The following is a 72,089-nucleotide window of genomic DNA, read 5'->3' on the forward strand; positions in this document are numbered from 1 at the left end:
TAATTATCAGACAATGTAAAATAAAATTTTATACTTCTCCTTCCCTAAGTCCTTTATTTTTATTTTGGTCATTTTGATTTCTGTAAGATTTTCTAAAGCATTCTTAAACCTGAACTCTAAATCATTAGAAGAGCAATAAGCTTATTTACCATTTAATTAATTGAATATTGATACTAACTCCTTAAATTTGGAGTATAAATATACTTCGATTTAAGATCTAATTCAACAGATATTAGACACTTTAGCTATATTATTCAAAGAAAACAATCACTTTGTTTAATTAGTGTTTTGTGGGCCACAATGTCATTGAGAAGAAGGGCAAAAAATAAAAAAAATATAAAAAAAAATTTGAAAGCAATCTGGGGCTGAAGGCTGAACTCAGGTTCGGGGCCAACTCCTCAGTCCTCACCCTCACCTCCTCAGTGTCCACGCCACGTGACTACTTGAGCTACTATCATTCAGGTTTTTATTTTTAAAAATATTATTTATATACTAAAATTAGACATTAAAATTAATTATCATACAAATATATATAGTTTAATTTATTTTTAATTTATATTTTATATTCTAATATATATTCTATTTTAGACTTTGAGTGACATATATCTAGCATGGTTGTATTATTTTTTTCCTCTTTGTTAACAGAGGTAGAATAATTGTTCTTTTTTCCGAAGAGTTATAGTTTTACACTTTTACTTTAGCAATCGAATTTGACAATTTACACTGGGTGGAAAGGAGGCCCATCTTTGGTGGGTCACCGGTGAACCCGATCCACACCATCATATCTATAGTCAATACCTGGAACTAAAGTCTAAGGTTTATTACTTCATAATGTGCATTCTAACTAGTTGGTTTATTAACTTGAGATTGGTTTATTAACTAAAGTCTAAGGTTTATTACTTCATTATTGTGAGTAGTTTAATAAGGAGACTTATTGTAGTGATAATGTGCCTAAAAGAGGAAAACTCCCTGAATAGACTAACTATTGTAACTCTGTAAGACTTGAATTGATGAATTGAACCAATCCTTCAAGTTGCTCACTTGCTCGTAATAGACCCAAAGGACAAAAAAAAAAAAGGGTTGGGGTGCTGGGTGCATAGTGCATCTTTGGCCTAGGGAATGGCGAAATCTCAATTCCCCCTCCTTTCGGTTACTGGATTAGATAGACATAAAATGGTGCTAATGACTTCTCAAAATTCGCTTTTCTTTGTCCTCTTTGGTCTTAGTTTGGATATAACAACTTTTTGCCAATTCTCTTTTCATTTTGCAATTTCAAACAAGATGATAGATGAATGAAACTCTGTAAAAACAAGATCAGATGGTAAAAAGCAGGCAAGTATAAATAAATGTGATCTTTGTGGAAAAGGAAGCGACAATCTGAGAAGAGGATGAACCCCATTCAGTAGCATACACACAGGTAGGTCTACCTCTCTGTACCATAAATAAAAAAAAAATATTCAATTCACGCAATGTTTAAAGACTAATGCGAATTTAACGAGTATTTAACTATTTATAATGAATGACAGAGACTATTCATTGAAAGAGGATGTACAGGTAGAGATACAGAAATGAATTGAATAATGAATAGGGTACGTACGTAGGTGAGATGAGTGAGTCTGAAATAAAAACTAAAAAGGTACAAGTATGTATTATTGCAAGGTTTTACTCTCTTTTTAATTTTTTCCCACTTATTCATCTGATCGGTCTCACATGACTGTACCCGCAACCAAGCAAACTGACAAAAACCAATTTAATAAATAAACCAAACCAAACGAAACGAAACAAACTCAGCTATCTCTCCTCACTCTCTTAACTGCAACCTCCATTTTAACCAAAAGCAAAAACCAAACCATCCTTTGGAAAATTTTCCTCTCATTTCTTTTTCGCACCCAACCATTCCATTCTCTTCTTTTCTTTTCTTTTTTTGAGTCTAAAAAAGCAAGCCCAGAAACAGAGAGATAGTGTAGGACTGGCTCTCCCAACCATGGAAGCTTTTAGTTTGCTCAAGTACTGGCGAGGTGGTGGCGCACCCCTTCCATCTCCCTCTACCGCCACCGCCCCCGCCGCTGCCACTACCACCATTCTCCGTCCGCACCATAATGCAACTGACAGCGACGACGACGACGACGACGCGGACGGTCCATTCTTTGACTTAGAGTTCGCTGTTCCCGATGAAGTTGATGACCCCGAACATTCTCATGAAGACCCCAACGCCACCATTAATAAGCACTCTGACCAAGAAGAGGAAGATGAAGAAGAAGACGACGACGACAACATTGAAGAATGCGAGAGAGAGTTCAAGTTTACGCTGTCTCCTTCAAGCAACGATCGAGGCGATGATCCCAACCTTTCTCTCTCTCCTTCCGACGATCTCTTCTTCAAAGGAAAGCTGGTGCAGGTGGACCCTTCCTCCTCCGAACCAAACTCCAAGCCTCCTCCTCCTCAGTTCACGGCCTCCTTGTTCAAATCCGCCACCAAATTACGCGTCTTCAGGTTGGGAGGCCTCAACAAGAAACCCAAGGACTCCAACAATGGCGCCTCCTCCGACTCCGTTCCCAGAGAGACAGAGTCACAGCAGCAGAAGAAGCAGCAACCGTCGGAGAGAAAGCACTTCACGGTGAAGTTCAAAGTTGAAGAGGTGAAAATCATGTCTCTCTTCAGCAGAGATAACAGTTCCAGAGGTAACAACAAGAAGCATTCCAACTCGCACTCGCACAACCCGGAGGAGTCACCTTCTTCCTCCTCGGAAGAGAAGCGTTCTTCGAAGGAAGTCATGAACAAGTATCTCAAGATGGTGAAGCCACTCTACATTAGAGTCTCTCGTAGATACGGTGATAAACTTGGCTTCTCCGGCCACCTAAGCTTGAGTTCTGCTGCTGATAAACCTGCTCCGCCGCCGAGAGACACGCCGGAGAAGAAAGGATCTCCGTCTAAGGCGGCAGCGGAATCCGATGCCGGCGAGAACAGAGAAACCAACACGAAGACCGAGAAGCAGGGGAATAATGTGCATGGAGGAGGGCTTAGAGTAGTGTGCAAGCGTTTGGGAAAGAGTCGTTCGGCGTCGTCGGCGGCCGTAGCCGCTGCTCCGGCGGCTTCGGTGTCTTCGAAACGGCGTGATGATTCTCTTTTGCAGCAACAGGACGGGATTCAAGGCGCCATTATGCACTGCAAGAGATCCTTCAACGCTTCAAGATCAGGTGTTTTTCTTTAACAGTGGACCCTTATTTTGTCTCTTTCATACTCTTAAGTCTTAATTAATTAAATTAATGTTTGTTGTTATATTTAATCTGAGTAATGTTGTTACTTTGAAACAGAGAGCGAGTGTTGTGGTGTGAGGGAGGAAGTGGCAATGGCAATGGCCTCCGCCTTGGAAGCTTCAAGGAAGTCTACGAATGAAGGCAAGGACAAAAGTCGTTGAAAATTACTGTAACCCTCTCATGTCTGTAAAAATGTGAAAACGTTGCTGTATGCTCAATTACTTTCTTATCTCTATGTTAATTAATTAATTTATTATTAATTATTATTAACTAGTGTAGTTAAGAGAGAAGGATGAGAATGAATGAATGAGGCTCTTTTGCCAATAGTTCAGTGGCTCTCTGTCTTTTTTGTTCCCTTGTTAGTGTAAACTGTAAAGCTCTTCTTTCTGAGAAAGTGAAAGAAGAATCAGATCTTTTCTATGTGTACCTATGTTTTTTTTTTTTTTTTTTATCTTCTTATTGGCCATTTATGTATCATATTCTCTCTAATCTAACATGTCAAGTGGCTTTCTCTTCCCACTAACACCCTAGTGAGTCCGTGGGTACAAAAATTAAATTCTCATACTTTAGTATTAGTGCCATGTTACATACTTGTCTACTTGTCTTAATTATCGCAATTTTAAAACCCGATGAATCTAATTATTAATTCTTTTAATCCGGGTGAATCAGAAGAATAAAAAATAAGCAATGCAGTTGAATTCATAAAGTCCTCAACTTTTAATATTATGGGGTATGGAGCAGCATCATAGTCATTAGAGATGATGGGAAATGCGGTCAGAGAAGTGGGAAAGACGGGGACATGAGCAGTGAAAGTAAGATTTTCTTTTCGGCTTAGTGTAAAGATATTTTTGACTAACTACCATTCTACCAAGCAGGGAGTGAGGGGTAAAAATGGAGTTTCGCACGGTGGGATGGAAAACAAAATAGTAAAAAGACGTGGGGCTTCCAATTCATGTGTTTCTGAAGGGTGGCAGAAGAGAAGCAGGCATGGGAATTGGAGCTGTGTCCATTTAATGAAATTTGGTGCATCAAGTTGGCTAATTTTTTTTGGTTATGGAAGTAAAAGTGGTGATATACTTTAACATGGTAATTTTTGGTGTTTTTTAAAATTGTGTAAGTACACAAATCGTTGGCACCGATTTCTGTACTTAAAAATTTTTAATTTTTTTTTAACACAAATCCCTGGCACCGATTTGTGTACCAACACAAATTCCTGGCACCGATTTGTGTACCAATCACAAATCCCTGGCACCGATTTGTGTACCTCTCACAAATCCCTGGCACCGATTTCTGCTTCTCTAGTTAAACAATCCCACATTTAAGTATAACACCCCAATAATCCACATTTAAGAAAAACACCACTGCCACTCCAATATTAAAAATAAAAAATTCCATCAAGTTAGTGTGTGGGCACATATGTACAATATTAATAAAAATATAACATAATTGGATGTCTAATTTGTCTCTTTGTGGTAACCATACGAATAGGTAGGAGCTCAAGATACCTCAACTAAGCTAAGCACCTGCCACGTCCTACATAAGAGGGATTTGTAAACCCCATCCTAATGCCCAGTGGGAAATGGCCCTACAACAATTACATTTTTGAGTTCATAAGCTTGCTGGGTTGGTAATTGAGGTCCCTAATTTGGACCCACTTGGGAACCATATCTTTCCCACCGCTTGCACGACATGAAATTCAGCTTTGGGAGGGGACAACACCATAATCCAATTGGGACATATATTATAATAAATCCACAACTGGTTACTTCATTGAGTTTAATCAAAGTTAACGTTTGAGATTAATTATCTTAGAATAACTGTATAATAAGTGATCTGTATGCCGCCTAAGAGGACAAACGTGCAAGCGTAATTTGACTTTTGAGTTGTGTTTTGACATTTGACTTTTGAGTTGTTCACAAGTTTGTGATTCTTATTATAATATAAAATTACTAAAAAGAATATAGCTATTTGTTAAAATTATCTATGGTGAAAGATTTTGAAATTATTTATAGTAAGAATAATTTTTTCAATAATATTTTTTAACAATAAATAAAAATACTTGTTAGCCATACCCATAAATAAGCAACATGCAGTAATAAAATAAAAAATATATGCAACTTTTCTTTTCTTGGTCTAAAACATGTAAGCTTTCGGCCGTACTATTGTTGTAGCTTCACTTTCAGGCCTAATAGCGGAATCAGACTCGGGAACCGGCGATATATGTTACAGGCCCAGCCCATGCAATCCATCACTTCTAGTTATAGCCAAAAAAAAAAAGGTACTAACAATTTAATTAACATGATTGGTCTAACTAGCTAGCATTAACCTTAACTAACACTGAAGATGTTGAATCGAATGAGATGTGAAGTTGAGAGTCATAATGCAAGCCATCACTATGTTCTTCCTCTTGTTTACAATCTTCAATACTTGCACATAACCATTCAATTCCGCATAGCTTCTTAGTTTCGTTACACCTGAATAATTGATATTATTACTGGACCTTGCATTCACCATCACATTGAATTCTTTGATATCTCTACCCTTCACTCTCGAACCCACTATTCCCCTTTCACCAACACTTACAACCCCGTAAAGAAATTTCACTGAACTGTTATGGAAACTGAAGTGGCCATAGTTTGGGTTGATGATCATCATAGAAAAAATCATGGTCACGTTAAAGGAAGCATATGACGAACGTGCATCATCTTAGCTGATTTGATTTCTATCTTGGGTTCTCTAACTCTCAAAACGACGGATGCAAAACATAAACACACGCCAAAGAGGGTCACAAAGCAAGCGAAAGTGTACACCAAACATTTGCTGCTTTGTTTCTTTTCTTTATGAAGTGCGAATTTGGTGATTATTTCCTCTGACTGAAACTTACTAGGCAAAACCTGTGGCATCATTTAGAAATTTCTATAAACAAAGGCAAATTATGAGAATGAGGCTGAAAAGTAGTTGGCAGAGTTCTCTGTTCTTATTAGAATTGAAGGGTTTCCTCATGTATATATATGAAAAAATATATATACTATACTACACTTTCACTAACTCCAGCACTTGAATTACTTCATACATAAGCAAGAAAGCATTCACAATATTAGGGCTATTCGTCTTCTGTTACATAGATTCTCCACTAATGAATTGCATGACGACGCACAAAGCAAAATTAAAGATCCTTCAATATAATTAACCACGTTGGATTGACGTCATTATTGTGTAAAGTCTCCACTTGAAGAGGCTAAGAGAGTGTTTGGAAAACATTAAAGTGAGAAAAGAATTTTCTTTTAAGAAATAAATTCTAATTTTATTTCAGATTTAAATTCATGATTTAGAACCATTAGTTACATGAATGAAATGAATTGTGTGTTTTTTTAGTATTTTGTACTTATGGATTCTTTTTAACTTATTTTCCGCATTGTAAAATTCTCAATTTCGACTTCGATTTTGCTTATGCTGAAATCTTCAACTTCGACTTTCTTGCTAACTTTGATAATCTTCGACTTTAACATTCTTGCATCATCTTTCTTAGACTTTGACTTGCTCGCATCTGCATCTGTTACTAGCTCCGACTCTTCAGATCGATACAATCTGTATTGGAAACTCTATAGTCGAAAGTCGAAACTCATCTAAGTTCAGGAAACTATCTAGCACCAACAGATGTTGGCAATCTTCGACTGCGACTCTTCTTGCTTAAGTCTGCACCTTCGACTGACCCTTCAACTTAATTTTCAGCTTAATACAATCTACTGTCGAGATTTATCTCAGTGTCGAAAACTCATTCCGAAGGCCAAACTACTTCTCTTATTAGTTTCACCTAGTTATTCAAATTGACACAATTCTTATGTCGACCTTCAAAAATTCGACATTTACTTGAGTCGAAATATCAATTTTGAGTGCCAACAAATGCCCTTTAAAACTTGTTATTTTGTGAAAAAATACAAGTTTTACATATGTTTATGATGGGAATTGGATCACCAAAGATTCAGAAAGTTTGACCTACCACCTCTTCGAAGGTATTGCATTGTCATTTAAATTGTTCTCGTTATCTCTTATACTTGCAATTTTCACCTGCATTGCAATCGAACCCATCTCAGTCGAAGCAATCCTAGAACGGGACTTCTTCTCAAGTTGCTGATGTCGACACTCCCTTTGATCGGAAAGTGGATCAGCCTGTTCATACTGAAACAGAAATTCTTCAGCCTATTGTTAGTTTGTCTGTCCTTGTTCCGACTCCGATTTAGAAACCACCATCAACAGCAGCATCTCATACTTCGACAACTTTTCTTCTATTATCTTTCTTAAGTTAGTATCATCTGTTAAATAAATGTTCACTTGCTATCTAACTTTTATACCCTTTCTTTTATAGGTTTGCTACACTCCTCTTCCTAGTGGTGCTGAAACTCACCAAGAATCTAGTCTTGAATATGGGTCAGGATCGACTACCGTAGCTATAACTTCTACTATTGGACTATCGACACAGAAATTTGTCGACCAGGACATGGAGTCAACATGGAAATTTGTCAACCAGAATTAAGGGTCGATACGAAAATTTGTTGACTAAGGTATAGGGTCAACACAGAAATTCATCAACCAGGATTAAGGGTCGACACTGAAATTCGTCGACCAGGACATAGAGTCGATACAGAAATTCGTCAACTAGAGTATAGGATTGACACAGAAATTTGTTGACCAGAACATAGGACCACTTTTTAATGTTCCTTCTCCAGAAAATAGAGATTTGAATTTTGATGATGCCGACTTCGACCTGGATCCTGTCTGAAGCTCGACATGTTTATTTGTGCAAATCTCCAGAAAGTAAATTAGACTTCTTGAATTCTAAGGGATCAAGATCATATATACAATCTAGTGCATGTTCTCCTGTGCACTCCTTCCTCTCAGCCATGCAGGTTGAGAATCGAGCCTAGTGCCTTGACACTTCCATTAGATGGTTTCTTTGGAGGCCAAGTCCTCCTTGGCCTTAGGGACCAATCTAATACCATGGGTCCCCACATAGCACCCTTTAATGAGAGATGGGCCACATGTGCTCATATCGATGTATAGTGGTCGAACACTAGATCGATATTCCTTGAAGCTAACATTCATTTGTTTGACATAGCAAGGTCCATTGTCAACTTTGATCTCTCTAATCCTTCCATCTTCATCAGTTTGCCTCAGCAGAAAATCTAGCATATCTTTTTCAGCCTTCAAATAAATTGGCCTTTCAGCTTTAAACATGTCAATCTCGACTTGACTCTTTTCATCGATTATGTCGACAGTAGCATATTAATCGAGCAAGTCGTTTCCTCGATTTCAGCAAAGTTTGAAGGTACTTGGTAGGAATCTGTATTCACCACCATTTTTGGTTTCTCAACAAACTTGAGTTGACCATCCTTAATTGCCTTCTGAATCAAATTCCTGAAATATACATAATTATTCATATGATGTTCAGGAGCTTGATGAAATTTACAAAACTTCCGATTCTTGATTTCTGTTACAAAAGGCATTCGTTTTCCCTCAAGGAGAACGAGTTGCTTGACTTTTAATAATATGTCGAATATTTGGTTGCTTTAGTCAGGTCGAAAGAATAACTTCTTTCTCCTAATAAAGGAGATTTGTCATCTTTTAATTCAATTGGAAAAGCAGTTTCATTATTTGACTCCTCTTTAGTGATGCATTCCAAAAAAGCAACTTCTTTATTGAGAAAGGATTTTTTCTCGCTTGACTCAAATTCCTCTTTTTCTTTATTCAGTTTCTCAATTTATTGAACCTTGTCAGCTAATTGAGCTAAGTCGAGGAACTGATGATTCACCAGCTTCTTTCAAATAGAAAAGTCGAGACCATTAATAGTCGTTTTGACTACTTTCGGTTCCGAAATAGGAGTAAAACATTTGTTCCTTATATTTTTGAAACGTATTAAATAGTCGTCGATCGACTTGAACTTTTCTCACTTGACTATGAATAGATTAGTTAAAGTCACCTTCATTTCTCCTCTAAAAAAATTGATTATAAAAACCTCTTTCTAATTGTACCCAACTATGTGTCAAGTTGGGCTGCATGTTTGAAAACCAAGTAAAAGCATTATTTGTTAAAGAGGAGGAAAAGTATTTCATTTTCATATATTCATTGCTTGCCAACTTCCCTATTTCGATCGTATAACGAGCAATATGCTCGACTGTTGACTCTCCACTTTCTCCTGAAAAATTAGTGAGAGATTTTAGAGCTTTTATGCCCCTTGGCAATTTAGCTTGCAAGACATAGTCAGAAAATGGAGAAATAAAATAGGATTGATTAGTTATTTCTATATTGAGGCTAGCTCGATTCAGCATTTGTTCAACAGCCCGAGTAATATTTTGCCCATAAGTCTGGGTAACATTGTTAGCTCTAGCTTCATACAATATCCTATTAGGATCTTTTCCTTTATTCAATGTCACCGGAGGATTGTTTACATTGACACTTAGAGGGATATTATAGGGTCGATTGATAATTCCTGCAATATCATCGACACATCGAGCTATCTGCTTTATCCTAGTAGTATTGTTTTCAATATTAGAGTTTAGGACTGTAACCATTTGCTGAGTCAGCATATTAACTAAGTCATGATGACTATCTTCTATTTGCTATCGAAACACAGCTAACGACTCGATTTTGTTCGAGGGATTTATACTTGTAGGAATATGTCTCGACATCTCAAGGAAAATAGATTCTCCCCTAGCCGTAGTCGTCGACCTTCTTGGTTTAGTCGACACTTGCTTAGATGTCGAAATTACATTTGAAATGGTATTTTATCCTGACACCGTAGGTTGAAGTTGCTGCACAGGTATTGACTGCACGGATATCGACTCTTAAGTATGGGGATTATTTATAAGATGTTGATAAGCATTATAGTTGAGAACATTAGGTTTATACCCTCCCCATGTGAGGTATCCAAGAGGAGGCATGAGATTATACAGTGGATTAGTCCTCACGCTACCACTCCCAGGATGCATTGTCACCTCAAAAGGTGGTGAATAATTATATGGCAATTCATATTAAGGCCATGTCGAAGGTTGTCCTTTTGTAATCACAACAGGAGTACCACATTAACCACTACTATAGGGTTAACTTCAACTCCTGTATTTCTTGTACTGGCCTCGCCTGCCCCTTTAGAGTTCGACCCATCAGTCGAAGTACAGGCACGATCAGACATATTTACAATCTTACCACTTCGCAATTGCATGCAAAGTTACACGACACAAAAATTTAACCAGGGTTCCATTGGTCGTGCTAATTTATTTTACTTGTTTTTCGTCGACTTTGACAGATAGTGGCGAAATGAGCTTGTATCACAATCTCATTCGGGGAGCGGATATGATTTCTCTCTCAAAGGATGAACTCGACTCAAGATTTACTTATCTAGTGCCTCGATTGAATCGATCTATTACAAAATGGTATTGTAGAGTGAATTACAAAGTGGTAATCGAAGAACTTGTACAGAAGATGAAATTAAAGATGAAATAAAAATAAACAAAATAACGGAAAAACAATGAAAATAAATATAATAAAAGATACAATGAACTTAAAAGGAATAGAGATAACGAAAGAAACGATGGAATAACGGAAAGAAAATTAACAAAAGAAAATAAAACTTAAAGGAAAATAGGAAAACAAAAAGGAAATAAAGAAAAATAAAAAACTTGAAAAAAAATGGTGATATCATTCAACACTTACATGTATAATCACTCAATTTTTTCGTGCATCAGTATGACTGTGATTTTTTACAAGTTTTGATGTGGCTTTAGAGTAGGTTGAAATGGATGCTTGTTTTGACTTCAATCTTCCTATTTATAGAGGAAGAATTTGGTAGTTGTTCTCCCCACATTCACTCTGCAGTTTGTTCCTTACTTTTCATCCCATATTTTTCATTTCAACTTGAGGATCAAATAATAGTCAACTCAACTTGAGAGTAAAGTAAAAGTCTTAATGTTCAAGAAAAAACATTAACTGCTTTTCAACTTTTTTTTACGTGTTGAAATCTTTAATTTTGACTTCGAGTTCGACTCTACTTATGCTGAAATCTTCGACTTCGACTCTTTTGCTAGCTTTGACAATCTTCGACCTTGACGCTCTTGTACAATTTTTGTTTGCATCTATATCTGTTATTAACTCTAACTTTTCAGATTGATATAATCTGTATTTAAAATTCTATAGTCAAAACTCATCTAAGTCAAAAAATTATCTAACACCAACAAATGTTGGCAATTTTTGATATCGGCTCTTCTTGCTCAAATTTATATTTTTGACTGACCCTTTGACTTAATTTTTAATTTAATATAAACTACTGTCAAAATTTATCTCATTAGTGTCGAAAATTTATTCTAAAAGTCAAACTACTTCTCTTATTAATTTTATCTAATTATTCAAATGGACACAATTTTTATGTTGACATTCAAAGAATCAATATTTATTTGAGTTGAAATATCAATTGAGTGTCAACAACTACAACTCGAAAAATTGCATGCCGAAGGAAGAGTTCAGGTTTGAGAGGTGACAGACCTTCCATAAATAATTGATCTTATTTTATTTTTAACAAAAAGAAGTTGCGCAAGGTATCTAGCAATTTTCTGAGATAATTAGATATTACGTTATTACATTAAATAAAATATATTATATTATTATGATAAAATTACATATTTATAAAATTACATAATTTTTATATTAATTTCATTAATTACAATAAAATTCAGTCAATTCATTCTTATTGAATTAATATCTTATCTATTTTTTATTTTAAAGTTGTGTTCTACTGTTGATCCAGAATATATATATATAATGATGATGAGTTTCAGAAAATAGTAATAATGTGAGTGTGTAGAATATATATAATTTCTTCTACCATTTTTCTTCTTTCTAAACGGTGATGTTTGGTTATTATATTTTCTTGTTCGTGATTCTATTCTCGGAGAAACTAACTTCATATCTACAAGTATTGAAATTAAAATGAACATAACATCTAATAATTTTAAATTTATCTTTTTCTTAATAATTTTAAATTCCCATGATGATACAAAAGAGTACATATAAAGAAAGGCAACCACAACTACACTTCTTTTTTGACTTAAATTTTTCTAGTGAAAGAAAAAGGTAGTAACAAAAGTCCCTAAATAAGAAAGCTTAGTTATGATCAAAATTAAAGTGTCTCTAAGATAGAATTTTGGAGCAATTATTATGAGATGGTTTGGCAGTAGTCTCTAAAAGGCTGAATTAGTTTTGCCTGCAAAAACAAATTCAGATTTTTGGTGTTTTTTTTTTCCCTTAGTTCTTTTAGTTTTTCAATTTTCTTTTTTTTTCTTTCTACATATTGTTAGATCTCATCAATACATGTGTGGTTTAAAAAAAAACTAGAATTATAAAATAAGAGCTCTCATGTAACTCTTATAATTTAAAAAAATATTATAATTAATTAATTTGATGATCAAAACTCAAATTAAATTAAGAGTTAATATTAATTAAGTAAATTTTACCGTACTCTTTATAATTGTGTGATGTGTTACTTTTTAATTGATTATTAGCAGTGACGAACCCAAAAAATTTATGTTAGGAGGACAAAAAAAAATATACATTATTATTAAAAGATATATTAATTCAAATTAAAAAAAATAAAAGTGCACATTAATTATTTGTATACAAAAAATCAAAAATTACATATAACAAAATAGAACGAAAGATATTTTTTGAAATATTTTTTTATTACTATTTCTATCTAAATTAGTAAATTGACCAATTGACTTTAGAAATTTATATGCAACATAATTACATATAATAAAATAGAACAAAAGATAAATAAATAAATAACAAGGATAACTAAATTAAGAATAAAATAAAATATATAAATTCTTGAAGAGAATAAAAAATTAGATTAATACTAAAATTATAATTGCTTGAATTAAAATTTGCAATTGAAAATATCAAAAAGAGAAATAATGAAATTGAAAGATACATAGAGTCTTAGAGAATTATATAAAAAATAAAAAATTTAAAATTTACTTTTTAATAAAGAGAAGATGACCACTAAAAAAGGAATAGAAAAAAAAAGGTTGAAAATATGAAACTAAGAAGAGGGTTTAAGAGAATAAAGAAGTAGTGATGGCTAGAATTTGAAAATGAAAGAAGACTAAATTTAATTAGGTTAGCTAATAGTCAAAATAATAAAAAGATAAAATAGATTTGAGACTTTAAATAATTAGACTTAATTTATTTGTAATGAAGTCATTTAAAATTTAAAATAAGACATATTATATATATATATATATATATATATATATATATATATATATATATATATATATATATATATATATATATTAAAAGAAAATTAAAATAAGAGTGGGGCAAGTGCCCCCTTATCACACTAGGTAGGTCCGTCCTGAATATTAGGTTAACTATAGTTAAACTATTTTATAATTAAATTTGTTTTTAAAATGGATAATTATGCTATTTTTTAAAGTGTTAAAAATTAAAATATGACTTTTTTTTCAAATCATTTTTAGAAGATGCTGTATTTTAACCTTCTGTAATGATTTTCAGCCTTTCGCTTCTTTCCCATTCCTTCGTCCTGGTCACGCCTCGTCCAAGCAGTACCGTCTTGTTGATTGTAATCAAATTATAAGCCAACTGAATAACTAAAAAAACTTATAGGGAGTTTCAAAAATGTAAAGAGGGGAGAAAACCAAACTGTCCAAACACGGTGAAGCAGACTCTAGTCAGGAATGACAGCAACGACGAATGAGAGACGTGACGGCGTAATGTTGGAGACGCACCGTAGCTGGTGAGACAAATCAGAGGAGCGGTGATCGTGACTTCTGGTGGAGTTCAGCTGTTCCAGACTTCAGGAGAGGTTGACTAGTGAGAAAGAGTTGTTGAGTGATACTGAGAGAGAACGAGGAAGAAGAATTTAGGATTAGGGCCATTGTTAACGTGATTTGAAAAATAAAAAAAATCAATTTTTAATCTTTTAATAAATTATACATTTATCCCTTTCAAAAATTTAATTACAAATAACTCAAATTAAAAGCAAATAACCAATTAAGATGTAACATATCATAGGAGGTAATTTACATGTTATTTTAAAGAGAGTTGAGTAGAATTTACCTATTAATTATGATGATATAATCAATTTCATCTAATAACTATTAGATATGAGTAATGTTATACATCGAAAATTTTTTTATGAATGAAGTCCAACTAAGTTAAATAATAAAACTTAAAATACTATTCATAGCTAATTTTTGTTGATATTAGACCAATTTAATTGTACTTCTTTAATAAAAAAATCTTAAATATATAATATTATTTTATATATGATAAAGGATAATTTATTTTTTATTTGAGAGAGATTGATATACTTCACTTTAAAATAATAATAAATAAAAAAAGGAACGCAATTAGATAAGAGAAACAAATATTATTATTAATTAATTAACAATGGATCGCCTTAATTTGGTGAGAGGTGAAGTTGAGATTGATAACGCAAGCCATTTCTATGGTGTTTCTCTTCTTGATGATCTTAAGCAATCGAACAGTGCCATTGAATCTTGCATAACTTGTGAGATTCAACGTCCCTGAATGATTCCCAGAAAGCAGTGTTACATTATTAGGAGACCTCACTTTCATGGTAACATTCATTTCTTTGCTTTTTCTTGCCTTCACTGTGTCGCTGCGTACGCGTGCTATGTCACCGATTCTTAAGCCGCCGTAGACCACACTCACCTCGCCATTCTCGTAACTGAAGCCACCGTAGTTGGGATTCGTGATGGTGAGATGGGTGAGGAGGGTGGCGTTGAATAAGGAAGGCAATGAAGAAGTAGGGTTATTGTAACGGATTTGAATCAACGTAGCTGAGGTGAGTTTGACCTGTGGGTTTCTGAAACGGACTATGGATGCGAAAACCAACAGAGTTGCACAGAAGAACACAAAGGCAGCCAAAACGAACACGAAGCATTTGCTGCTGCTTCTTTGTTGGTGTGTGGCGCCGGCCTTGTAGTACAATGCTGTCTCTTGATCTATTCTTGAATGCTTATTTTTCTGATGATGAACATCTTTTTGAGCCATTCTATGATTAAAAACAGAGTTGTTGTCGATAGAGTTGTAATGTTTACTAGTCAGTTACAGAAGCTGATCAAGTTGTTGTTTAGGAGTTTCAGGTATTTAGTAATTGAAAGGTGAATAGACTATAAGTCTATAACTATGAAAAGGGCTCTTGCATTGGCCTCTCCCATGTTTACGTTATAATTTATAATAAATGAAAGGGTAGTGGAATCACTATATATTTATCACATCGCATTCGAGTATTAATTCATGAGTGCATTCTTTTACCATCTCTTTAAGCTTGAATTTGAATAGCATCGTGGAAAATGCAATTAATAAGGTTGAGTTTCTTTTTATGAGAAGATGATATATTACGTTAAAATATTTAGTATGTCAAATCATCAAATAATTTTTAACTATTATTTTCACATAAATACGTTTTCGTACAAGTAGTCAACTTTAAATAATAGCTGAATTAAAAAAATTGAAATTTTCTTACAACGATCAAATGTTATTTGTCACTTCTCATCAGTTGTAAGCTGTAAGTTTCGTCATCTTAGCTGCATGCTTTTTGTTTCCATTTTATTCTTTCCAGCGAATAGATTAGCTAACTTTTGGAGGCAGCATAACACAAGCTGTTCAACCAAATTGACCGAAGCTCCATATGGCAAGCCTTAGCTTCATGGCGTTATGCTGGGAAGGAATCGTGTTCCTTCACTGCGCCGGCTTCGCTGTCAATTTTATAGTAACCCTGTTTTAAGAACAAAAAACTAATGAATTTAGTTTTTTGCATTGTAACTTTTTCAGTATAAAACTATTTTATGCTCACATTCAAATTCATATTCTTATATATTAAAAACTGTTAAACTCTTATCAAATGGGTCATATACTGATATATATAAATTATATGATTAGATGACAATAAGAGTATAAATTTACTTTATATCCATAGTATATCATCAAAGTTAATATTTCTGCAAATTAAGAAGGAAAAAAACGACATTATCAATTATTTATTATTTACAGATTTCTATTTCTAAGATCAGATACACTATTACATGCTAAAGATTAATATTTCTACATAAACTGTTTTGCTCACGCACGACAACTCGATCTCACAAAAATTGCAATTGCTGTCATCCTAAGAATATATGAAGTAAAAAGATGGCCAACCACAAACTACAACAGCAAATATTCTGCTATCTAAATGTCAATCTTCTGAAAATTATTAATTATTAAACTAACAATTAAGAATCTTGTATCATGTAGTATCCATAACAGAAAGCACAGACCATTACTCTGATTGGGGCGTTAGAAGAAGTTGGAGAAAGCTTGAGACTTGACAGGTTCATTCGCCATCTAAATCAGAGAATTCTTTCTCCAAAATGTTTGAGAGTTTAATTGATTATTTTTCCATATACCTATTTCATTATTTCACTTTTTTCCCAAAACAAAATGGAATTTATGTAGTTCTATATTGGGTTCTTTAACATATATTTGATCACGCCTAACATGAACCGATATGTAATCCCCTGACATGAAATTTTAGCTTTGTCCCTATGGTTTTGTAATGCACGGTTCAGCGGAGGGGATACATACATGACGTGTTAAATAGGTGCAAGTAACCAAATCTCGATGCATGTTGATTCTGCTTTTAGATGTATTGGAGATGTTTCCAATGAAAATTACTCTAAAAACAATAGTCTACTTTTTTTTTTTTAATGATTGGTAGGGTATAGGCAATGACCAGATGGAAATACATGCATCAGCTAATTTGTTTCGTTTAATTTCTGTTCACCACTAGCGCCACTTTGGCAAAGGAAAAAGCAAACACTATACTAGGCTCATTTACAGTATATTTGTATAACAAAGACGTGAAAGAAATCCAATTTCAACATCAATATTCTAGAAAGATTATGGAACCCACTCTAGGAAGATGAGGAGGAGTTTAGTCTCCCCCTTTCGCAGTCCTAACTACATCCACTACGTACTATCATTTTCAAAACTGTCTATATACTATATACTATATTGAATGTATCAGCCAACAATGTACCCTCCAAGAAGTGAGAACTTAGATCAGGTAAACCAATCTATATTCAGCTTAGCTGTAACACACTGTTGCCAGTGCCCGCGCATATCCCATTGCGCAGCCGCCACATGCATCATGCAATGCCGCTATGTACAATGCTAGATGCTTCACAACATCATCTATCTATACACGTGTATATCTTATCGAACCTAATTTTAAACTTGGTGACGAGAAGTTGCTAAAGTGTTGACTCTTGGTAGAGATAGGAAAGGTCCTTCCAAATTCCTTAGAAATGCTCCTTGTGGAATTCAAATTTCGTTGTGCCTTTCTCGTTGAACTCAAAGCAGAGTTTGCTTAGTTCTTTTGCCAACACAGGTGCACCGCAATAAAATACCCCTGATATTAACGTGGACACACACGATGTCAGCACACCATGAAAACAAAATCTAAAAACGTATGCTCGATGGAGATTGACTGACCTATTCTTCCATTACTGTGCTTTGAACATATTTTAGAGAAGACTTTCTTCCAGTTTGGCCTGGCAAAATGAGTTCGCACCTGATAGTAATTCAAAGAACCAATAAATTGTCAATATTATAATTCTTAAGAAGATAAAATGCATAACAGGGTAAATAAATTGCAGAATTCGAGAGCTCACCCTTGTCCCTGAAACAATATCAACTCCATTTTTTGCATGGTTGAGGGCCTGCACCATGGTGATGAGGGCGGATCTGGCATCGCCTTCCTCGTATACGCTGGTCAAGTAGTTGTGCATCTCGATGACACCCTGAAGTCCATAATTAGATACTTGTACTTATTGATTTAGCATCAGGGCAAAGGAATACTAAGAACTAATTTTTTGAGAAGTAAACAATTAGTACCCTACCCTTTGGTCTAGATCGGCAACTTCATTCATGACCCCTTTAAACCAATCGAAAGAGCCTTGCTCTCTTGTTACCCAGTAGAAATAAGCGTTGGTAGTCTTGAGTGTTTTCTTCCGCTTTGGAGAAATCTTGTTTAGAGATGCCGGGTCTGTATTCACAGCACTATGTTCTGAACCTCTACTTGAATCAGAGACTGAATCCTGTATGTAGTTGCAATCATCATGGCTATTATTTCCATCATATTACACGTCCACGAAGCCCTTTTTGGTAAGGGTCAGATTGTCAAACTGTTATATATATATATCTAAGAAGAGGATCTATAATTCTAAAAGAATACTCTATAATGAATATTTTTGAAACTCTGTTCCACAAAGACTCACCGCCAGCTCCTCCATTTTGACAATGCTGTTGAGCAGATCTTTCAAAATGCTGATAAAAGGAGTTGCTCCTATTCCAAGACCGACAAGTAATAGGACATCATATTTTCTATAGTCTTGTGCTGGCGCACCGTAAGGTCCGTCTATCTTCAGCTTGGGTAGACTATATCAAATATTAAGAACAAGAAACATGGCAGAAATCGAGCATAAATGTTTGTTCTATATAAGTTAGAAGATAAACAAACAGAGCAGGTCAATCATGTTGTCACGTACCTTTTCTTGGTTGTTTCATCTGCCCTGAGAAGTCCACTTTTCCCTGCTACCGGAGGCTCACAGGCCTCAGAGAATACCCTTTTAAGCTCCTGTGTCCAATCACCCAGTTGCCGAATGTGAACACTCAGATAGTCATCGTCAGGGGCGGAGGTAATAGAAAAGGGATGCCTGTCACACATACATTGTTCAATTCGATGTTCAGAAATTTCATGACGCTTATGGAGTTTACCAGAACTAATGTGGAACAAATGAACAACTAAAATAGCATCTTACCACTCAAAAGGAGAGACAGCGGGACATTGCACAAACATGTACTGTCCGCTCTTGTAACGAAATTGTGGTGGCTTTGACATTTGTAATGTGAGAACATTTCCAGGATAAATGGCAACCTAATATTTTCCCAAGTACCAAGAGAAGACCCGTAAGTTGGATTTTTTTTTATTCAACCGTAGGTTCTAATCTATGAGTCATTTTGGATGCACGCAAGGGCTTGTAAGCAAAACTGGTAAGAAAGTGAAAAAAAACCAAATTTGTATAAATAAACTCTTATCTGCTCACCTTTTTTAGATGGACTGTGTAGAGGCCAGAACGGAAGAATCTGAGTGTTCTTTCTCCAGCATAAAGTAAAACTGGAACTGCAAGATACATCCATGTCTGAAACAGAAGAATTCATCGAGTAACTAAACAGAAACTAGCAATGCATGGTCCCAAATAATTGAAATCAGATAGGAGAAGTTATATACCGTTTGATGGTACCATTTGGTCACGAGGTAAAGCTTTACACCATGGATGATGAGCAGAACATAGACAATGACAAAGAGGTGGTGCGAATACCAGAAAGCATTGAAGCCAGTGAGTCTATTAAATGGTTTAGGTAGCTTAATAAGATTTCTCCTAAACAGTTTTGTTGCAAGTGTAAACGCTATTGCCATAAAAATCACCATCAGAATTCCAGTCACACCCTCGGGCCCTTTAACAAGGTCTCCGTAACTTGGTTTATGTTTGCCAAATACGCCTTGCAAATACTTGTCATAAAGAGCTTCTGTCGTATTTACGAGTCTTGGAAAATCACAAGCAAGGTGATCACCAGCATGAAGTATAATACCAATCACTATGCCCGCAGCAATAGTCTGTAAGCATCCATAACCATACATTATATATATATGCACGTACTTCCGATTTTCATTTTCCTAATATGTTATATGATGTCTCATGCTAATGTACACATAATGTATAGTAATGTCATGTTTAAATGAACATAATTCAGAGATGTTGCTGTTAATTTGGTGTGTACCTTATGAAAGTTGATGTTATCATCAAAAGGTACAACGTAAGCCAGCTTAGTAGACCTGAGCCAGGTTATAGTGTTTCTGCATACGGGCAAGAGTATCAGTGCCATGTTTAACTTTAGAGTCTCAGCCGCGCCTTTGGCCGTGAGTAGACAGTAACCCATGATATGAAAAGCATCTTTCTGCTTGTACTGAATGAACTTCCACGTGAAGAGCCCAGTCATTGTGGCAATCCACAATGTTAAAACCCAAAGTCTCTTCCAATTTTCTTGCAAATAGTAGAGCAACCTGCGGCTCATCCTACGTATCGGACTTCTCATCCTTAGCCCGTGGAGGTTCTGACTCAAAGCTTGACTTGTGTAGCTTAAGGCTTGGCTGTAGCTTAGGTACGTGTCTTTTTGTAAAAGAAGGGTCTCCAATTGCCATAGCTGTGAATGCCAGGTAGTTTGGGCACGAGGCATTATTATCATTAAAAGGACAATAATTTCCTAATTAGAGAAAGAGAATAATGCAGCATTATTTCCGCATGTGATGATTAATGTTGGAATGGGCTTCCGTTCCGTAACTCATATAAAATATCATTTAGCAAGAATATAAATACACGAAATCGATGTTCTATATACGACCACAGGGAAAAAATCTTATGTCATCTTGGTTAGCATTAATTTTTAATTTAACTTAAATTTTGACAATTAATTAAATTAATTAAATATAATAATTTTTTGTAAATTATAAAAATTACAAAAGAGATTTTATTTTATAATTTTTTTAAAACTATACATATATTAATTAGATCGAACAATACCAAAAAAAAACTAAAATGCTAAAAAGAATAAATAAAAAAGTCAAAAGGTAAAATTATAAATTTAAAATAAAAAAGTAGATAAAATGTTTATTGAATAAGAGTGAATTCTATAATTATTAATGGAATTGATATAAGAATGGTATGATTTTATAAGTATGAAGTTCAAGTGATTTTACTATAATTAATTAGTTTGATTGTCAAAATTTAAGTTAAATTAAGAGTTAATATTAATTATTTTGATGACATAATTAATTTCATCCAATAACTATTAAATTTATTATAGAAGATAACTTACCCTTTATTTGAAAAGGAGTTAGATAGAATATATATATATATACGCATGTGTAATAAAGTCATATTGTTATGAAGAGTAACTCTTATATATAATTATCACCTCGATGTAGCCAAGTCTTTCAGGGTCTAACTCTTCCATGATAAGAGCTGCATATTCTTCGGCCTGCTCCTTCAGTCTGGATAACTTATTTGCTGAAGCGCTTAACTCGATTATCTGGAAGGAAATGAGACATAAAAACCGTGTAACATAAGTTTAGTAGTTATTAATAAAAAAACTCACAATGGTGTTACCTATATACGTAGTTTAACCCCTTTTTTTCAGGGTAACTTGGTTTTTTTCATATCTGTACAAATGAAGATAATGGTAGACTAAGTTTTTCTTTTCCAGAAAAGGTTCACTTATGTTTACTTCATTTAAAAAAATATATATATTATCATCCAATCAAATTTATTCTTTCGAAACATTGATCAGTAATAAGTATATAAATGTAAAAGATATAAAGCCAAGACTCCTTTAAAATTATCTATTCAAGGCATAGATAAATAAATAAATAGTGATGCATCAATCATTAAAATATTTTGTAAGTCAAGAGATTTGAAATTTAGATAAATTTAATATATTTATTCGTATTAATTTATTCATAAGTTCGCTTTCAGAAAAAATTCAATAAGAAAAATAAGAAATAAGTGCAAAATTTATGGACAGAAATAAATATTTATTTCTTCCACAAGCATTTGAATTATTGGGTTCAGAAAAAAAAAAAGTTTTTTGACGGTAGGAGTATGACTCTCAACCTTATGTCATTACGTAGATGTTATATCAGGACAATATGTATATCCCTAAAATGACGACTTTGCCCCCACCAACCCCACTGAAAGACGTCCCCATGATAAATTTCAAGAATTTGGTAAAATCAGATAATAATGAAAGTGCAATCTGTATGACCAAAGCTGGAAAAGTAAGACCTAGTTCATTGATTCTGGAATGTGTACCAACTAATAATAGCTAATATTATGCTTTAGAACATGGGAATTGGATAACGTCCCGAGTGGGAATACTCAATATTAGTAATTACTAATTAGTTTTAGAACCTGTATAAATTAAGGTTCACTCAATCCTGTCTACTGACTACCGTTGATTTTTTGAACTAAAGTGGACAACCCTTGGAACACGAAGGAAAGCTTATGAAGTAAGGGAAAACAAGCGCTTTTATGGCCAATACCCTGCTCCGGTTTTAATTAAATTAATTAAAGTAAAAAACTTAAATTTTTATAAAAGATTTGGTCCTCAGCAAATATCAATATTTACTATTCTAGAAGATTTCGAAATACATTAATTTTTTCAGGAGATTAATTTATTTTATAATAATGCTTTTACGAAATTATCTATCTTATAATAAAATTTATTAATAATTTATTTATCTAATATGTATATTAAAAATCTTATTCAAAATAAAAAAGTAAATTTATTTGATAGAAATAATTTTTAAAGACTTTAAGAGTAATAAACATTTATTTGAGACTAAAATATCTTATTTAAAATTTGTTAGACCAATTTAAGTGTTTGTTTGTTAAATTATTATCTAATATGAAACTTCATATTTATTCTAATTAAGCATGTTAGATTAAAAAGGGGTCTATAAAAAATTGTAGAAAAGGGGATGAGTAAATTTTTTATAAAACACTTCCAATTGATAAAATTTATTCATAAATCTTCATAACAAACTTCTATGTATCTATCTTAGTGGCTGACTATGGCAAACTTGAACTATCTTTATCCTCATTAAAATATATATATTATTCTTATTTATTTGACAAAATTATTATTTTTTAATCATATACGACATTTGCTACTCTTATATTTAATAAATCAATTTTTGTAACGTACAAATTAAACAATTTTATGTTCGAATAAAATACGAGACAAAATTGATCGACGACCATACCTCCTTCACTTCTTCTTCTGCGATTCTACCGTCTTCATTCTTGTCCACACTGAAAATGAATAAATTTAAATTAGACAATGAATACAGTTATACAGAAGGAATGGGAAAAATAAATATAGAGGTAGGCAAGGACAATGATAATAATAAGAAATACATAGTGGCTAGCTGGCTTACATATCTTATATACTACACTAGATAAGAAAAGAATGGAAGAATTTAAATAACTAATTAAACTAACTTTAAGATAATAAGAATAAATAATAATTAATCAATCAATGATTACATACATGTCGAAGAAGAGCTGGAGCCGCGAATCAAAACTTTGATCAGTAATTTGGGACCAGAACTCGAATAGGTCGTCTCTGCTAATCTTTTCAACCTTCAGTCTTCGTCTACGACTCAGAGCATCGAACAGTTCTAGCGCGAACTCCTTGGAATCTTTCATCCCTTCACAAGAGAAGAAGGAAATTGGCATGTCAAGTAGTTACAAGTTCTAACTAACTTATCAGCGCGATAAAAATGGACACATAGCAAGTAGATTAGACAAATAAAAACTACAAAATGCACATGCAAAATGCAATAATGTAAAATTGAAGTTTGAAAAAAAGAAATGGACCTATGCATTGCGCAAAATCGGTGCGGTGGAGAAAGCCGTCCTTGGCGAGCTTATCAAAATTGCTCCGCACCTCGTTCCAGGCATCCACGCCATTGGATTTACTGCTGATGAATCTGAGTCCACGGAGCGCTCTGCCAGCGCCGGAGCGAGTTCGATCAAGCTGAGCGCGTTGCTTCCTGAGATCTCGAGCGGCCAACGCTGCCTCGCCGCCGTGGCTCCAAGAAAACCGCCGCAGCTCTTGCGAGAACTGCCTCGCTCTAGCAAACGCCTCGGCCTTCAGCTCCTGAGAGAACTGCCGCAGCCTATTGGAAGGACTCCTCCTTCCCGTCGGCGATCTGACGGAGGATGCCGGAGTCGCGTATCCACTACTTGTGGCTGCGGCGTCGTCGATGTTGAGGACTGTGACCGGCTCGACGCCGCGGAGAACGATGGTGTTATCGTCTTGAAGATCGAGAGTAACCTCAACATACTCATCATCGGCAAAGGAACTGTATTCTGTTCCCGGCGAGGTCCCGCTGCTAACTGTTACTTTCTCTGGAACTGTGTCTGACGCCCATCGGCGTTCGTGCTTCGGAAGGCCACTCATTGATCAGCGCAACAACTAGTAAGTTTTTTAATAATCTTTTTACTCCTTTATACTACTACTACCATGTATTTTCTTTTTTATTTTAATACAGAACCAAAAAAAAAAAAGAAAAGAAAAAAAGGAATGTGGCTTATGTATGTGAGTTTGTTATATAACGCGATTCGGCGCGCGTTGCTAACGTGCGCGGTTGGTTGAAGGAGTATATACCTATATATATTTGAGGGGGTCAGGGGGATGATGGAGTTTAATTAGGGCCTTAGGTGGAACTTACAGAGGTGAAGGGTATTGAGAATCTATGGGAAAGAGACACGAACGCGTAATGAGTTCGATGTAGATAGAAATTAGCTAGAAAGAGTTATAGATGCATTGTTCATCCAGAAAAGGACAAACTCAATAAGAATTGCTTTGGTTTAGCAGCTGAATGAATGAAAGGCAATGAGTATAATTAATGAGGAGCTAGTTATATATGTATAGGTTAGGACGTGATGATAATTAATTGGAGTTGGGATGGAGAGCAAAGATTCGTGGTGGGGAACAGCGTTCTTCTTTCTTCTTTTCTTTTTTTTTTTTGTGAGAAAAAGGAAAAGGAAATGAGAATAGCGTTAGTTATTAATTAATAAATTATAATCTTATACATATATTAATAGTATATCATTAAACGGGTGCGTGGCTTTATATATATACGTACTAATTAATGTACATGTACATATAGGAGAAATAGGAATGAAGTGAAACTGGAATGGTAGTGATAATATGAACGGGAAGACAGAAAGAAAGAAGGGTTGTGTGGTGGTGGTGGTGTGGTGTGGCGTGGCGTGGCGTGGCGTAGATAGGTGGCAGATGAGAGAGTGGCGGGGTCAGAAAAGAAATTTGCATGTATATGATGAGTATTTGTATGTTAAATTGTTAATGACTGTGTGGGGGTGGTGGGGCCCACAATTCGAGAGTCACCGATGTCGACGGCAGGGATCACCGAGTAAACTCCACTCACGCCTGTCTCCTTCACTTGTTTTAACTTTTCCCCTCTTCTGCTTGTCCTTTTAAATATTCATATATTATTAAAATTATTATTTTTTATTTTTTCGAATTTAATTTTGTGTACAATATTAGCTCAATCACCTCTATTTTTAATGACAATTTAAGCTGCTGATATAAAAGATTATTACTTTTTACAAATGTAATGTTATATAATTAGTTGTATGTTTAAAATCATTTTACTGTATTAAATTAAATTTTATTTTTTATAATATAAAAAGCATATAAAAATAAAAATAATGTATACTACAATATTTTTCCTATTATGTAACATTCTTATCTTAACACACACGTCATTCATATTTAACCATTTTCTATTTACACGTGAAATTTGAAAAAGTATATATCGAGCTCATCATGTCCTATATATGTATTAAACCATACATCCATTTTTTACCAACAACTGCTACATAAAACTTTATCTTGAAATGATGAAAAATATCCATATTTCTTTTTGTTAAGTATAACCAAAAGCAAATAATTTTGTCAATATACGTAGTTACAGTCACAAAAATGAATAATCGAAAATCAGCTTGCAATAAATGATTGGGTTGCCCATTTACCACTGATAGAACGTCTAATAATATTAAAAGAAGACTAACCAACTTATTAAATAGAGATTAACCTAATTCAACTAGCCTAAGTGGTTACATTTCGTTTATATTAGGTTTTCTGTTTCCTAGTTCATAATGCAAAACATTAATAAAATAAAACTCTTTAATTTCAAGAATAAAATATCATGATCTGAGAAGTAATGCTTATTTCATGTTAACAATATTTCGTGGTGTATATTCTCATTGTATAATAATATATAAAAAGACTTTCGTATGAATAATACCCTAAACGACTAATATTTGTTTAAAAATTAAGTGCTCTATTAACACAAGATTACGCAATAATTACATTGACTTGGATGTACCTATGTAGAGGCCGGTAGTTACCTAATCAAAATCAAATGAAAGGATATTATAATTAAATATATGATATTATTGAAACCAAAACTTCAGCTATAGCGGGCAAGAAAATTCTATTATACTCCACACGTAACACGCACGAAGCATTTCAAGTCTCACATTTTATGTTATATAAGAAAATAGATTAAAGTATATGGAGAAAAATAAACAAAGGGTGATAAGAATTATATATTGTGTAGAATAAAAATATTTATATTTATTTTTGAAGGAAAAAAAATAGATAGTGCGGTCAAAGTAGCAATAGCATAAATTTCATGACTACCGATCGATTATATTTAGTGGTTGATACTTCATTTCAAATGAATCATCCATGCTTAACACATGTGAATGGTAACATCATTTTAGTATGAAAATACGAATATGAATGATATATCCGATCCATGTTCATAGCTTGCATTAGCAGCATTTTGTAAGATTAAAGTAGAAAAAAATTAAATAAAATAAATAAACGCCTGAGATAAAAAGTCTTGCCTGCCTTAGGTTATGAGTAATTGCCAATATTTTAGACATGTGGAAAAGGATGGTCCTCACAGAGACTAGCGAGCGCGATGAAAATAAATATACATGTTGTGCTAAAAATATTTCACGCAATATTTAAAAAAGTAATTAGCTGTTTACCTATATACGCTCACATAGAATTTAACATGCATTTTATTCTAAACATATAGTAGTATCCAAATATTAAATTATTTTATTATTGAATGGATATGTGTGTATATATTAGATGTTGGTAGAACTATAGAAGTCACTCCGATTCGCACGTCATCATAGGAGGAGTGGATAAAGAGGTGGCTCTTCAATAGTAATATGATTATTATCTCAAATATCTACCAACTACAATAAGAAAAATGTGATATAGAATTTGAACCCTGTATCTGTATGCAGTCAAATTCGATTAGTTTGGTCAGTTTATATTAAATAAATTAATAACAAAAGATATAATTAATAAATGAGATATTATTCCACTGTTGATCTTGAATTAAATATGAAACATTCTCTAACCATATAAATTAAATAACATAACTTGTACCATAAGGCATCGCCTCTGTTTCTCTATGGGGAAAAACAAATCAATTCGGGGCACAAAACCCGTCCCTTCAGATTGAAACAGAAAGGAAAAGTAAAAGTAAACAAGGAAAAAACGAGTAGAAGAAAAAAAACCATCACCCACCAACTACTCCATACGCCATAAAATAGTAAAATACAACTAATAATAAACAGAGATAGGAAAGTCCAACCAATATTTTGAGTAGTTTGACACCGTACCCTAGAAACATGAGATTAATTTCCACCGCTAGCTAGTTAAGGACTTTCACACTGTAACTAATTAAGAGATTTAGATACAAGTGAAAACTTAGTGAAGTTCGAAAGAAAGAAAAAAGGGTGTTTTGGTATTGTTAGAATGTTGAATAAATCATAGGAATGAATTTGATTCAACGCTTGTTTGGGGGAAGAGCACCATGACTAAGCTAAGGAACTACCAACCTGCTGAATGTTGATTCACATTATTATATTATTGATTTTCTATAGAGATATATAAGTAGATAACATTTTGAATGGTATACTTTTATGATACCACTCATCTTATAAATACTAGTTTTTTTCTTTAGAATTGTTTCATTTTTTATAAATTTTTTTATTTATTTTATGTTTTTTTTGGAGTTTATTTATATATATTTTTAATAATTTATCCTATAAATAATTATATTTTTAATACAGTTAAACAAACTAGAAAACCACGTGCCCAACAATTCTTATTTGAAATGCCATGAGTTTAATTTGATCCGAAGCCAGTAATTTTGTGGTATGCATTTGTGAGTCCAAGATCTGATATTAAGCGAGGATGATATCACTTCCAATCTAAGAGATTAGTTCTCATTGAATATAATTAATGTGACAATTCAGTGAAACAAAAAAGTACCCTAAATTGCATACTCTTCCTGACATGTAAAAGAGGGTCTTTGGTCAATTTATTTGACCGAACTGAGCAAAAGAGTGAATAATGAAGGGAAATAAATATTTTGGCCGCAAGTCATCAGCTACTCAAAACCTAGAACATGGGCTTTGGTTCCTTGAAGGAGCTCATCAAACCCTATAACATAGGCCACTTATTAGTAAAAATCCATGGACACATATGATGATGAAACAACGAATTACCAGTATTTATGGTGCCATTTGAATTGATTTTAAATGAAAATTTATTCGATTTGAATAGTATTTTTATTTGCAATACAATTTAAATTTGATGATTTTTTTTAAATAATTTGATCCTATTCGATCTAATTTTAAGTAATTTGTATTAGATTAGATTTGCAATTTTGTACATAAACAAATAAATATGTATAACAAATTTTAACATTAAATTTTAAATAATTAATAATAACATAACAACTTAACAAATTTTAATATAATATTTTTAAAAAACTAACAATAACATAACAATAGAAATAAAATTATAATTTTATTAAAATAAATAAATAAGTATCTTTTAAATTTATAAAATATTCACTAAATAATAGTAATACATAAATAACATAAAAATGTATAACAAAGTGAATATATTATATAAGTAAGAGATAAGTATTTGTGGTCCCTAATGTTTAGGGTCAGAATCGAAATCGTCTCCAACGTAATTTTTTATTTAGAATCGTCTTTAACATTTTATTTCGTATTAAAATCGTTCTTTTAACTTTTTACAGACAAAAATATCCTTTACCACCATCAGCACCTTCTATTCAAGAACACTAACAATAACACATTCAAATTCAATTCGGATCCCACTAGGGAGACAATGAACTATTTGTACAATGTGTACAATGGGCTATTGAGTTACAAAATGAACATCCCCCGTACTATCTAGAATAACCATTCGAGTACTAGGGATAATAAACATCTTCCCAAAAGCTTATTGATTTAGCGCTCTAATACCATGTCATGATACCACTCATCCCAAAAACTTGAGCTGATGTGAAAAGGTAACACTAATGGTTATATCTCTAATACTCCATAAACCTCCATTGTATACATTGTACAAATATTCCATTGACTTCTCATACTTTTCCAATTCAAAAACAACATCAAATTCAACAACAAAATCAACACACAACAACAATAAAATCAGAAAAATAATAAATCAAAATCAGAATCAGAAATAGAAACAAAGAAAAAGCAAACGCAGAAGCAGAAGAAAATGCATATGCAGATGCAGATGCAGAAGCAGAATTGGAAACACATGCAGAAGAAGAAGCAGATGCAGAAGCCAAAGCATAAGAAAAAGAAGATGCAGAAGTCGAAGCAGAACCAACGGCAGCGCCCGTGCCTCTTCCTCTTCCGTCACCGCCTCGCGCTTCGTCCTTTCTCCTTCCTCGCGCATCTCCCTTTCTTCGCTGTTCTGCTTCCCCGACGGCAGCTCGTGGCCGAATCGTCAGCGACGGCTCAGTGGCGTGGTCTCCCTCCAAGGCCTGATGACAATATGACAGCGGCGGCGAGCCCTAGCAGCGCCGGTGCATCTCCTTTCCCTCTTCTTGTCTCCCCCGTCGTAGCCCATCTCTCATTTCTTCCTTCTTTCTTTGTTTCTTTTGGCGGTGGAGTAAATTGTAATTCCCGACAGCGACGGCGGCTCCAAGCTTCGCCGGCGCCGTCCCCCCTCCCCTCTTCCCCTTCTCCCTCTCCCTTTCCCCTTTTCCTTCTCCCCCCGGCCTTTCTCTTTCTCCTTTCCCCCCTTGCGTTCTTTTCTTTTTAAAAAAAATAAATTTATAATTTTTTATTTATTAGAATATGAGTAATTTAGTATCAAAATTAAAAATTTTATTAAAAATGACGATTTTAATATAAAATAAAACATTAAATATGATTCTAAATAAAAAATTACGTTGGAAACTGTTTTGATTCTGACCGTAAACGTTAGCGACAAAAAAAATACTTACCCCTATAAGTAAAATGTTAGATATACAAACAAAATAATAATATTATATCACATTATGCAATTTAAATTAAATTTGATTGATTTTGAGAAATAAATTCAAAATTCTATTTAATTTATGCAGTTTATCAAAAGTATAATTCAATCAAATCTAAATTAATACGATTTCAATTTATTTTTTATTTAAATTAAATCGGATGAAGAGTTTAATTTGGATAAATTTAAATTTAATTTAAACATCCCTGTACGAATTGAATGATACAAAGGATATGAAACACCAGACAACTAATTATGGAAAACATGAGATTACCAAAGAATTTTTTATTTAAATAAATTAAAAATATTTTATTTATTGAAATAAATAATTTTAAAAATTATTATGAAAGTACATAGAATTATTTATCTAATTTACTGTGTAAACGAAATAAACTTGCATGCATCTTGTTTACATTGTAAACGAGATAAGATAGTGTGAGTGAGACGTGTATATTTCATTTACACTATAAACGAGATACAGTAAGACAAATTTTTAAATGCTATAAATGAATATGCAACTTTTAGCATTTTTCACATACATTTCATATATTCTTCTCCTCCGTTTTTCTTCCAAAAAATAGATAAAAATGTTCAATAGTAGCGGATATGTGGTTGTTCGTGGTATATATCACAATTGTCATATGAGGAACAATGACAATGGAGTGATATTTGAGTGTGATCATTTGTTACTGCTCCACACTTGGTGCTTAAGTTCGTTGTCTGAGTTTGATATTGAGCAATTTTGGTGGTTTAGGGAAAAAAGAGATTGGAAGGGTGGGGTATAGATTGCTAGCATCGTTGGGTAATGGAGTTTTTCGGTTTCGCCTGGTTAGGTTCCAGGGCGACGAGCATGTGCGACTCATGTTTGACATCTATAGAAGAATCATGGCGGAACAAGTGATGGAGCTTTCCGCCGAGGTTGGTGACGTTGGTGATAGTGAATCCGTCCACTCGACCTTTGTGCAGGATGACCCACCTCTCGCACCACCACCGATTCATGTTGTTAGTCCAGTAAAAGACATGGATGTGGGTGATGAAGACTCCAACGAAGAGTACATTGCGGATAGCAATGACAGCTAAAGATGATGATGAGGAGGACTTTGTACTGGAGACGCTGGACGAGACAGCAGTGTGCTATGTTTTGCCTCTCCCTCACCCGATTCCAGTGTTATCAAATGTGCCAAGTCACTATCATGCATTGGATATGAGTGCGATGCATGAGAAATCTCCGTTTTTCAACACCGGAGCACAATGAATGGTATGTCCATGCAAGCACCGCCGAACTCCAAGACAACCCACGACACTTCTCAAAGTCCTCAAACAGTGGCAACCACCGGAGTTGAACCAAGTTGTTCGGCTTGTCCGTCCTCAGATAACCACCAATCAGTAACAAGATGTAACACCTCACATGCTGTCGGAGTGTCTCTAGATCATCCATCCCAGGCATATGGCAGACACGATCCCGAAGCCATGTAAGCTTCAATGAGAAAGACTCATTCCTCTGTGCCCCCTATTGTGGAACCACCGGAGGCCTGACACCGAGCAGTCGTTCCACCAACTCCCATGTCTCGATGTCGTACCATCTGTAAAAATCACGAAAGCACCCCACTGGTTCCCTGTGCGCGTGTAACTCGAGGTGGTACGCAACGTCCTGCAGGGTGATAGTGGCCTCACTCCATGATAGGTGGAACGTGTGGGTCTCTGGATGCCAGCGCTTCACAAATTTCATGATCAGAGAGTTGTCAAAGACGAAGTCTCTGAGAGACACCATGTCGCCAAAGCCAGCTTCCTTCAAATACGAGACGATGGCATTCAGAGGTGGAAGCGTGTGACTCACTCGTCGAGACAGAAATAAGTGAGGTCTCTGACAAAAAATAAATGATCACAATTAAAAAAAATTGTATACGTACATCGACATAACAAACTGAGTTAACTATTATATACATTTATTTAATGAAAATTTACACGTATGTAATAAATGAATTTATGTTAAAAAAAACTTTTCACATTAATATTTACTTAATTAATTAATAAACATGTCCTCATTATGTTATTTAAAATAAAAATATTTGCTACGGTAATTAATAATCTAATTATTAATTTTTTACTTAATAATTTAATTTAAGTAAATACAAAATTACATAATTGTTCATTTAACGTAAAAAATAAGTTTTACTTGAATTATTAATAACTAAATTAATAAATTAAGAAATATGTAACCAATCAATTAAGATCAATAGTTAGAAAATATCTACCAAAGTATTTAATATTTAAATATAATTATATAGTTAAAAACTTAATTGTAAAAAAATGAGAACCACATTCCTAAAATTATATTCTATTAGTAACATATTACTAACGATACAAATTGTATTCTAGTCCTTGACAAATATTCTAACTATGACTATACATATATGGGATAACATAAATGTAAAAATAACAAAATTAACCGCGAAGGCGGCTGCCCCGACATAGTAACATATCGCGTTCAGTCTATTGATGTCCGAATCACGTGCATCTGAGTGCGCCTTTTTCGTCTTACTCAATAACATAATTAGAAAGGGATAAAAGAGAGGAGAAAGTGGTAGAAAGGTTAGAAATGAGATCTAGAATCTTGATGTACACGACATCTATATATAGACGTTACCCAATCTTATATCGTTTACAGTGTAAATGAGATAAACTTGCACGTAAACGAAACATACATGTGTTACACGTATGGTCTTATTTCGTTTATAGTGTAAACGAGATAAATAATCCTACGTATTTTTGTAATAAATTTTAAAATTATTTATTTTAATAAATAAAATATTTTTTAATTTATTTAAATAAAAAATCCGATTAGTAAAGCACCTGATTTTTCATTTATAAAATTAATAATCTATAAGTGAATACATTTATAGTTGTTTCCAACAGTAGTTCTTTGTCTTTTTTTTTTTAATTTCTAAAAACAAGAGAGGACGATATATAGTGGTAGTATTTAATTTGGCTAAAGAAACGTATAGCGGAATTAGGCCAGACAAATTAATTTGATCGAAAAATGGTAAATTGAATTTTGGATCAGTTTAAATTAATATTATTTTTTATAAAAAATGACTGCAATACTCTTATTATAGAAAATAACTAAAATACTCTTATTATATATATATTAATTTTGAGAATCTAAATTCTAGCTTTTTTTTCTCTGTCGTCATAGGATTAGAATTTAGAGTTTTTAAAATTAATATATATATATAAAATAGGAGTATTTTAGTTATTTTTATAATAGAGATATTATAGATATTTATTATAAAAAATATTAATCTATACCGATTTAAAACTAAATTTATTAATTTTTTAGCCAAATTGATTTATCTGGTCTAATTTTAATAAAAATAACACAGTTTAATTAAATATATATTAAATTTTAATTTTTAAAAAATATTTTAAAAAAAGATATTTTTTATATTTTTATCTAAGTGGCTCTTTATTATTATTAACCACAATTAAGCTTTGAATTATATAATTTACCTTGTTAATAAATTATAAAAGAAGTTGGACAAAGTCACATTCACGACATTTTCTTCTTACTATTTGAAATTGTGTTCTGTTTTCTTCCTCTCCGAACGAGTTTTTTAAGAATTTAAATTCAACAATATGGGCGTTGCCGGCTGGGAAACTACGTTTAAATAAACTTTGATATTGCTTATTGTAACTGTTAGGAGTATTCTGTCCACAAAATTAAAGTAGAAAAAACTAATAACATATACCTGAAATTAGTTATGGAAGCTTCATTTGATTGAGATCAGGTATAATATCTAAGATGTGGTAACGATGTTATGTTACATTAGGCTTGATTTAGTTTTGAAAATAGAACAAAATAATATATTGAGACTTTAATAAAAGAATTTTTTTATTTTATTTAGTGATAAATTAATTAAATATAAAATAGAATAAATTATAAAAGATTTAATTTATTTTTTTCACACAAATTAAAAAAAATAAAAAGTATAATTATAAAAAATTAATAAAAAATGATATGTTTCATCTTTGTGTTTTTTTATAAAAAAATTTAAAATATACTAATTAAATATCTAATAATACAACAATAATATTTATCTATATCTCATTTGTTAAATATATTTTTATATTTTAATATTTTTATTTTAGTATCTTGTATTTGTAAATATAATTAGTGTCAACTCTCAGTTCTGATTATATGAGCTATCATGAAAAAGAGAACTTATTATTAAGTTTTCATGGTACTTGTTTAAGGGGGAATAAAACGAACATATGAGGGAGAAAAGAGAAGAAAAAAAAAAAAGATCGAATTGGCGTAAATAAGTGGGTTTACTTCTAGAAGATCATTACACATAATTATAAGGTTTACAGATGCCAAACGTCTAGCACTAACAAACAACTCTCAAGTCAAATGGCTACCAACTATATAAGAGAAATACAATATATATATATATATATATATATATATATATATATATATATATATATATATATATATATATATATATATATATATATGTATATGTATATAATTTTTTTTCTTTTATATATTCATGGACGGTTCATATCCTAGGTCGAGTTATCCGACCCGGGATGTTCTATAGTCAAAGTGACTGACCTCTTTAAGTCAGGACGACCCAGCTTTTTCTCAGAGAGTTCGGTCAAGTCACCAGGAAAGCCTAAAGAAGGGCCCCAACGGAAGAACATGACCCAAAATCCTAAGGCAGCCCAAGCCTATAGAGATAAAAGGTGGTTTCCTTAAAGATAAGATGATCTCACACGAAGATAAGATAAGATAAAATAACTATCTTATCTCCAGAAAGGTCACTCCATACCATTATAAATACACTGAAGCACCCAGGTATAACTCATACTCTGATTCTACTCAATACATGTTTAATACCCTTGCTAACTTAAGCATCGGAGTCCCTTGCAGGTACCTCCCACCCTCCGGGAGCGAAGGATCAGCACCACCACCAAGTCGGACACGGCGGCTCCAGCCACCCTCATCAAGTCGGACACAACAGCTCCGATCAATACATAAGATCTCGTCCGAGATCGACCTACAGTTTCAGGTAACCCTCGGAACATTGGCGCCGTTGTCGGGGATCCTGAAAGTCATCCCATCATTATGGCGGACGACCATGACAACGACCACACTTCAGATCTAGAGGATAGAACACCGCACAAAAACGCGGACACCACACCAAAAGATACTTTCCAACTTAACAACAAGAAGAACTCCTCAAACGAGGGAGCCATGAATGCACTTCAGGATCGATTAAAACAACTTGAAGAAGAAGCCTTACATCAACGAGAGGCCGAGAAAGACCTACAAAGAAAAATAAGGCGACGTCGGGAATTGGAGAACAAACTCCTAAAACTTGAAGCCGATATCAAAACCAAAGCCAGCCGATTCCCCCCTGAAGATAGCTCCCGCAAGGAGTACGACCCATTCACCAAAGAGATCATGAAGACTAAAATCCCAAAAGACTTTAAACTCCCAGATATGACCTTATATGACAGCACTACAGATCCTGGCCATCACCTTAGCAATTTCAGAAGCAAATGTACCTCACCGACGCCTCAGATGCAGTTCGTTGCAAAGCCTTTCCAACTACTTTGACAAAGACGGCGATTAGATAGTTCGACAATCTCCCTCCTAGGACCATCTCAAGTTTCGACGATATGGCCAAGAAATTCCTGGCCAGATTCTCCATCCAAAAAGATAAGGCTAAACATGCTCCGAGCCTATTGGGAATCAGACAAAGAGAACGAGAAACCTTTTGCAACTACATGGAAAGATTCAACAAGGCATGCCTGGACATACAGAACCTACCAACGGAGGCCGCCATTATGGGCCTCATTAATGGCCTGTGAGAAGGGCCCTTTAGTCAATCCATATCGAAGAAATACCCCACATCTCTGAACGAGGTGCAGAAACGAGCGGAAAAGTACATCAACATGGAGGAAAACTCCCGATTAGGAGAGACCTCGAAAGCCGAATTCGCTCCCCGGGATAAAGACAAAGATTCCAGAAAAAAGAAAGATCGACATAGAGAGAAAATAAAAAAATACCACAATTACACCCCCCTTCGGGTATCTCTTGTGGATGTATACAGAGAGGTCTGCAACACGAAAAAAATACCACCAGCTCGGCCACTCAAAGGTAAAAAAGGAGGAGGAAATCGGGTTGAATATTGTGAATACCATCGGATCCACGGGCACTCCACCAATGAGTGTTTCGATCTAAAAAACGTCATAGAAAAGCTAGTAAGAGAAGGAAAGCTAGATCGATATATGGCCACCCGTGACGATGTGCAAAGAAAAAGAAGAAGAGCAGAAGATGTTGGACAAACCGCATGATCATCTCGTATAGTAGAAAGACATGTCCACATGATACACAACGGATTTGCCGGGGGAGGAATCTCCAAATCATCTCGCAAAAGACACCTCAAAGACGTATATCATGTCGCAGGAAAAGAGGAAGTACCCTACATCCCCGCAATTACTTTCACCAAGGAAGACGCTTCCGGCATCGGCTCAGGATATGACAATCCCATGGTCATTACTATTATACTGGCAAACGCAAATCTTCACCGCACGCTAATAGACCAAGGGAGCTTCGCCGATATCTTATTCAAAAGTGCCTTCGACAAACTCGGCCTGGAAGAAAAAGAACTCAAAGCATATCTGGATAGCCTGTTCGGACTAGGAGATACCCCGGTACAACTGATGGGATACATCCCACTACACACAACTTTCGGAAAAGGAAGTCGGTCAAGAACACTCAAAATCGACTACATCGTAGTCGACGTAAGTTCAACCTACAATGCCCTAATAGGTCGGACAACGTTGAATCAGCTCGGTGCAATAGTCTCAACCCCACATCTATGCATGAAGTTTCCAACGGTAGGGGGGATAGCAGCGATAAAAGCATATCAGAAGATGGCGCGCCGCTATTACAACGAAAGTCTAAACCTCAGAGGCAAAGGAGAAGAGTTCCACACAATTGAGCTCGGTGGAGTTCAAAGGCGGGAAGAACTCCGCCCCCAACTTGAAGGCAAAATAGAGAAAATCTAGATCGGGGACACCCTGGACCAAATGACCAATATCGGCACACTCCTGAAAGGAGACATAAAAGAATCACTCATACAATTTCTACGAGACAACGTCGACCTATTTGCGTGGAAGGCCGCAGACATGCCAGGCATAGATCCAAGCTGATGTGCCACAAGCTAGCAGTCTACCCAAGATCTCAGCCGGTACAACAGAGACGTAAAAAGCTAGGACCAGAACGCTCTCAAGCTGTGGAAGAACAGGTACAAGCCCTACTGGAGGCAGGTTTCATAAGAGAAGTCAAATACCCAATATGGCTTGCTAACGTCGTATTGGTGAAAAAGTCAAATGGGAAGTGGCGAATGTGCACTGACTATACCGACCTCAACAAAGCCTGCCCAAAAGATCCTTATCCACTCCCAAGCATCAACGCATTGGTAGATGCCTCCTCCGGATATAAATACCTCTCCTTTATGGATGCATACTCGGGATATAACCAAATCCCAATGTACCCACCCGACCAAGAAAAAACCTCATTCTTAACCCCAAAGGCAAATTCTGCTACATTGTCATGCCCTTCGGTCTTAAAAACGCGGGAGCCACTTACCAAAGATTAATGAATAAGGTTTTTTCGGATCACATCGGAAAAATCATGGAAGCCTACGTTGACGACATGCTAGTAAAGACACAAAACGAAGAGACGTTATTATCCAACCTACCCAAGTATTCGACACTATAAGATGACATGACATGCAACTCAATCCCACAAAATGCACCTTCGCAGTAGAAGCTGGTAAATTCCTGGGTTTTATGATCACACAGAGAGGAATCGAGGCAAACCCGGACAAATGTAGAGCCATACTCGACATGAAAAGTCCGACTTGTGTCAAAGAGGTACAACAACTCAATGGGAGGTTAGCAGCCTTGTCCAGATTTCTAGCCGAATCGGCAATAAGATCTCTTCCCTTCTACGCTACTCTAAGAAAAGGAAAGAAGTTTGAATGGACAACGGAGTGCGAGCAGGCCTTCCAAGATTTCAAAAAGTTCTTGGGACAGCCACCTATCCTAACTTGGCCGCAGGAAGGAGAACCACTCATATTATACCTCACAGTAGGATATCGAGCGATAGCCTCAGCACTAGTCCGAGAAGACGACATCGGGCAACAGCCCGTATACTTCATCAGCAAAGCATTACAAGGATCCGAGCTGAACTATCAGAAAATAGAAAAATTTGCTTATGCTCTCATACTAACATCACGACGACTTCGCCCATACTTTCAAGCCCACACCATTAAAATTCGGACCAACCAGCCCATAAAAGGAATCTTACAGAAAACAGACTTGGCGGGCAGAATCTTGCAATGGATAGTCGAATTGTCCGAATTCGACCTTCAATACGAAGCTCGGACAGCCATCAAATCGCAATATCTGGCCGACTTCATTGCGAAATTCACGGACACACTGGAAATCCCACAGAATGGAATCTCTATGTGGATGGTTCTTCAAACAAAATGGGAAGCAGCACAGGTGTGATAATTGAAAGCGACCAGGGAACCTAAATCGAACTCTCCCTCAAATTCGGGTTCCCAGCCTCAAACAATCAAGCGAAATATGAGGCACTACTAGCTGGTTTGAAGCTGGCCAGGGAGGTCGGAACTCAAAAACTTATCATCTTCAGCGACTCACAGGTAGTTACTTCACAAATAGCAGGAAGCTACCAAGCCAAAGACCCCATTATGAAAAAGTACTTGGACAAAACCAAGGAACAGTTCAGACAATTCGAAGAATATGAGATCCGTCACATACCCCGAGAACAGAATGCCCGAGCTGACGCACTCTCAAAACTAGCCAGCACCAAACCAGGGGGAAATAATAGAAGCCTCATCCAGGAAATCCTGCAAAATCCATCAATCTCAGAAGAAGAAAAAGTCATGACTATAACAGGACAGGATCAAGGATGGATGACTCCCATAATAAACTACCTCAAAACAGAAGCACTCTCCACAGAAGAAAATGAGGCAAAGAGGTTAAAACGGGAGGCACAATACTACACTATCATAAACAACACTCTATACAAAAGAAGGATTTCGATACCATTATTAAAATGTGTACCGACTCCCAACACAAAGGAAGTTCTAGAAGAAGTACACAGTGGCATTTGCGGCAATCACCTCGGAGCGCAAGCACTTACCAAGAAAGTATTCCGGGCAGAATTTTATTGGCCAACCCTACAAAAAGAAGCCACAGAGTTCGTAAAGACATGTCCATCATGTTAGAAACATGCCAACTTTCATATCGCCCCGCCAGAGGAACTCATCAGCGTGACCTCAACTTGGCCATTCGCAAAATGGAGACTCGATCTTCTCGGACCATTTCCTCAAGGATCGGGACAAGTCAAATTCCTCATAGTAGGAATAGACTACTTCACAAAATGGATTGAGGCAGAACCCCTAGCTAACGCCACTGCTCAAAGAAGTCGAAAATTTCTATATAGAAACATCGTCACAAGGTTTGGAGTTCCGTACTCCATCACTACAGACAATGGTACCCAGTTCACAGATGCATTCTTCAGAAAGCTAGCGGCCGACTTGAATATAAAACAACAATTCACCTTTGTCGAATACCCTCAAGCCAATGGGCAAGCCAAAGCTGCCAACAAAGTCATATTAGCCGGGTTAAAACGGAGATTACAAGATACAAAGGGAGCCTAGGCTGAAGAACTCCCCATAAGTCCTATGGGCATATCGGATGACTCCACATTCTACTACAAAGGAGTCACCTTTCCGATTAGCTTACGGAATAGAGGCAATGATCCCAGTGGAGGTCGAAGAAGGATCACCTAGAGTGATCCACTATAGCGAAAAAGCCAACTCCCAACTCCAAAGGGAAGAGCTCGACCTACTTCCGGAAATCCGAAAAAGAGTTCGGATAAGGGAAAAAGCGTTGAAATGACGGATGGCCTCCAGATACAACCAAAAGGTAATACAACGGGCTTTCGCTGAGGACGGCCTCATCTTAATCCGAAACAACATTGGAACAACTCGACATGGAGAAGGAAAGCTGGCAGCAAACTGGAAAGGACCTTACCGAGTCATAGAAGTGTTAGGAAAGGGCTACTACAGGCTTTCCGAACTCGACGGGCGAGAGCTTCTCAGTTTATGGCATGCCTACAACCTAAGAAGGTACTATAGCTAGGGATGATAAAGGACCTTGGACAAGGCACACTCTTTTTCCTGAAAAGATTTTTTAACGAGGGGCCAAGCCGAGACCTATAAATCACCCGACTTAGGAAATTAACCCCCGCATGTATATTTGCATTTTTTTTTAATAAAATCTGTTCAGATTTTCTACAAACGCTCAAGCCACATTATTCTGAAACATTCACCGCCCGATTATAAAACTACGGATCGACAGAAAGTGAAAATCAAATTCACTGCACGATAAAGACCAAAGATGAAAACCAAATTCATTAAAAGGTCTGCCAAACGAGGGTTAAAACCCAAACTCTACAAAATCAGCAAAGATGAAAACAGAATAATGCAAGAAGTTATAGAAAGTGATCCATAGAAAGGACCTGACGAGGTCTTAATAAAATGGATTGCTATAAAATAACTTGAAGACTGGCCGACATAAAGAGTTCAGACCAGCGACAACAACCCAAGTTATAAGTAAAGCCTGGAAAGAGGTCTGGCCAACCTTATAAAAGAGGATTACTATAACTTAGAAGAGCCCGACACGATGAAGTCGGACTCCTACAAAAAAGTTACAAAGGTAATCCCTGAAAGAGACCTGAATAAGGTCCAAGAAAGAGGATTACCAAGTAACTCGACAGGGACCGACATGGCGAAGTCGGCCTAAAAATATAAAGTTACAAAGGTAATCCCTGAAAGAGACCTGAACAAGGTCCAAAAAAGAGGATTACCAAGTAACTCGACAGGGACTGGCATGACGAAGTCGGCCCAAAAATATAAAGTTACAAAAGTAATCCCTGAAAGAGACTTGAATAAGGTCCAAGAAAGAGGATTACCAAGTAACTCGACAGGATCCGACACGATAAAGCTACCCCTGAAACAGACCTAAATAAAGTCCAAAAAAGAGGGTTACAAAAAGACAACTCAACCCGAGTTGAAGAAATCGGCAATCTCAGTATTATGATTCCTAAACGAAGACTTGAACAAAGTTCAAACTGTTGAAAGCAGCGTCAGGCAAAGGAATCAAACCGATCATGTCAAAAGACTACGAAGGTACCAAGACAAACGCAGACAAGTATGATTTGAAAACAAAAGTTATAATAATAACCAGCTTCAGAGGCCACCAGGTTCAACCCGCAAAGCCTGGGAACCACTTTGTTTATCAAAATAAAGTTGCTAAACAAGCAACTAGAAGAGTGTCAAAACATCATTCACAAAATAAAGTGTTTTAAAAACAAAGCCCACAAACCGGGCCATCTACAACAAGCAAGAAGGAAATTCAGCTAACATCCGAAGGCTTCTCAGCAACATCAACTCGGGGTGAGGGAGGTCGAGTCTGAAGAGGCACCGCATCCACCGTCCCATCATCTCGATTCAAGATTTAGCAATCCGGTTCCCCCCTGGGCGATTAATCTCAGTAGTGGACGCCGAAGAAGTCGGCGTAGCAGAAGTGAAGAACGATCATCATTATCATCAGGATCGTCAGGAACAATCTTACCATCCTTAACAATGTTATCCAGGATAATAAGGGAAAGGTCGAGATCTGGTGCAAGAACTCGAAATTGCTCCTTCAAATTCTCATAAGCAACAGTAACACTGCCTACAAGATGACTCTGAAGTTCGGTATAATCGGCCCGGACAGTTTCCAAACTACCCCTAAGCTCTATTATCTCTCTATAAATAGTAACATAGCTATCCTTATGTTTTAACGCCGTATCCTCGGCCAGTTGTGCAGCAGCCGCCAGATCAACAGCTCGAGCCTTTTCCCCCTTCAGCTCCTTTTCCAGCTCGGCCACTTTCACCTCGAGCTCCTCCTTCAAACCCTTAATTCGGTCAAACTCCGATTTTGCCTCCTCCATAAAGGCCTTGGTAGCATGGATAGGAAGATCTTGAGCAGTCCGGTATAAAGCCGCTCCCATGTGCGCCAGCGTAATACCACTTCGAGTAATGTAGTCTAAATGATGAAGAATGGATACATCGTCAGTAGGCATGACACCATAGGGAGCAATCTGTTGATCTACAAACCCAGCAACATCAAAGTCGGGAGCACCAAGATTAAAAGACTTGACAGTCTGAGGTCTTTTTGGAGGAGGAACGGCAGAAGGAGAGGAGGCACCAGCAGAAGTTTGTGAAGGATCAATCAAGCGAACTCGAGGAGTGGGGATAACTTTCCTCAGCCCAAGAGAACTTGTGACTAAAGGCTTAGACGAAACCTGAGAAGATCCCTCCCCGGCCGCCTTGGCCGAAGCATTCTGAGCTGCAGTAGCCTTCCTTGCCCTCTTAAAAGTCTTCATGGATTCATTGTTCTTAATCATCTCTACAAACAAACATCACAGCAGGAAACTAAACTACGAGTCAGAAAAAGATCTCACAAGAGACAAACACGAAAAGCAAAAATTTAGCTAAAAATTTCTTTGTGTCGAGATGAGGAGGCTCCCCCAGTTCTCTTCCAGCACAGTCACAAAAGCTTGTTCAGCCTCATCCAACATCTCCCACGAGTATCTCGATACCACTACATTCTCTTGCCATTCTAAAGGAAAGGTGGGCTCATCATTCTCATCCAAAAAAAAGGGTCGAGCTCTTTCAACAGCTCGGACCCTAAAAAAGTATTTTTTGAAATCGCGAAAAGACTCATCAAACATGAAGAAAACCTTTTTTCCCTGGGAAGCTCGGAAAGAAACCCAAGCGGCTTTCTTCTTCACTACACCAGGCTTTGTCAAAATGAAAAGATAAAAGAAGAGAGATTGCGAAGCAGGGATTCCAAACTCACGACACAGCAGCTAAAATATTTTTATAAAACCCCAAGAATTGGGGTGAAGTTGGGATGGAGCTACATTACAGGACCATAACAAGTTGGTCTCAAAGGGGATAAAAGGAAGGGTAATATTCATTTGACTAAAAAAGAAGTCATAGACATAGAAAAAGGAGCGCTCTCCAGCAATCCGGGTAGAAAAGCAAACCCTTTCGTCAGAAGTTAGAGATACGAGCTCATAATTCTTCTCATCACTACCATTGCCACAAATCCTATGAAACTGCCTAAGTTGCTGACAAAATTCGGAGTCAACCAACGAGACGCATAAGAGGACCATAGAATCCACCCAATCGGCCATGCCCTCAGGGACCTGGGAAGATGTCTCAACAATATTTTTGCGAGAAGACATGGTTAACTAGTCCTACAAGAAGAAAAGAAGATTGAATTACTCAAAAACACCTCAGAACACTAATCAAACAACTCGGGTGTAAAAAAAAGACAACTCGAAAAAACTAAAGCATATAGGTATCAAGAAACCAGGCAAAGCAACAAAAAGAAACCCCAAGACCCAGTCCAAATGGTCCCAGGGTCATCCTTTGGAGGCAGAATAAGGACTCAGGAAAGCCTACAAGCCTCCATCTCTACACGTCCCAACAAGAAGACAAAGCCTCTATTTCAACAAGAACGACATTCAGAAAGGCCACAAACCAAATAAAGTCATCAAAATAAGCGTTCTGAGAAATTACGACTTCAGTCTACCCAACAGCAAGAACATGCCAAGCGAAAAAACAGACAAAGGCACAATCTTTTCTTCAAAATCAAACAAACCACTTATACAAAAACAGGCAACAAACACGCAAAACCCTAGAGGCTTCAATCATTCAGGAAACACCGGAAAAAAAGAAACCAAAAATCACAATAACAAAAAGTGTAGGAATGCAAAAAGGTTCAAACTTTCCAAAAAATTACTCAAGTTAAAACCCTACTGTACCAGGGAAACAAAAAAGAAGATGAACCAACCTGAAGAAGGGAGAAGCGTACGGAGGGAAGATCGAAAACAAAGCTGTCGACGAAAACAAAGGGGGCACCTACGATCACCAAGCGACGCCATAAAAAGAAGATGCGACAGGGCGGAACAACCGGCTAAAACAGAAAAGTGAGAAAGAAAAGGGAAAGTTACAGAAGAAAAGGAAAAACCGTTTTCTGTGTGTAAAGTTCAAAATAAAAGAAAGAGAAATGGGGCATTGAAAACACATTAATGAGGGCATTAAAACCCTCGCGCATTTCCAAGGCTAGGACGCTAAATACAAAAGCGTGCGCTCTCAGAGGAAACGAAACGTTCCGCATTCAAAAAGGAACCCTACAAAGATGAAGTCGACTAAATGCTCAAGCTCGGCTTCACCCAAGAAGGTTCGAAGACCTAAAAACTAAGGCTCGACCTCCAAGAAAAGACCGAGCTCGAGTAGGGGCACTATTCATATCTTGGGTCGAGTTATACGACCCGGAATGTTCTACAGTCAAAGCGACCGACCTCTTCAGGTCAGGACGACCCAGCTTCTTCTCAGAGAGTTCGGGCCAAGTCACCAGGAAAGCCCAAAGAAGGGCCCCAACGGAGGAACACGACCCAAAATCCTAAGGCAGCCCAAGCCTATAGAGATAAAGGGCGGTTTCTTTAAAGATAAGATGACCTCACACGAAGATAAGATAAGATAAGATAACTATCTTATCTCCAGAAAGGTCACTCCACACCATTATAAATACACTGGAGCACCCAAGTATAACTCATACTCTGATTCTACTCAATACCTGTTTAATACCCTTGCTAACTTAAGTATCGGAGTCCTTTGCAGGTACCCCCACCCTCCGGGGACGAAGGATCAGCACCACCACCAAGTCGGACATGGCGGCTCTAGCCACCCTCATCAAGTCTAACACAACAGCTCCGATCAATATAGAAGATCTCGTCCGAGATCGACCTACAGATAACCCTTGGAACAGATTCCAAAAGTTTTAATAAAACAAAATTAATACATGAAACTTCTTCAAAAAAAAATGATTACATGTTAGGCATCTTAAATAATACATGCATCGGGTTATTTATATATCTCTATATAATCTAATAATTTAAATAATTGAATTACGACCTTAATATATGCATGATGTATGTACTAAGGTAAAACTTAATGCATCATAGAATTATTGCTCGATCGCTTCTCCGATCAATAATGAACCTTCCTTTTTATTATACGATATATATGAAACATGATTAATTCATTTTTTGTTAAGGTATGATTGCATTATTTATATATATTTTTTAATACTAGTTACAACTTAATGTTCTAAACATGTCTCTATCTCTTTTACAAGTGAAAACTACTTTTAGGCCCATACATACATTCATGCATCATGCATGGGCGCTTGGCGACTACGAATTCGGTAAAGAAGAATGAAGCATAGGGGACTTTACGGAATCATCGTATGAAATATTATTTGGATTCAACGAATTTATATGTTAATATTTATCACGCTGAGAAATAATTGAAATCTGACATATTTAATCCAGCACAATTGACTTGAAATTTTAGGACCCATCATACATCACCATCACCACAATATAAACAGTTATTACAATCCCTGTCTTACCGGTTATATGGTAATTGCATAATGCCTCTGATCGCTGCAACTTGTGCATACATAAATTAAAAAAAAATACAAGTAAATAATAAAAATATTAAATAATATGAATAATAAATATGTTAAATATTTAATTCAATAAGTGTTCATACCCTGGGTCAAGCTGTCCGATCCGGGATGTTTAGCGACAAGCCGACCGACCTCTTCAAGTCAGACTATCCGACCTCTTCTTAAAGAGCTCGGCCAATGTCCGACCTCTTCTCAAAGAGCTTGGCCAAAATCGCCAAAGGAGCTCAAAGCAGGGCCAAAACGAAGGAACACAGCCCAATCTAATGGCAGCCAAAGCCCAGAAAGATAAAGGCGGTTCCCTTGAAGATAAGATGACCTCACTTAAAGATAAGATAAAGATAAAATAAGATAACTGACTTATCTTATCCACAGGAGGCCACATCTCACCATTATAAATACACTGGAGCACCCAAGTATAACTCATACTCTGATTCTACTCAATACCTGCTTAATACCCTTGCTAACTTAAGCATCGGAGTCCCTTGCAGGTACCCCCCACCCTCCGGGGACGAAGGATCAGCACCACTACCAAGTCCAACAAGTCGGACACACCAGCTCCGGCTGCCGTACACCTGCCGGACACGTCGGCTACGACCAACACAGAAGATCTCATCCGAGATCGACCTACAGTTTCAGGTAACCCTCGGAACATTGGCGCCGTTGCCGGGGAACCTGGAAGTCATCCCATCACCATGGCGGACAACCATGACAACGACCACGATTCTGATCCAGAAAATAGGACGCCGCATAAAAACGCGGACGCCACCCCCAAAAGCACACCCCAAAACGGGGGAGATAAGCAAACTCCAAACACAGAAATCAGGGAAGCACTACAAGCTCAACAAAACCGCCTCCAACAACTCGAAAAAGAAGCCGAGCATCAACGGGAAGTCAAGAAGGATCTCCGAGGGAAAACTAGGCGACGCCGAGAGTTAAAAGATAAGCTCTTAAAACTCGAAGCTGATCTCAAAACCAAAGAGATCATGAAAGCTAAAGGTCCCAAATGACTTCAAAACTCCCAACATGACTCCGTACGACGGCACATCAGATCCAAGCTATCATCTTAGCAATTTTAGAAGCATGATGTATCTCACGGAGGCCTCAGATGCAATCCGTTATTCTCCATCCAGAAGGACAAAGCCAAACACGCATCAAGCCTATTAGGGATCAAGCAAGGAGATCGAGAGAGCCTTCGCAACTACATGGAAAGATTCAACAAAACATGTCTGGACATACAAAGTCTACCAACAGAAGCAGCTATCAGGGGTTTCATCAATGGTCTACGAGAAGGACCTTTTAGCCACTCAATATCCAAGAAGCACCCAAACATCTCGGAACGAGGTACAGGAACGGGCAGAGAAGTACATCAACATGGAGGAAAACTCTCGACTAGGAGAGATCTCAAAAACCGAACATTCCTACTCCTCTCGGGATAAGGATAAAGAGTCCAAGAAAAAAGAAGATCAACATGGAGAGAAGCCTAAAAAATACCACAATTACACCCCCTTTGGGTGTCTGTTGTGGATATCTACCGAGAAATATGCAACACTGAGAAGATCCCATCAACTCGCCCAATCAAAAACAAAAGAGGTCAGACGCGTTGAAGGTCCACCTTACACCAAAGAGGTCGGACAAGTTGAAGGTCCACCTCACACCAAAGAGGTCGGACAAGTCGAAGGTCCACCTCACACCAAAGAGGTAGGACAAGTCGAAGGTCAACCTCACACCAAAGAGGTCGGACAAGTCGAAAGGTCAACCTCACACCAAAGAGGTCGGACAAGTCGAACGTCTCACACCAAAGAGGTCGAATGAGTTGAACGTCCACCTCACACCCCTGAGAGACATGTTCATGGAGGATTCGCAGGAGGAAGGATCTCTAAATCATCCCGCAAAGGACACCTCAAAGAGGTATATTAAGGAAGGGAGAGAGGTTTGAATAGGACTATGGGGTGCAAACAAGCCTTCCGGGATTTTGAAAATTCTTGGGGCAATCACCCATTCTTTCCAGACCACGGAAAAGTGAAGAACTCATTACACCTCGCAGTGGGAAGTCAGGCAATAGCCTCAGCACTAGTCAGAGAAGATGAAAGTGGGCAACAACCCGTCTACTTCATCAGCAAAGCTCTACAAGGGACCAAACTAAACCATCAACAGATAGAAAAAGTTTGCCTACACCCTCATACTCACCTCTCGATGACTCCACCCATACTTTCAAGCTCACACTATCAGAGTTCGGACCAACCAGCCCATAAAAGAGATCCTACAGAAACCAAACTTAGCTGGAAGAATTCTACAGAGGATAGCTCGGATAATTCGGGGGACCCTGGACAAAACCAGAAAACATCTTGGACAATTCGGGGGACCCTGGACAAAAACAGAAAACAGCTCGGACAATTCGGGGATATGAAGTCTGACACATACCTCAGGAGCAGAATGCCCGAGCTAATGCACTTTCAAAACCAGCCAGCACCAACAGCTCGGACAATTCGGGGATATGAGGTCCGACATATACCTCGGGAGCAGAACGCCCGAGCTGATGCATTTTCAAAACTAGCCAACACCAAACTAGGGGGCAATAACAGAAGCCTCATCCAGGCTACATCACAAGACCACAACAAAGTCAATCTCAGGGATGTACTCAGGGTCAGCCATCGTAACACGCATTAAAAAACTATGGAATCCAGCCAATTAGACATGCCGTCCGGGATCTTAGTATACATCTCAAAGACATAGGTCAACTATGGGGTTACTACCAAACAATTCGGGCAACAACTCGAACAATAACAGCAAAATATCAGGTGTCAGATACAACAGTAAAAGGGAAACCCTAGGACTCACACGAAGGTCCAGGGGCACCCTTTGGAGGCAACAACGGAGCAAAAACCTAAATACAAAGTCAAAGCTTTACATCAAAAAGCATGCCAACTTCCACATTGCCCCACCAGAGGAGCTCATCAGTGTAACATCACCTTGACCGTTTGCAAAGAGGGGACTCGACCTCCTCGGACTATTTCCCCAAGGATTGAGACAAGTCAAGTTCCTCATTGTAGAGGTGTTCATAAAATGGATTGAGGCAGACCCCTAGCTAGTGCCACTGCTCAAAGAAGTCAGAAATTCTTGTACAGAAACATTATTACAAGCACCAATTCACATCCGTAGAACACCCACAAGCCAATGGACAAGCAGAAGCTGCCAACAAAGTCATACTAGCTAGGTTAAAACGGAGACTACAGGACGTAAAGGGAGCTTGGGCTGAAGAGCTCCCACAAGTCCTACGGGCATATCGGACAACTCCACACTTCACCACGGGGGAATCACCCTTCCGATTGATTTACGGAATGGAGGCAATGATCCCAGTAGAGATCAAAGAAGGATCCCCCAGAATGATCTTCTACAATGAAGAGGTCAACTCCCAAACCCAAAGGAAAGAACTCAACCTACTTCCAAGAGTCCGAGAGAGAGCTCCGATCAAGGAAGAGGCGTTAAAACGTTGAATGGCCTGAAGATACAATCAGAAGGTAGTACAGCAAAGCTTTGCCAACAACAACCTCATCCTAATCCGAAATGATATCGGAACAACTGGACCTGGAGAAGGAAAGCTAGCAGCCAACTGGAAAGGACCATACCAAGTTGTTTAGAAGAACTGGGGAAAGGTTGCTACAGACTGTCCGAACTCGAAGGGCAAGAGCTACCAAGGTCATGGCATGCCTGCAATCTAAAAAGGACACCAGGCCGAGATCCAAAAAGATTGCCCGACCTAGAAAGGTAAGTACTAACATGTACACACTCTTATCTTTATATTATTGTTTAAAAGATTGCAGATTCCCTAAAAAGTTTCCTACCAAGACGCCCGACTACGGCAGGTCGGCAAGGTGAAACACCAAAATCACCGCCCGATCACGACAAAGTCGGCAAGATGAAAACCAAACTCATCATCCGATTACAAAGCGACAAGTCGGCAAGGTGAAAACCAACTTCACCGCCTGACCACGATGAAAACCGAATTCATCATTTGATTTTGACAAAGTGAAAACAAAATTCACTGCTATACCAAGATGCATTAATCTGAAACGCAAATTTCACTGCCGGATCACGACAAGGTCAGCGGGGTGAAAACCAAATTCACCGCCCGATCATGATAAAAGTCGGCAAAGATGAAACCAGAATTCATCACCCGATTTCGACAAGGTCGGCAAAAAAGTGAAAGCAGAGTTCATCGCCCGATTATAAAGCAACAGATCGGCAGAAAGTGAAAAACAATTTCACTGCACGATCACGATAAAGACAACCGTCCGATAAAGGTGAAAACGCGATTCACCCAAAGGACGATCTAGAGATGACAACCACTTTCTAAAAATCGGCAAAGATGAACACAAAATAATGTAAGAAGTTATCGAAAGTGATCTAAAAAAGAACCTGACGAGGTCTTACGGATCGCTAAAATACTAACTTAAGGACTGGTCGAACGTTAAGAAGTCGAACCAAGTCAACCCAAGTTATAAGTAAACCCTGGAAAGAGGTCTGGCCAACCCTATTAAAGAGGATTACTTTAACTTAGAAGGGCCTGACATAACAAAGTCAGCCCAAAACAAAAAGTTATACAAGTAGTCCCTGAAAGAGATCTGACAAAGATCCAAGAAAGAGGACTACAAAAAATAACTTAAAGGAGACCGACGTAACCAAGTCGGACTCCTACTACCAAAGAGTTATAAAAGTAACCCCTGAAAGAGACCTGACAAAGGTCCAAGAAAGAGGATTACGAAATAACTTAGAAGAGATCGACATAAAGAAGTCGGTCTCCTACAACGGACAAGTTATAAAAGTAATCCCTGAAAGAGACCTGACAAAGGTCCAAGAAAGAGGATTACAAAAAAACTTAGAAAGGCCCGACATGAAGAAATCAGCCCGAGCCAATTAAAGCGACAGATTGGACCGACAAGAAGAAGTCGGACCAACGAAAGCTACAGCTTGGACCGACAAAAAGAAGCCGGACCAACGAAAGCTACAGCTTGGACCGATAAGAAGAAGTCGGACTAACAAAAAACGTCCGTTAAAACGGACATAGCTCCGCCCAAAAAGCCACGGCTCCACGACAAGGCTATCAAAATTGTTCAGACTGACTAAAATGTATTCTACGAGAATACTAAAAAGTCGTCGGACAAGTTAGCCCCAAGGACCACCTCGACCAAACAGAAAGTGGACGAAACCAGAAGTGATCAAAAGAGGTCGGACAATAAAGTACCGACACTCTATAAAGATCCACAAAAAAGGACAAAGACATTCCACAACGGCCAGAGGAAGGCCAGAAATGCTTTGCGAAAAAATACGAAGTCTTGAAAAAAGACACTACTTAAAAAGCGAAAAGCACAGCCTCAAAGACAGGGCTAAAAAGTCATCCAAACAAACTATAAAAAGGTTCCCCATCGGAACACTACCTAAAAAGTTGTTGGATTATGACTAAAAAGCCCAAACAGCGAAGACAAACAAGTCAGAAGAAGGTTGAAAAGACCCCTCAACAAAGTAAAAGGGGCAATACCAGACTCGCACAAGGAGAAACTTCTCAAAGATCGACCAAAGTCAGGATGCTTGAGCACGACTTCCCCGAAGAGATCGAAACTCTGAAAGCACGGTCTCAAGAAAAAGTCCGAACTCAAGCAGGGGCAAAGTCATACAGGTCGACGTCAGCTAAAGAAGAGGCGCAAGTACGACTTCAAAAAAGAACAAGTCAAAAAGTTAGGAAACAACTTAAGGCTCAAATGCGCTTAGCCAAAAAGGATACAACTCCACTAAGGCACAATCTCAAACAGGACTACGAACATCATCCAAGACTAAAAAAAGGGGGGGTTCTATATAAAGAACACTAAAAAGTCGTCGGACAAATCACTAAAAGTCCGGATATCAAGCCGCAAGGACAACTTCGCCAAAGCAGAGGGTTGTCAAACACAAACTTAAAGCAAGGCGTGATCCAGAAGGCAAGGGTAGAAAACCCACGCTACCACTCAAAAGATGTTGGATTGTGAAGCACCAAACCTCTAGAAAATCTGCAAGATTGCAAAGCAATGAAGAAACAAGCCAGACAGATGCTTGAGCACGACTTCCAAAGAGATCGAAGCTCTGAAAAGCACGATCTCATGGAAAGATCGAACTCAAGCAGGGGCACTGTTAATACCCTGGGTCAAGCTGTCCGACCCGGGATGTTTAGCGACAAGTCGACCGACCTCTTCAAGTCAGACTATCCGACCTCTTCTCAAAGAGCCCGGCCAATGTCCGACCTCTTCTCAAAGAGCTCGACCAAAATCGCCAAAGGAGCCCAAAGCAGGCCCAAAACGAAGGAACACAGCCCAATCTAAAGGCAGCCAAAGCCCAGAAAGATAAAGGCGGTTCCCTTGAAGATAAGATGACCTCACTTAAAGATAAGACAAAGATAAGATAAGATAACTAACTTATCTTATCCACAGGAGGCCACATCTCACCATTATAAATACACTGGAGCACCCAGGTATAACTCATACTCTGATTCTACTCAATACCTGCTTAATACCCTTGCTAACTTAAGCATCGAAGTCCCTTGCAGGTACCCCCCACCCTCCGGAGACGAAGGATCAGCACCACCACCAAGTCCAACAAGTCGGATACACCAGCTCCGGCTGCCGTACACCTGCTGGACACGTCGGCTCCGACCAACACAGAAGATCTCATCCGAGATCGACCTACAGTTTCAGGTAACCCTCGAAACAATAAGTATGTGGATAGATGATTATGTTGGATGTTCAATTTATTAGGTGTGCGAATAATTATCTTAATGTTAGAGTTTAAGAGATAATTTGAGGGTGAAGTATTTTTTTATTTTATTGGGTTAATTCTAGAATCTATTGTTCAAATTGTTCACAAAAGTCATTGTCTACCTATTAAAACCCAAATTAAAATTAAACAATTCTACCAAGTAAACAATAAATATTATGAACAACGTGAACAACGGACTGCAATCTCAGCTTACCAAAAATAAAAAATACTCTATTCAAATTATTCTACAAAAAACCTTATTCTTACTTTAGAAATTTTAACCATGCCATCCACTACATACTCTAATTTACCGCCGCACCAGCTTCTTCCCCAAATTCTCCCAGCGTCGTTGCTGTTTCCCTCACCAGCCACACTCATCGACGTCGCTCCCTCCTTCATCAGCCAGCCCCAGTGCCATTGCTGCTTCCTTCATGAGTCAGCTTCAGCGACGTTGCTGCTTCACTCACTAGCCACTGTCACCGACATCGCTCTCTCCCTCACCGGACACTCTCGTCACCGCTAAACTTCTTTTCCTTATTCTACAAGCTCCCATGCATGTTGCCGCACTTCTGTCCAAGTTGCGCCGCCTTCTTCCACGGGTGCCACAGACCAAGTAGAAGCAGCAGCGCCAATCAAGCCGGAGGTCAACTGCGCCAGTACATTGTCGTCATCACCAACTACAGCAACATCGTTAACACGGTATATGGATGTTTAGTTTGCCATGCATATGAATGATTGGTTTCCTTTTGTCATGTGTCTTGAAGTTGAATTAGGTTAATTTTTTCTTAAATTGATATTTTTAGTTGTGATAAAATCAACCTAATTTTATATGTTTCTCACTTTGGCTTCAGATTTAAAAAAAATCGTATAGCTTAGCTTCGCATTGTTGAATTAATATTTTTTGTGAATCTAGAACTCAGGTAGTGTGCACGGAAGTTCGATTCAAAGGTTATTTGAATTTGTTGAATTCATGTTGTTCCTTATATTTAAATTTTGTTGAACTAGTAGATGGTTGTTCATCTTTTAAACTACTTTATATGACGAATGTTATATTACTTCACTTGCGAAAATAATGTAACACCCTAGTTAGCCTAAACTTTACCTCGTATCGTAAAGCAAATGTTAATCAGAGATCATGACAGTTCTAAGATCATACATATAATACATACTATCGAAGCTACTAACTTAAAGTACAAGGAATAGATACAGTATAACAATATATCATAGTATAATATCATAAGAATCTAGTCACAGCTCGCAGAGTTTAAGCCGGCTAGTCATATATACAGATAAACAGAAACCTGACAGTAAAAACAACTTATACAAATTTTGTTCTCTCAAATACAAGCTTCTAGGAAAAACAAAATACAAAAGTGAGAGACATATACAACATAAATCAAAAGAGACTCAAAAGGTATCCGAATCATCCGCTCCTGTCACCAACCAAACAACTCACCGAGGTGGGTTGCGACCTGCATCTGAAAAACACAACAGAAATATGGTATGAGAACCAGAGGTTCTCAGTATGGTAACAGTGCTTAGTGATATAGGATATAAGACTTCGGAACGCCAAAGGCAATCCTAGATTCTATATCCATCACAAGAATACAAACTTAAAACATTCTAAAACAATAAGCATAATTATATAAAGCCTTAATCATAACTAAACACAGCCTTCACCAACCTATCCTCCATGCGATCCCATTGCTGCCGCCTTCTGAACCTCCTCAATCCCAGTAGGAATCATAATTATACACAATGCAAATAAATCACAAATAGAAGCATATAAGGCAAGTAATTCAAATAGCAATTAGGCATGTTATACAATTAGGCAAGCAATTACAAGTCGGCAAAGCAAACAAACAGATAGAAAATGCACATAATGAATGCCTGCCCTATTGGCTGTGATATCACATTGTCGGTTCAACTGCCAACCCGACACATCTCCATGGAGATGTCGCCCTTCAGAATAATCATATGGGAACCCCCAAGATATAGTGCTCGGATTACTGTCCAGGATTTTGCGCCTGCACGCTCTATTGATCCAAAGGGATGCGAGCGGGATACTCTTGCCACGGACCTCACATCTCAACGTAAGCGGGACGAACCACCGCCCTTACGCCACCACCGCTATCTCGACAGGTGGGATCCAACTGCCGTCCCTACTGGTTTTTCAGAAAACATTTTCAAGATATCAGTGATTCCTCATCACGCATTCGAGTCCTCGACTTACCTCAACCACTGTCAAATCACATTTTTATTCCGAACTCAACAGTTCCTCCATTCTCATCTCATACATCAACCATTCGTCACATACCATCACACCATCCTCATTACGCCAGAAACCTAGACCTCCATTTTCTAATTTTTCTCAAATAATATTATTTAAAACCCTTAAAATCTTTCCCATACTTTAAATGTCTAAAACTAAACTCAAGAGTCCTAAAATGGTGTTATAGAAGATTACAACCTTGTTGGGAAGGTAGAATAGTTGAAAACAAAGGAAAATTTGAGAAACAGGACGTGTGCGTGCGCACAAGGGTGTGTGCGCGCACACTCTGGAGAGTTTAAAAATGTGTTCGTGATGCGTGAGCATCTTTCCTATCTTTTCCTAGTGAATTTACATCTAATTTGTTGAGTATAATAAAGAATTAATTATCTTTTAGCCAATATGGATGCTACTTTGAGTCTTTTGCAATTTTGTTTATTTTAGGTAGCATTTGGCGGAATTTGATGGAGTTTCTGCAGCACAATAATCAAAGGAGATGGCAGCGAGAAGTACGCGCACGCGTGCCTGACGCGTGCGTGTGATTTGGAGGTATCCATGGCGACGCGTGCGCGTGACTGACGCGTACGCGTGACCGACGCATCTGCGTGACTTGCGAAAAAGACCATCGACGTGTACGCATGACTGACGCGTACGCGTGACATGCGCCACGTGCAGAAAACGCAGAAAACGCTGGGGGTAATTTCTGGCCCCCATTTTAGCACCCAAGTTAGGCGCAAATCCAGTGAAGCCAAGTGTTCCCCACGTTACAAGATGCGAAGTAGTTAGTTAATTCTGATTTAAATTCAAATTTAAATTTGAAAATAGGAAAAGATATTATCTTAATTTTAAATATTAGATTTTAAATTAATTAGGATTAGTTATAAAAAAGAGAGACTTCTCTTCTATTAGGACATTCCATTGAAGGGGATTCTATTAGGGAATTCTATACAAATTTACATCTCTCAATCATGAGCAACTAAACCTCCACTGTTAAGGTTAGGAGCTCTGTCTATTTGTATGGATTGAATCATTTGCTCTTTCTAATTTAATTCATGTTTTGATTTATATTTCAATAATTATTTTCGTTCTTTATTTTATGAATTTGGGTGGAACGGAAGTATGACCCTCTTTCTATTTGAGTTCTTGTATAACTTGGAAAAGCTCTATACTTGAACAACAGCTTAAAAATACATTATCCTGAATTTCTAATTTTTTGTATTTAACGAAATACGTGACATATAATCCCCTTATTTTTGGATAATTAGGATTCTTGTGGCATATAAACTGGAATTTGATCATCACCTTCTGATAGGAATTAATTGACCAAGGAATTGGCAGTTAATGAATTTTAGAGGAGACTAGGAAGGTCTAAGGAATTAGGGTCTAGTCATATATAGTTTGCCATGAATTAAATCTTGTATGATTAAAATAGTTAGTAAAGAGAAATCAATTCGCAAAAATAGATAACTCAGAAGCCTTAACTATTTTCTCAATATTTTATTCCCAACTTATTTATTTTTTCTTTTGATATTCTGATATTTTCGAATTTAAACTTTTTGAATATCTCAAAACCCTTTTCTACTTGCCTAACTAAGCCACTCAATCAATCATTGTTGCTTGATCCATTAATCCTCGTGGGATCGACCCTTACTCATGTAAGGTATTACTTGGTACGACCTGGTGCAATTGCCGGTTAGTTTGTGGGTTGTAAAATACTGCACCAGTGCGTACGCATAGGGATGTACATACACACAGGTACCAAACTTCACAAAGTCTGTTCGCTCGCACAACCTGTGCCAGCGCCCCCAACAAACTGGCCTTCCCAACGTGTGCCTACGCACAAGGCTGTGCGTACACACAGGTTGCAATTTCTCATTGGTGTGCGCGAGCACAAGCTGTGCTAACGCTGTGAGCAGACTGCCTGCCTCTGCATGTGCGTATGCACAGGTCTGTGCGTACGCACAGGTTGAAATTTTTGCAAAGGTGTGCGTGAGCACAAGGCTGTGCATGCGCACATAACAGAAATCACAAAATTCTGCAACTTTGTGGAATTTCATATCAAGATTTTTTTACCAGTTTCTTGGGTGGGTTTTGTAGAGATCTTCACAAGGAACGCGTAGCCGCAAACGGTGCAGCGATCGGAGCTCTGTAGCTCAAGATATGAGCTTGAGAAGATGATGGTGAATAATGCTCAATCTCTTCTCCTCTCCCTCTTTCAATTTCTGATGTGTGTGTTTGTGAGAGGGTAAGGGTTCATAATGAGCCCTTATATATGTTGGGCTTGGGCCAAACTTGCGCCCAGTCCAACTCATTAGCGTTTTTAGTTAGGCCAAACCTTTAAAATTAACACCCGGTTTTCTATTTTCTAATATTTTCTAAGGTTTTTTACTGTTTTCACTTTTTCTCGCACAACACCGGGTAAACTTGAATCGGTTCAACCGGTTCAACTGTTGGCTCGCGGCTTTTCACAATTTTTTTTGCAGAAAATACATTTTTTTGACTCAGAAAGACCTACTGAGTCCAAAAATCATATTTAAATCCTCAAATTCTTACTCTAACTTTTTGAAATGTAATTTAGGTAATATAATCACTTAATTAACCGATTTATTAATTGCGATTCTTACAAATAAAATGGATGTTTAGTGTACTAAGTATACTGATGGTTGATTTTCTTCAATAAATGAATGTTTGTTTTGGTTACGTACTTAGTCTTTTACTTGATTTACTATGTAGATTGTTAGTTAATTAAATAATTAGTTGAAACTTATTTTTAGGTTTGCAAGAATCAACCTAATTCTATATGTTTCTCATGACTTGATTTTTTTAAAAAAATGTACAACTCAGCTAGGCATTTGTTGAATAATTGATATTTTTGTGAATCTAGAACTCAGGTAGTGTGGAGAAAATTTCGATTGAGAGATTATTTGGATTTGTTAAATTCATGTTGTTTTCCTATATTTAAATTTTGTTGAACTAGTAGATTCTTGTTCATCTTATAAACCACTTTATATAACGAATGCTATATTACTTTACTTGCTAAAAATAAGACGGATGTTTAGTTTACTATGTATAGAGATTGTTGGTTACCTTTTGTCATATGTTTTGGGAGTTAATACACAAAATGACTCTTGAAATTTGACCTCGATTCAATTCAACCCTTGAATTTTCAATTGATCCAAATTGTACCCTAAAATTTTAATGCGTGCCCCAAGTTAGCCCTTCCGTCCATTTCGTCATCGGAAAGCTGACCTGGTACAATTAAACGACTTTGTTTTGTTATTTGTTCCAAAATGACGTCATTTTACTCTCCCTCTTCTTCTTCCTCCTCCTCCTCAAGCAGCCATGGCTTGGGTACTACTTTGAACTTCAGAAACCTCAGGTATGGTTTCATCCTCAACATTAGACTCATCTCTTCTTTTTTCATTCATCTTCTGTATAGCTTTTAAATCCATCACTCACACTCTCTCCTTTTCTCTATGACTTCTCTCCAACCCATTTTCAGTAATCAAGTAATCATCGTCACCTTCATCTACACAGGCATGAAGAGAAAGAGAAAATACAACTTGAATTATCATTATTATTATTGTTATTGAAAAAGAAAATATAGAATGGGGATAGGGTCTCAGTGCAACACTACAACCTCAACTCATTCTCTTCCTTCATCAAGAGTCCCCTCTACGTTCTCAAAGCCGTCGACGCCAGAACCACTGTCCCCTCCGCCATTGACCACATTGCCGCCCCACCTCAGACCCCAACGCTCCCATCTTAGACCCCAACACATACGATTCTGTCACTACCGTCGTGAGTGCTGCTCCATTTTTTTTCACTTTCTCTGCATTGTATTCACAAATAGAAAATAAGAAAGCTTTTCATGTAATTGAAGTGGCTGATTATTTTGGCAAAGACAAAATGGATAAGAGAAAGAATATGAAGATATAATATAAGGAGGAGGAGGAGAAGAAGGGGGCGACGAACGGTGCACGTCGGTGCAGTGACCAAGGTTACACGACCAAGGAAGAGGTGGCAACAATTACGAATACGGCGGTGGTGGAAGGATGTTGCAAGAGCTTCTTGTTGGTTTGTTTGGATTTGACACCATAGAAATTTGACCTCCCTTTAAGTAATGAAGGAACAGGGAATTGGGTTTTTGAAAAACGACGTTGTTTTTCTTGTGCCACTACCAGGTGTCAACTAAATTTGTCACGTCATTTTTTCAGTAACGAAAATGGACAGAAAGGTCAACTTGAGACACGCATTAAAATTTCATGGTACAATTTGGGTCAATTGAAAATTCGAGGGTTAAATTGAATTGGGGTCAAATTTCAGGGGGCCATTTTGAGTATTAACTCTGTGTTAAATTAAAAATACTAGTCACATACATATAGATGCTCCGTTATTTTTTAAACTTGTGTGATTCTGTTGTTGCAAAATCAGAGAAATTTGAGATACATCTAATCCAATCAGATAACCATCCACTTAAGAGTAAAAATAATCATCCGCATATCTAGTGAATTGAACACCCAACATATTTTAATTGTATCTACTTAAATCTAATCCAATTAAATAACCATCTACGTAAGAAGTAAAATAACTATTCGCATACCTAATGAATTGAACATTCGACATATTTCAATTGTTAAATACTTAGATCCAACTCTAATCAACTAAACATCCACTTAAGAATGAAAATAACCATTCGAATACCTAGTAAAATAAACATCCGACATATTATGAGTTGACCACAACTTCTAACAAAGCGCATTAAATTTCTCATTCATTAGATACTTAGAATAATAATGACATATATTTTATAATGATAAATTTATATTTTACGTAAATGACCTAATTAAGTAGAATTTAGCGAGTTAGTAACATGTTTGTGATAATAGATCCCATGCCCTCAAAGTTTTTTAACAAAGTCTTCAATCTTAATCACTTATATTTAAATGTCATAACTCAAACTCAACTTAAATTCAGTCAACGTTAAATTAAATCTAATCCAAACCATATAACAAGAGAAACATGCGAAGCATGTGCATGTAGCACGAAGCAAACTAAATAAATATTAATGGTATACCCAAATAAACATCCACATCAAAATAATCATTTATATACATAGTGAATTGAATATTAGACATACTTGATAAGAAATAATTAATAAATTAACCAAAAAAATAATATAGTAAAATTCGTATTCAATACAGACTAACTATTTCCAAACGAATTTAACAAAAAAATGAACCCATTATTCAAGTTTAATTTTAATTTTATTTTTTTTAATCTATTGTTCGCGTTATTTACTATATGTATTATTTTTTATATTATTTTAAATTAAAATATATATTTTATACGAATAATTAATTTTTAATATATACATAATATTTTTTAAAATTAAAATACACGGCACATGTTATTACTTTTTGAAAATGAAACTAGTGATGACATGGCAGTTTAATTTGTAGCTGACAGTGAACCTTGCATGTAAAAGAGTAGTTGGAGGAATTTAAAGTACTGTACGTATATTAACTTTTTTGGGCACACTTGAGCACTACGTATATTAATGTCATAGGTAGCTAAAACAGAAGCACAGAGAGGGGATAAAGAAGCAGATTTAGTAAATAGTGAAAATTTATCTTATTTATTATTTATTAATTATTATAATAATAAAAAATTAAATAAAATAAATTTTAATTTTTTTAGTTAATCTAATATTACCGTATTAAATATATCTATTTTAGTTATTTTATTTTATTAATGAATGCTACAATTAGCCAATAGGCAACTAAATCTTAATTATATGCGACTTGACCCCAGTTTCATGGTTGATAAAGTCATGTGGCAACTCGCTGTACTCATAATTCGCGTATTAACGTTGACATAAATACTTTTAGTGGGTTGGTTTGAAAGACAAAAGATACATAGCATATTCATATTATCTGAATCACATGTTATGTATATTTGATTGTCAAAAGGAAATGGTCATGGCATGGCATACATCGCATATGGTATTGGAGAAATAATAATTAATTTGAGGTGCAGCAACTTTAAAGAAAGATACGACGTGTTACAGTTCTAACTAGCCACATGGAGAATGTTGCTATCTTACAATTTACAAATATATTGTAGAAAACAAATATCATACAAATACAACTGTCTAAAATATTGTCGCCAGTATGCATAAGTTTGGTCAAGTTTCTAGGAGTACAATAATGTAGATAGATTCCTTTCCTTTTTTGAATTGGAGTAATATATAATTTGATGCCCAGCCCAAATATAAATGGGGTTAGTATCAGGTGTACATTGAAAGCCCAAATAAAATTTACAGGTCCGTATCGCACCTCTGAATGCTGCTCTTTCTTATTTTTTTGGTAGAAGTGAGGGACTAACCCAAACAAGGAAAACATACTGCACTGAGTTACTAGTAAATTACGGGGCAAATGAAACCTGGATCCGCCAATGAGCCATAGCTCACACGGCATTCCGTCTCATTCTCATCTCAAAGGTCTCAAATTCAAGTCCTACTAGCTGCAACCAAGAAAAAAAAATTGATAAGTATGTGAGGAGTGTGTGGGTGTATATTGTGTAGCATCACACACTCAAAGGTTTTATCTACTACTTGATCACCCCTAAAGTTTAAATTCAAATACAACTTTTTTTTTTTTTTGATCAAGTGGATTGGACAACCTCCATCTTAGGTATCACAATATATTTAGCCACTCACCCAAAATTGAAGCCTAAATTGTCGTTTGCCCCTGTTTCTTTGGGTTCTTATAATTTGGATTGGACTGTCATGGTGATTGAAGCCCATTCTGTTCTATAAAGTACAAGTTTAAGAAAACAAAATCAGCTAGACCCAAAAAAAAGTCAAAATAAGCAATTACTTGATAAGCATGTTTTCCATTTGTTCATGACAATAAAATGTGGCATAAGTCGGATTTATTTTGGTGATTTATTAATTGGATTTATGATTTTTCTTATCATCTTAGTTTTTCACCCTAATAGAAAAATCTATTGCATTTGTGTAAAAGTTAAAAGCGTCCAAACATTTAATGCTTTTGGCTCTATATATATTACTTAATAGCTAACAAACAATTTATTAAACCCAACATTTATTAAAAGAAGTTTTGACGTGCATAAGTTACTATATTGTAAATAGCTTATTACCATATTGAAACCACACAATTCTAATCATGCTGAAAAAAATAATACAAGAGCATATTTTAAACCATAAATCCTAACTTATATTACTAGCTACTCTTGTTTTAATAAAATTATATACTCTTACTCCTTTTTCAGGTATTCGTCATATTGACATTTTACAGCTCTTGCAAGCTGATGGAGATTATATGGCCCATAGCCTGCGTGGTTGGTCTAGGTTTTTTTTTTCCCTTTTTTATCGCTAGTTAAAATTCTCAATCATAAAATGAGAAGAGAGTTTTTTTTTTTTTTTGTGACTAATGAGAAGAGAGTTTAAAAATTCACAAAAATATTATTTGTATATTAAAATTAGATATTAAAATTAGTCATTAATGTATTTATGTATAAATATATGTATGGTTTAATTTATTTTCAATGTGTATTTATATTTTAATATATATTTTATACCAATAATTAATTTTAATGGCTGATTTGATGTGCACGTAATATAGTCGAACTTACAAAGAAGTCGAGCTTACAAAACAACAACTTGCAAACAACCTTATGATAAAGGATCATGTTGCACACTAGCTAGTTAAACCTAACGAACAAGCTGAAGTGAACAAGCTTAAATCTTGATGTGGAATATTAATAATTTCCAAAAGTGGCAGGATATCCCACTAACTAAACGCCTAAATTACATCGACCAAAAATAAAACACCTAAATTACTATTTTTATTAGCGATGGTTGTATAATGAATTATTATCTATCGATACTGATACGAATATAGGATACGATATAATATGGGACATATAAATATATAAATTTTAAAATTTTATAAAATATAGAAATATGATATATATATTAAATATAAAGTATTTTTTTAATAAATTATAATAATATTTTAATAAATAATAATATATATTATTTTTAAATTTATTTTAAAAATATATATTAAAAATAAGATTAAACATAAATATGTTGATACGTGATAATATTTAAATTGTTTAAATATGTTAAAAAATGTGTTGTGCTTCATAGTTCATAGATGAAGAATGAAAGCGGCGTTTCCCTAACATGGAGTTTTCTAGTTTTCATTCCCCTCCCTACATAGTAACAGAAGGGCACGACTATCAAATACTACCAATCTAATCTGTCTCCAACTACAACTTACAAGGCCAAGCTACAACACCTACAATCTTAGATATTTTATTAGGATTTAGTTATTGGTGATTGCTACGTAGAAATGATTTTTTTTATTTTTTAATATTTAAAAGAATAAAATATGATCTTTTATTTTTAATTTTATAAGTGAGATCAAAAATAAATATGAGAGAGAACAATGAATGATTAGATTAAATATTTGAAATCATCCAATTTTTTTCAATAAAAAAAATATATTTCTTATGATACCTATCACATTGTACCTAAGTTACTAAGAAGGTAAATAAATAATATTTAATAAATTTTATATGATTTATTTTTTATTTTAAATATTTTATTTTTTACTTTAAAAGATAAATTAGACAATTTAGACACTATAACAAAGACACCATAGAACTCACCTTAGTTATTTTAGGGCACATGTCAAAAGAATAATAATAAAAAAACTAATCTTTTTATACATTTAATATTTAAAAATATAATTATAGGAAGAAAAAAAGAATTTTTTAATTTTAAAACGAAAGATTTGATTTTAATTGCAATGAGAAGTGATATATAACATATTTTAGTTGTAAAATTAATAAGGAGGAGGGTAGAATTCTTTAATTTTTTAAAAAAATTTGATTTCAATTGTAATAAAAAAATAATATGTGACACATTTTAATTGTAAAATTAGTGTATATATATATATATAAAACACTGATGACCAGTCAAGTAAAGCATATTATTAAACAATACAAAAATGTTATTCATATATTAAAATTAATTACTAAAATTAGTTATTAATATACCTGTATATAAATATGTGCGTGATTTAATTTATTTTTAATATATATTTATATTCTAACATATATTTTATGCTGATAACTAATTTTAGTGTACACATAAAATAATCGTAAACAATATCAATACTAATATATCCTGGCTAGCTAATAATATCGAGTGTAGAATTATATTATTATGGGTTATGCTCTAGTGACGAAGGTAATTCTCTTCTTCATGCGATGAAAGTGATATATGCATATTAAATGAAATTTGTTTATTTAAATTATTTAAATATTATATTTATAAAAATATGTAATCTATAGCGTATTTATTTCTATAAGTAAATAGTTAAATTGGTATCTGAAAGATCACGTGATGTCTAATTTAATTCTTAAAAGATTTTTTCTAATCAAATACGTCCCTTAAAAATTTTAGTTTATTCATCATGTTAGTCCTTCTGTTAATTTTATCGTGGATGGTGTTAACAAAAGCTGACTTGGCACATTAAATTCCAGGTCAGCGTTAAAATGACGACGTTTTTGCAAGGCGAGTCTGTGAGAGACAATGAATGAAACGACGTCGTTGTAGTCCCTACTTCTCTCACAACACTCTCCTTTTCACTTTCGTTTCAACGTCGCAGAGCAGAAGAAGAAGAAACCTTCATCATCGTTGCAAAGCTAATGATCAACTTTGAGGTACCAAAAATGTGTAGTCGACAAGAACGAAACCTTAATCCCAAAAATAATTTTCAGTTCCAGTAAAAATCACCAAAGAAAACCGATTTTATCAATAATGGCATAATCTTAGTAACAGGTTAACAAGAATTTTAGTAACAGGAAAACAAACCTTAACTTCAAAAGACAAAAAAATACAAAAACTATAACTAAACACCTGAACAAAAATTAAACATAAACAATGAACAAAAATCTTGATAGAAAGTAGACTCCTTTAATAATATAAAAAAATAGAGTCATTGATGAACTTTTATGTACCGAATTATAATAAATCAACAAGAAACAAAATCCTGAGCCAAGAACGGTTTCTTTTGTTACTGTTGGTAAAAGCTCTCGTGGGACTTGCAAATGCCCAACTACTCCAACTTCTAACCCTTCCATGATTAGAGAAAACCCAATAAGAAGAAGTACTTGCAGAGAAGAAGAATGAACTGTCACCATGTGCTTTTTTCTGGTGACAGTAGGCTTGGTGATCATCAACTCCGAACCTGACAAAGTGCTTGCAGAGATCTTTAGAGTGCCACCATTGTTGTTGACATCAAGCTTTTTAGAAGAAGATGAAGAAGAAGAGAGGTAGAGGAAGGACATGAAGCCATTTTTCTTTCTGGGAGTGAAGTCTTGAATGAGTATGTCATCGTTATTGAAGAAATTGGAAAAGGAATTAAGGATTAGGTTTGTGAGTTTTGGGGACTAATTTGACATAATTATCTTATATATGTTAAAATAACGTGATAGCTCAATAAACATTAATGTTGTTAACGGTAGAATAGATGGAAGGACTAACGTGATTAATTTTAAATCTTTTAAGGACAATTTTGATTAAAAAAATCTTTCGGGGATCAAATTAGAGATCGCATAATCTTTCAGGAACCAATTTGACTATTTACTCTTATATTTATCTTACACATTTTGAATACAGTCATCAAAACTAAAAAAAAAAACCTCAAGTACTTTATACCCAAGATACAAACAATTTAAAAATCCTTACATAAGCCGAGTACATACTATATCCGGGATTAGGGGTGTACATGGCCTGACCCGACCCGAAGACTCGATCCGGCCCCGAACACTTTAGGGACTAATTTAGTGTGATTTCATCGGGTATAGGGTCGGGTAAGGGTCTCAAAAATAGATCCGGTCATTATTTTGGGTCGGATCCGGGTTATAGCTCGGGTCACCCAAACTCGACCCGGTCATCATACACAATTAATATTTTATGTTATTAGTGATGGATGATGGTTATTCTTATGTGGAATTTAAATATTATAAACCTTAATATTTTGTGTTATTAGTCATTATAAGATTATAAGTTAATATTTTATGTTTAAAATGCATAACACTTTATACTAATGCATGATATTGTGTTATTTGTATTAATTTAAATATTTGGTGTTATTAGACAATATTAGTATTGATTATGGTTATGCTTTAATTTTAGAGAAGGGTTGGTTCTTGTTATATTTTTTAAATGAATTTTATTATGTGAATTGTGAAATAATGGTTGGAGATCAGGTGATTTTTACATGCTAAAGATCCGGTTTTCACCCGGTTTTTACCCAATTTTCACCCGGCCCAAATGTGCGTAGGTTTCATCGGGTCTAGGGTCGGGGTTAAGGTCTAAAAATTAGGCCCGGTCTATATTTCGGGTTGGGTCTAGGTTAAGCCAAACCCGGTGTGGCCCGACCCATGTACACCCCTATCCGGGATACAGCCTTAAATAATTTCTTAACATTGTATTTAGGATACAACTATAATAAGTATAGTGGCAATGTACTCGAGATACGTGTTTAAATAAATAGGGATATTTGCACCTTGAATACATAACAAAAAATATCCATATAACTAACTTCTTGACTCATCCATTCTATATCTATCTTTATTCTATCTATTATTCTTTTTTTTCCTTTAAAAAATAGCTAGTAATTAATTTTTTTGTAGTAATTTATTCCAATAGGACCATTAGAAATGGTGATGAGATGGTAATATTTAAGCGCAATTCACCTGTGATGCTGCACACTTTTTGTGATTTTTTAGATGCGCTTAAGAATGTCATCTTGATCAACATGAGAGCAATCAAATTGAAGGATGTTGGATAGATTCCTATCACCACTGCCTAGTTAGTGGAGGTTTTACTAATAAGACATTTTGGGTTGAAGCCAATAAGCACGTTAGTATAATCTTTGATGTGAATAATAGACTAATATCGCAACATGTGATGGAGTTGTATGCTGAGGTTCGTGATGTGTTTAGTGAGTTTGGGCCATCTTCTTCAATACCCTATGCAGTTCCAGTCGGGTCCCCACGAGGCCGATTTACTTCGTCGATCTACGGGATAGTGTTGACGTAGAGTTGAACGAGTCTAATTCAGATTATGTTGTCGCTCAAGTCACCATACTTCGTCACCTCCAGGTTGTCCTAAACAAGAACTCATCCAAATTGATTAGGTCCTCTGGTCGATGCTGCTAACCGCCAAGCTGTCGCTTTATCTTGTTCACATGACGGAACTCCGCAAATGAAAGCACACTAGCAGCACCATGGATCTCCATGTACGAATCTCGCCAGCACTCCTAATCCAATCAAGCGACATCTGCTGTTGTAGTTGGGAATCATCGTACGGTGTCCACCGAAACTGGAAATACGCATAATACTATATTTAGCACTAGAAAAATAATTTACGTATAACATACGAAGATTCTAGACATCGTACCTCATCAAACCTCAGCGTATCCAACCTGCGCCGCAATCTAAAGCCTCTGTCATGATAGTGGTTCCGAGTCTGCTGTCCAAGTCTCGCGAACCAAATAATTGAAAAAAGATACAGTTAGTTTTTAATATTGCACATCATTATTATTACAATAAAAATATTAAATAATTATCTCGAAGTAAAAAGAAATATGAGAATATTGTATCCACTAGGACAAAAAGTCGGAAACTTGTGGTAGATTCACAACATGACTAACAGAACGCACCTGACAATATCTGTCGTATTACGCCCGACAACGATGCACAACAAATGATAGGTGTGCAATAGTAGCGTAGAGTCCCATGACAACCTTCTGCAACGATCAAAGTCCTCCAAAAACGACAACCATATGAGGGAGGACAAGGTTGGCTGACTTGTCTGTAAACAAGTATTCCCTGATTAACATAAGTAAGTAACATCTGGCATACTAGCGGTGAGTAGCTGCATCACGCCTGGTGGAATGTGAGCCACCCTGTTATTGAGCCAAGTCATCTTCAGTCCAAAATTCTGCTTTCTGTCCTTGGACTGGGGTGGAGGTCTATCACCGAATAAATCCGGAACCCACTACCATGTGGGGTGCCTATGAAACTGTTGGAAATATCTAGTACAACTGCCTATCAGGTCACCATCTATGTGCAATCCAAGATGGTATGCCACATCCTGGATTATGATAGTAACCTCGCTCTACTCAATGTGGAAAGTATGGGTCTCTGTTCTCCACCACTCCACAAATGCAGAAAATAAAGTATTGTCCAAAATAAAATTCCTTAGTTCTACTGCATGTCTAAACCCAACCTCCCTGATATAAGGTAGTAGCACCTTAGGCGGCGGGGTCACATGACGTGCCAAGAGCAACCGAAGTGATTGTACAATTATTATTCATTAGTCTTCTTAAACTTGTTGTCGCGTTTAATATGGCTTTACAATAAAATAATTACGAATATAATTTAAGTAAATTTAATTGAATAATTTAATGCATGTGAATATTACTATACATAAAAAATACGTTATTTACTTAATAATATAATTTAATTAAATTTAAGCATGACTCATTAACTAATTTAATGCACAAAAAATATATTATTTAATTAAAAATAACAAATAAAAATTATAATTATTTCATAATAAATTAACACGACAAATACAAATTATTTCATATATACCTAATCAAATTCTAATGTTCTACTCTTCTAACAAATTTCATCTAAGTAAATACTAAACATCTAATTAACTAAAAATTAAATAAATTAAAATATATTAATTGATTAACTATTAAAAATAATAAATACATAAACTTACCACAAAATTCAATATTTCGACTACATGTCAAGTTGCATTCAACCTACTAATATTTTTTTATCAGATATAACCCCCACGTCTAGTCATGTATACTTTTAAAATTATTTAAAATTCAAAAAATTTAAAATAAAGCCAAAGATTTCTAAGTTTTATTTAAGGGTCTGTTGTTGGTCAATAAGTTGTTGTATGCACAAGGCGGGATTCGAACCCCCAACATTTGCTTAAACGGACGAGTGAGTTAACCACTCAACCAACTCAAGTTGATTGGGGTTATTGTTTTTATTTCTGATGTTAAGTGTTTTTTATTTTTTTATTTTAGTTGGTTTAGATTAAGATTTTTGGTACGAGGATAAGTTTTTGAAGCGGCATTTTGAATCGGGGAGAGGACAATAATAATTACATATAGAAAAAATAATAACAATAATATGAAAGTGAAATGTAAAAGCTAAAAAGCAAGCCATGTAAATGTTGGGAGGGACTTTGAAGATTGCCTAAGATATCATAATTTGGTAAACATATAAAAATTAATAATCATAAAATAAAAAAATAACATACGTAGAAATATCCAAAATTTTAATTTTTTATATAGCATTAACATTATCCAAAATATCCAATAAAAATCTACAAATTATATAAGACAATAATATATTAATGTTACTACAGACGACTCTTTTATATAAGTATTAATTATTAATATATTGATAGTCCTAATATAAAATACAAGAACTGTAATCTTAATATAGTTGGTTAATAATCCTCATTGGTTTACCCTTTCTATTTTGAACTAAAAATATATTTTTCAAAAAATTGCAAAAAAACTTATATTATTGTTACTTTCCAATTCATTGGAGGAAAATAATTTTACAATCACTAAATTTTGGAAGGAAACATCCTCCTTACTCCTACTAGACCTAGGCCTGGGAACTAACACCCTAACTCTAAAATAATTTTATCATTTATTGCCTCCTTCATATATCTTCTAATTAAATTTTATTTTTTTTATTTTTTAAACTGAATCTCATTTTCGATATTAAAAGTTATATTTTTACGCGGTATAAATTTAATGATTTAACAAAATATCTTGTCTTTATAAAGTTAAAATCCTAATTTACATTTTATATTTTACATTTAAAGTTTAAATTAAAATGTTCAACTGTAACTTGATTATTTCTCTTCACATAGACCTCATGAAATTATGTTTTTTTTCTTTTCTTTTTACTGAACTCTATCTTAGTTGACTTCAACAAACCTTAAATCCTAATTTGCCCCATTCAACCCTAAACTCTACTTGACCTCAACAAATCCTAAACCCTAATTATATATTGACGCTGCTAAACCCTAAATTCTAGTTAACATCACTAAACCCTACATAATCTCACTAAAACTCTAAAACAATAGTTGACCTCACTGAATCATAGTAAACATTCCTACACCCTTTTTCAATAAATTCTAAACTCTCACTTAAGACTTTTCACATTAGAGTGATTGTACATTATTACACTCTACAACATACTATAATTACTTCATAGTCAAACTAAAAATACATAATAAATTAGCCATTTACTTTGTTGCCAAATTGAAGCTTAGTTTTCTAAACACAAACAGGTCAAATTATTATTACTTTCTTTCCACAAAAATAAAATTCTATTTTATATTTAACGTTTGATGTTTTAAATTCAAAATTTAAATATTATTTTTAATTAATATTACAATATTTAAATTAAAAATCTATATTTTGTTTTTAAAAAATAATATTTATGGAGGGTAAAATACTTGAATAAACTAAAGAGAGACATATATTACCAATATCACCCAAAGCAAGAAATAGATTGTGGATCACCCAAAAGCCTTATTTATATAAATCGAATTAGAGTAATTCGATTTGCAGTTTATACTAATAAATCGAATTAAGCTAAGTAGAATTACTAGACCACATGTAAATCAAATTAGACAATATCGATTTGCACATGAATCAAGTAAATCGAAATAAGCTAGTCAGATTTATGTCTGGGTGGTTTGATTTTAAGTAAATCGAATTAGGCTATTTCGATTTATCTTGTAGGAGATCGAAACACATCATTCGAATTAGGTTAAGCAAATTTACTATTGTTTCAGCAACATCTTTAAATGGAGGCAGGGTAATTCGATTTAGAAGGGAGCAAATGTGTATAAATAGCTATGGAATGTGAATTCTCCATCATAATGAGCCTCACAATGGCTAATGATGAGAACTTTTTGGTTTTGGTACACTATAGAAAGTCGATTAAGAAAAAAACGCATTCCGGAATCAAGTTCACGGATAAGAATCCGCTTAGTATTTTCATTAGAGCTTCGACGAGTTTCACCGAGTTTAAGGATAATATAATCCGAAACCTGGGTCTGCAAGGTGTGAAATGGGTGGAGAAGTTATTCTACAGAATTCCGATCTCAGTTTTGCGAGATGATGTGAAGTATGATTCATTCGTCATAAGCAGTGATGAATATTTGGAAGTGTTGTTTCACTGTTATCAGCAATTTTCGGAGGTGAAGACCCCTGAGCTGTTGGCCAAGCTTGTGGATGTGGCCTCTAGCTCAGGAGGTTTTAACCGGATTCCTATACATTCAGCCACGGCCGTCAGGTCGAGTTCGAGGCCTATTGGTGTTTCTCCATCTCTACCCGTGATTGAGCCTAATGCATGCTTGGTGGCTTCCCCATCCTTTGCTACTGACCTGGACCATACTCGTGACACAGAACGAATTGATACTGTGCCAGTAGTTGATGCTGCATTTGCGGTGGCCAACATTGATGATGTGGTCCCAGATCCCCGACAAGGTGGAGACCCGGATGGTATCGAAGATGTATTTCTGGATGAGGATGATGATGGTATGGAGCCCGCCATGATTGCCGATGATAGCGATAATGAAGATGAGAGGAATACTCCAGCTTGGGGTGGAGTAGCAGGCATTTAGGAACACCGTAGTACCCCCCACACTTTTCAGCTTTGGACTTGGATGCCATGAGACAGCATGGAAATCCAGCCGTGCCTACCGGATTCGGGGCCAGAGACACATAGGATACCGGAGGACTAGCTGAGTTCAAAATTGGTCAGCAGTTTCAGGATAA

The 72,089-nt window shown here is 35.9% G+C and overlaps 3 protein-coding genes across 4 annotated transcripts; 1 reads left to right on the forward strand and 2 right to left on the reverse strand.

Annotated features, from left to right (window-relative positions):
* The first annotated feature begins 1,759 nt into the window (after window positions 1–1,759).
* Window positions 1,760–3,677, forward strand: LOC112801444 (probable membrane-associated kinase regulator 2). Its single transcript, XM_025844164.3, has 2 exons — window positions 1,760–3,197; window positions 3,315–3,677. Exons 1-2 carry the CDS (start codon window positions 1,985–1,987, stop codon window positions 3,416–3,418), a joined length of 1,317 nt encoding a protein of 438 aa, XP_025699949.1. The 5' UTR covers window positions 1,760–1,984; the 3' UTR covers window positions 3,419–3,677.
* Window positions 3,678–14,711: 11,034 nt separating this feature from the next.
* Window positions 14,712–15,344, reverse strand: LOC112803506 (late embryogenesis abundant protein At1g64065). The gene has a single exon (XM_025846996.2). It carries the CDS (start codon window positions 15,342–15,344, stop codon window positions 14,712–14,714), a length of 633 nt encoding a protein of 210 aa, XP_025702781.1.
* A 1,786-nt stretch (window positions 15,345–17,130) lies between these two features.
* On the reverse strand, window positions 17,131–25,272 carry LOC112801445 (respiratory burst oxidase homolog protein A). 2 transcript variants are annotated; one of them, XR_011882098.1, is made up of 14 exons: window positions 23,834–25,023; window positions 23,505–23,664; window positions 23,218–23,266; window positions 21,372–21,485; window positions 20,178–20,600; window positions 19,627–20,013; window positions 19,442–19,537; window positions 19,157–19,272; window positions 18,884–19,051; window positions 18,614–18,773; window positions 18,236–18,520; window positions 18,008–18,136; window positions 17,829–17,907; window positions 17,131–17,745 (listed from the first exon to the last, which is right to left on the reverse strand). XR_011882098.1 is itself a non-coding variant. In XM_025844165.3 (14 exons), the coding sequence occupies exons 1-14, from the start codon at window positions 24,417–24,419 to the stop codon at window positions 17,636–17,638; spliced, it is 2,775 nt and encodes a 924-aa protein (XP_025699950.1). In that variant the 5' UTR covers window positions 24,420–25,272; the 3' UTR covers window positions 17,131–17,635. The 2 variants fall into 2 exon arrangements, 1 of the variants encoding a protein (XP_025699950.1); XM_025844165.3 differs by having other exon boundaries at window positions 18,236–18,433; window positions 23,834–25,272.
* Window positions 25,273–72,089: the final 46,817 nt, after the last annotated feature.

The sequence above is a fragment of the Arachis hypogaea genome, chromosome 5, assembly GCF_003086295.3.
Source record: "Arachis hypogaea cultivar Tifrunner chromosome 5, arahy.Tifrunner.gnm2.J5K5, whole genome shotgun sequence".
NCBI lineage: Eukaryota > Viridiplantae > Streptophyta > Magnoliopsida > Fabales > Fabaceae > Arachis > Arachis hypogaea.

Bases quoted from the DNA above. Each gene is read 5' to 3' on its own strand.
- LOC112801444 (XM_025844164.3), top strand. From the start codon at position 1,985: ATGGAAGCTTTTAGTTTGCTCAAGTACTGGCGAGGTGGTGGCGCACCC. The intron at 3,198-3,314 runs GTGTTTTTCTTT...ACTTTGAAACAG, and splicing joins CTTCAACGCTTCAAGATCAG to AGAGCGAGTGTTGTGGTGTG.
- LOC112803506 (XM_025846996.2), bottom strand. From the start codon at position 15,344: ATGGCTCAAAAAGATGTTCATCATCAGAAAAATAAGCATTCAAGAATA.
- LOC112801445 (XM_025844165.3), bottom strand. From the start codon at position 24,419: ATGAGTGGCCTTCCGAAGCACGAACGCCGATGGGCGTCAGACACAGTT. The intron at 23,267-23,504 runs GTATGTAATCAT...ATTCATTTTCAG, and splicing joins CTCCAGCTCTTCTTCGACAT to TGTGGACAAGAATGAAGACG. The intron at 18,434-18,613 runs GTGAGTCTTTGT...AACTACATACAG, and splicing joins TCAAAATGGAGGAGCTGGCG to GATTCAGTCTCTGATTCAAG.